Raw genomic sequence first — 72,089 nt, 5'->3', positions numbered from 1 at the left:
AGATACATGCATATACATAAAAACAAAAATAAATATTTTTTAAAGTATTTGGTCAAAGGAAATAGTCTTTCATTTTTAAGTGATATTTTTATTGAAGTAGAACTAACTTTTAGAAAATGCCATGTATATTAATCAGGTGGGTTTTACATACTAAACACAACTGTGTAGAACTATTCATGTCCAGCTGAGGACTACAAGATAACTCCCCCCAAAAAGCTCCTTTATGACCTCTCATCCAACATTCCTCCAAGGTATCACTTGCCTTCACTTTCATCACACAGGTTTCTACCAGTGGTTTGAACCTCACTAATTTGAAATTATACAATATCTATTTTAAAGTGTCACTTCATTTAACATTGTGTATATAAAAATCATCCGCAGATTTGCGTAATGGGAACACATTCCTTTTCATTGCTACTGTGTGGGTGAGAGGGGGGGGAGAGAGAGAGAGAGAGAGAGAGAGAGAGAGAGAGAGATTCTAGTGCAAAAATACTGTACATGCTCTCTGAATGTTAGCTCTAGGTTTGAGTTATTACCAACCATACTAAAATTAATATGTTAGTACATGTCATTTAAATGAGGCTGGTATAGAGCAAAATTTATTTTCAATCGAACTTCTCCTCTATTTGGTAGTTAGATTTTTTTTTTCTGATTTATTCCCAGAGCTCCTAAATGAAAATTAGATTTCAGAGTTTTGCTGGGCCAGTGAGATAAATTAGAAGACAAAATCACCTACCACACAAGCTTGAGCAACTGAGACCAATTCCCAGAGGCCATGGTAGAAGGAAGGACTGTGTCCTGAAGTTGCCCTCTGACCTCCATACATGAACTGCGGTATATAAGTGCTCACATACACATAGCCATACATTTCAAAGTTTGTAAGTTTCACAAATTAAAAACTAGAAATCCTGTGGGGAGGGGGGAGACGAGAGATCCAAAAAATCATTACTGAAATGAACAAAAGTAGTAAAATATTGAAAAATAAATAAAAGGATAAAACATTAAAAGAAGAAAAATGGCATATGCCAATGGTCTCCAAATTTGACTACCCTGAAAATAATTTATCTATCACCTTACATGTTTTTAATTTGGCTCCTAAAACTTACAAATTGTAATTACAATTGAAAGATATGCATTCAATATAACATGTATGTCATACACTTTAAGAATAATTTACCTTGACTGCTCTGCCTGAATCCCTGGAGACCAGCTGCTGGCAGGGACAACCACATGAGTTCCTCAAGCCCCAGACTCCATCTTCTCATCCACACCTCTATCCACAATTCCTGCTGATGCCTGCAGTTATCAGCAACCACCAAGTGAAACCCCTACCCCAGCCCCCCTGCCTGCTGGCCCCACTGGGAAAACCCTGAAGTGGTAAGTTCTGCCATGCCCCCTCTGCATTCCATTTCCCAGGTCACAAATCTGCCTACATCCCTGAAGACCTGCTGCTTCCTGGGACAAGCAGAGGCCTGCAAACATCAGGGAACACTAGCTCTACCTGCATTCCTAAAGACTTGCTCCCATCTGGACAACCAACAGCCTGAAGCCATCAGGGTCTACCAGCTCTGCCTGCAATCTCAGAGGCCTGCTGACATAAGGGACTACAAGCTCTATTTGCAGCCCTAAAAGCCTACTCCCATCGGGGACTAACAGGCCTTCCAATAGTAGGAACAACATAAAGAGCATAAAGGCCAGCACAAGAACACAATCAACAAAAGCCAGAGCAATATGGCACCACCAGAACCCAGCATCCCTACCTGCTACAGCAAGCCCTGAATATCCTAACACAGCTGAATCACAAGAAAGTGACCTTAAATCTAATCTTATGAAGATGATAGAGGCCTTTGAAGAGGAAATGGATAAATCTTTTAAAGAAATACAGGAAAGTGCTTTCAAACGGGTAAAGAAAAACAGCTGTTCAAGACCTGAAAATAGAAATAAAAGCAATAAAGAAAACTCACCCTGAGAATTCTGAGATGGAAAACTTAGGAAAAGTAAACATGGACTTCAGGTAGAAGCATCACCAACAGAATACCACATAATGAAGTCTCGGTCATAGAAAATATAACAGAAGAAACTGATTCATGGGTCAAAATTATGCTAAAACTAAAAAGTTTGTAACAGAAAATATCCAAGAAATCTGGTATACTATGAAAAGACCAAACCTAAGAACAATAGGAATAGCAGAAGGAGACTCCTAATACAAAGGCCCAGAAAATATCTTCAACAAAGTCATAGAAGAAAATTTTCCTAACCTAAAGAAAGAAATGCTTATAAATAAATGTACAAGAAGCTTACAGAACACCAAATAGAGTGGACCAGAAAAGAAAATCTTCCCACCATATATAATAAAGAAGGAATATTAAAAATCACAAGGGATAAAGACCAAGTAATATATAAAGAATAATTTACCTTATAATGTTGAAGCTATGCATTTAGTGCACTCAATTGACGTCTGCAATGTGGCTTAAATGACAATGCTAGCCCCATTCTATAAGGCTGGCAATGTTCCTTCTCTTTCTATTTTGTGGAATAGTTTGAAGAAGATGGGTATTAGCTCTTCTTTAAAAGTCTGGTAGAATTTTTTGCTAAAACCGAAAAACATCTGACCGTGGGCTTTTTGGGGGTAGGTGGAGACTTTTAATGATTGCTACTATTTCCTTGGGGGTTTTGGTATATGTAAATTGTTAACTTAATCATAATTTAGCTTTGTAAATGGTATTCATCAATAAATTTGTGCATTTCATTTAGATTTTCCAATTTTGTAGAGTATAGGCTTTTGAAGTAAGAACTAATGCTACGTTAAATTTCCTCAGTGTCTGTTGTTATGTCTCCCTTTTCATTTCTGAGTTTGTTGATTTGGTTACTGTCTTTCTGCCTTTCACTTAGTTTGGATAAACGTTTGTCTATCTTGTTAAATTTTTTTTCTAAAATCCAGCTGTTGGTTTTGTTGATTCTTTGTTTCATTTTCCTTGTTTCTAATTTACTGATTTCAACCTTGAGTTTGATTGTTTCCTGCCTTCTACTTTTCTTGGATGTTTGCTTGCTTTTGTACTAAAGCTTTCAGTTGTGCTGTTAAGTCAGCAGTATCTCTCTAGTTTCTTTATGAAAGTGCTTGATGCTATAAATTTTACTTTTAGCACTGCTTTCGCTGTGTTTCGTTAGCTCCAGTATGTTGTGCCTTCATTTTCATCAAATTTTAGAAGTCTTTCATTTCTTCCATTATTTACTTTCTGACCCAGTGGTCATTAAGGAAAGAGTTGTACACTTTCCACTTTTATAGGCTTTAAGTTGTTTCTGTTGTTAAAGTCCAGCTTTGGCCCATCGTGGTCTGATAAGATACAGGGGTGTTTCAATTTTCTTCTATCTGTTGAGACTTGTCTTGTGACTGAGTTTATGATCAGTTCTGGAGAAGGTTCCATGAGGTGCTGAGAAGTTATATTTTGTGTTTGGGTAAAATGTTCTATATATATTAGGTTCATTTAGAATGTAATGGCATAACGTAAATTAGTTCAATTTGGGAATAACTCTACCTCAAGACCCAGATATCTCACTCATGGGCACAGACCCAAAAGGTGCACAAGGATACTTGCTCAACTATGTACATAGAAGCTTTATCCATAATAGCCAGAAACTGGAAAAAAACTAGATGTCCCTCAACAGAAGAATGGATTTTTTTCAAAAAGTGATACATTTATAACAATGGAATACTACTTGGCAATCAAAAACAAAGACATCATGAAATTTGCAGGCAAGTGGGTGAAACAACAAAATACCATCCTGAGTGAGGTAACCCAGACCCAAAACTACACACATTGTATTACTCACTCATAAGTGGTTATTATCCATAAAGTACAGAATAACCATGCTACACTACACAGACCCAAAGAAACTAAGTAAAGAAGAGGGAACAAGGGAAGATGCTTGAATCTCATTCAGAAGGGGAAATAAAATAGACATCGGAGGTTGATAGAGGAGGGGAACTGGGTGGAAGAGGGTATGGAGAGTGGGGAACGGGGATGAGGATCAGGTTGGGTGGAGGTGCAGCAGGAGAGAGCTGGGAGAAAGAAGGGTAATTGGTGGGTGGGGAGCATCTCTGGGACAACAGGGGAGGCTCCCATGAGTCTATGGGGATGACCGTAGCTGAGACTCCTAACAAATAGGGATATGGAGACTGAAGCAGCCACCTTCTTTAGCCAGACAGGGCTTCCAGTGAAGGGAAGGGGACACCAGCTCACCCACAAAACTTTCAGCCCAAAATGTGTCCTGCCAAAACACACACAGGGATAAAGATGGAGCAGAGATTGAGGGAATGTCCAACCAATGACTGGCCCAACTTGAGACCCATTCCAGGGGGAAGAGCCAAGCTCTGACACTATTAATGACACTCAGCTATGCCTGCAGACAGGAGCCTAGCATACCTGTCTCCTGAGAGACTTTATACAGTAGCTGATGGGAGCAGATGCAGAGACCCACAGCCAAACATTTGGCAGAGCTCAGGGGGGTCTTGCCAAAGAGTAGGGGGATAGGATTAAGGGAACCAGGGAGGTCAAAGGCACCACATGAAGAAAAACAGAGTCATTAACTAATCTGGGCCCATGGAAATTCACAGAGACTGAACCACAAACCAGAACATATAAAGACTAGACCTAGGCCTCCTATACATTTGCAGAAGATGTGCAGCTTGGTCTTCATGTGGACTCCCTAACAATTGAAGGGGGCTATCACTGACTCTACTGTCTGCCCTTGAAACCCCTTCCCCTAGCTGGACTGCCTTATCAGGCCTTAGTAGGAGAAGATGCACTTAGTGTTACTGCAACTTGATGTCCAAGGCATCCTTGGACTTGCCGTTCTCTGAGGAGAAGGGGTTGGGATAATTGGAGGCAGGGGTTTGTGAAAGTGGGATTGGAAAGAGAAGAGGAGGGGGGCCTGCGATCAGGGTATAAAGTGAATGGATGGATGGATGGGTGGGTGGATAGGTGGGTGGGTGGGTGGGTGGATGGATGAATGGATGGATGGATGGATGGATGGATGGATAGGTGGGTGGGTGGGTGGGTGGATGGGTGGGTGTGTGGATGGATGGATGGATGGATGGGTGGGTGGATGTGTGGGTGAGTGGATTACAGTAAAAATTGAAGGAAGGGGATTCATGTCTAGCAGTTACAAAAACTGGGGATTTGGGAGCATGGTAGCGCAATGGTGTATTGGTATTGGAAGTACTCAGACATTGAGAGACTAGATAAAAGTGTAAAAAAACAGAGCCTTCATGTATTTTCTACAGTTTTAACAGACTTAGACCAGAACAACACAAAGAGAAGACATCTATTTCTAACTGTCACTGTGGCTGGGAAAGTCAGGTTACAGCCTTTTTGGTGCACCCCACTGCATGGCATCATTCCCTTCCTCCCCAGGTCCTACTCTGAAGCGGAAATGCAGGCCCATGTTAGCACTTTGCACCACAGCTAATTCTGGGTTTGCTCTTGCTGACCTCTTCCTCCGAAGCTTCTTGGATCGCGGGATCACCCTAGAATCTTTTCACATTTTGCAAGGTAGAATGAGGCTGAGTCCGAAAAGAGAAATGGGAGCAAAGCAGCATGGAAGACCTCTGGCCTTTCTCGGGGAACCACTTTTCTTAAAGTCCTTTAATTCTTTTAACATCATCCCAGCCTGTAGTCCTCAACCATCTCCATCTCTGTCCCGAACATCTTCTTCCCCGTGTGCCACCGAAAACATCAAATGCGTTTGAAAACTGACTTCGGTGTTATCACAGGAATGGCTACATGTTTGGAGAAAGTCTTCTGGTAATAGATCTGAAACTTATGAGCATCTTAAGCCTTAAGTAGGTTCAGATGGACATTTGTGAAAACAAATTACCAAAGGCAAACACTGGGGAATTAAACCCAATTAAAGCTGGTACTTGTCAGGGGGTGATGGGGAGGTATGCGGTCATCACCGGTGACTCTCCACTGTTGCAGAATGCCACACACCTGGCAAAAGACAGAGAAAATAAATGTCTTTCTTTCCCATCTGGTGACAGGGAAGTCACCAGCATCTGGTGAGGTGATCTGAGCCCAGTGCTCACATGATGATGATGATCAGTGCATGAGAGAAGCCAGGGTGCTGTGTGTTCAAGTCTCATCTCGTCAAGCCATTATTCCTGTAATGAGAGCCTTGTCATAAAAGTTCAAAGTATCTCTTCCACATGCCTTCAGAACCTGAATGCAGGAGTTACCTTTCCTTCTCAGGACAGGTTTGGTCCTAGAAACCTGTAAAATGAAAGAGGATAGACTCAAACATATCCACAGGAAAGAAGTCTGGGAAGCTATCGGAGCATTGAATGCAGCAATGGGTATACTGAGGGAGAGCCATCCATAGACACATGAAAGAAGCTTTGATAAGTGAAAAAGTAAACTGGCAAAAGCAATCCTTGGAGTCATCACATGTGTTAAGGGTCCAAATCTTTGTCATTTTACCTCTACTACCCAAAACATTTTGAGCCAAAATGTGGTTTAGAACGTCTGCAACAGAACTTCTTGGTCAAGGTGTTAAGTTGAATTAACTTGAATCTAGGAATTAACTTGAAGAGCTTCACAACACACTAATCCTCAGGCCAGGTGCTTAAAATGCAGGAGCCTTTTAATTACAGCACAATAAAACCAAGGGAGGCAGACAGAGGGAAGCGGAGGGTCCTGTGCATCTCCCTGCTCATGCATTCTCTGATAATTCTTTCCATAACCGATACAAACAGCTGATGTCCTTTGTTAGTAGCATTTCCACTGATCAAAGAATTCAAAGAGAAAAGAAAAGGAGAAGGAAAAAAAAACAGGGAAAAAGAAAAACGAAGAGGGGGAAAGTGGGCCACGGGACACTGTTTCTGTCTGAACTATCATCCAACGTGCTTCAAATGCAGCAATCTAGGTCAAATCCACATAAATTCATTACCCCGCCATTCACACAGCAATTACTCAGGGGGAAATTGTTAGCAGTGATAATGATCTTGAAATAAATAGAAGAGCGAGAACCAATGTTCAACAATCCTTCCTTTTGTGTTGGAGGGAGGTGGAATGAATACTTGGCTTCCTGCCCAGCCGGCCATCCTGAGAACCGTAGTTTGTAGTCATGTACCTGTTCCTGTTGTTGCCTCCCTCTGGTCTCAGTTTTCTGAAATGTCTGCACCTCTTTGCTATGCGCCCTCCAGTCAGGTGGCAGGACTCACACCCTCCACCTACTCAGCCCCTGATGACTCACACATATGTTTGTCCCAGTCTTGAACGGGTCAGATGCACCTGCAACTGGACCCAACAAGCAGAGTTCCCCTCTTACCCTACCACAAGCAAAAAGGATGGTTTTTTACTAATCTGCTCTCAGAAAGTTTTTTTTTTTTATTATCCCCTGAGTCCAGTACAATGTATTTTTATAAAATATCATCAGCTGGTGACTGTATTCTTTTCACTATTTTATAAAGTATTTCCCCATGGATACATTCTTTAAGATGAGACCTTTTAGATAAAAGGTTTACATATTGAGTTTATTATTGTTTTTAGTACCACAGACTAACCAATGACGTTTTAAAAAAGAAAAAATATCAAACATCATAGAAGCAACTATTAAAACGTGGGCAGACCATCCACTCCCTTTACCCCATCTGTTCCCCTTTGGGGAATGACCATGAGGAATGTGAAGAATCCTTCAGGATTCAATGCTCTGGGCTTCCCCATGCATAGTAAACGTAAAAGCAAGTGTAGAAATAAAGTGACCATGGAACTGATCTGATGGCATTATTCCATGCCTTTTTTCTTAACTCCTTAGAGACTCCCCTGCCAGGTAGTGTGGTGTCCGCCTCTGAGCTCTGTTGCCTGGCTACACCACAGTTAGTGAAGCAGAGGCATCCACATTGCTAGCTTCCACAAGCCAGCCTCACTGGAAATTCTGGATGTCCAGCAATTGATTCCAAGATGCAAAGTAACAGACCACGGACATACGTACTGTCGAACTACCATCCATGCAGGACACACCAGATCACACCCCCAGGATTCTGTTTACTCATCTAACGTTTTGATACGAGGACATTGGTAGCTGGGGGTAAGGGAGGGGTCAATCCTTCCAACCGACTCTTTCTGAATACCAGTGACATTTAGCACCTTTGGGGAAGCTTTCTGTCGTCTCTGTTTGTCTAAATTGCCTGTCACTTCTCTATCCTAGTCTATTCAAACTAGTCTATGGAAGCATTACTGTTATCATTGGTTTTCTACTGGTCTGCTGATTTTCTTGTTGTCTTGCGGTGGAGGAGCGTGTGTGGTTTAGGCATGTGCGTGTGGTTTCTGTCCTGCCTGGCCCCGATTTATAAAAACAGTCCCCACATTTCACTACCACAGTAATCTACTACTTGTTCGTCCTCCTGACTTTCTTTTCACCATCTGTGTGCCCCGTATCTAATTTCCATTCTTTGTGCTTCTCACTGAATCTGTCAAGAAGGATGAGTCACCTGGGCCATGCCTTCCCGGATGAGTTTCGGCTCTTGGTATCTTTTGCCTGGTTTCTGGAAATGGGGTCAATTATTTGCCAGTCTCTAGGCAGCTCTCACTTGCACCCCCCCCCCCTTTTCTGTAGCATTCCTATGTATTTAACCACCTGTTAAGTCTTTTGTTTCATGTCAGGGGAGGGGAAGCAGGATCTAAATGTACATGGGCAGTTCACCATCTGAAGAGAAAATATGTGTGTGTCCTCAGAGTAATTCTATTGGGAAATAAAAATGGATGCAAATGAAACCTTGGAAGAGCGCAGACAAAAGCGCAGGCAAACAGTAAAAAATCAATCAAAATGCCATTGGTTCAATAAGACGCCGAGCTTGCTAATCATTCGTCATTGCTTCAATGCCTGTAAGTGAGCTTTTCATGAGACATGTGGTCATAGCACATACTTCACCTGCTATCGTGTTTGTAAAATGTATGTTTTATGACGAGGGTATCTTTCACAGCCTTGAAAACCTTGACTTTACTGAACCATCTAGAGACTACCCATTTGCATGTAATTCTTAGGAATGGATGATCAAAGACTTCCCTTGACATGTTATTTCCTAAGATGGTTAGTAGATCCAAGGAGCCAATGAAAAAGTCAAATGTGGGCTGTTTGAGCGAGGCCCATTGGCTAGCCTCTCTTTAAGCCTCAGTCCACGCTCACCCCCAGGTAATGCTCACCTGTACGCCCAGGCCCGTTCTCTCTTTGCGGCACCTCCAGAAGAACCCAGGCACTTCTTCCTTCCAGGCTGCCTAGCTGCCCTCTTTCATGGCTCCTGAGGGCATACACTCACTATACAGTAATTAATGGTCTCCTATTCCACGTGCCCTCCAGTGAGGATGATTCACATAACAATGCCCACACAGCTGTCCCACAGGACGGCTACCCAAACCTTTCCAAGGCCTTGCCAGAAACACTTCTAAACACTGAAAACACATTCAAGGCTTTCCCTGCCCCTACTTTCCCATGCTTTTTTTCCTTCTTGCCCAAGCTTGTCCCAGATAAAACTTGGCTAAGGCTACATTCCTCTGGGCCTTACCTGTTGCTTCCCACTCTGGAAGTTATATCCAGACCTGAGCTGGTTCTTGCTCCCCGTATTTCCTGTTTGCTGCGGTACCACCCATAAAACCCTACCCATCCCATCGGAAGCATTTTGGTGGCAAGACTCATGAGATCATTCACTATAGTGTTCTCCAAACTTAGCTTGTTTTGTTGGCTGTTTTATGATAGCGCAGTTTTGTTGGGAGAGGGGGTTGTACACAAGCAATATCAAAGAAACAGGTTATAGTGCACCGTTGACACTTACTCTACTTTGATTTCTCAACTTCATTTTGTTAAAACGAACTCTCCCTTGGCTACCTGCCCGAGCCACAGCCAACACCCCCACCCACCTCCGGGCAGATTCCAAGATAACACCCACGTTCCTTTCAGACACCTGAGACTTTGGATTCCAAGCGACAGAGTCAGCGTTGTAGAATTTCATATGTATGCAATGAGCTGCGGATATCTGGGACGCAACTTGGTCCCTAAACCCTGTGCAACCTCGGCTGGGCTTGCAGGCACACCTGGCGTTAGGAAATCGCTTGCCTGCCGCTGACTCTGCCCTTTTCAACCCAGAAATTCTCATATAACAATCCTGCATCCTGCCTGGGCATGGGAAATTTTTAAAGAGATGGACAATACCGGGTCACAAGTCCAGTCTTCAAGATCCTCACCACCTTCTTCAGGAAACGACGCCTGCACGAGGCCCCACCCCCCGCGGGATCACAGTCCCGCCCTTCGCTTGGGCCCCAGCCTACTCAGGGATAAACATCTGAACCTTGCTGCTTAACCACGGTCCTGGGTGCCTAAGGCCTAAGAAACCTGCTTCTCCGTGGCCAAAGAGGGACGTGTTGCAGAGGTGAGTTGAGGAGATCCCACATTCTGGGGCTGCTCCTAGAGAGGTGGCAGCGTGGTACCCCAGAACATCTTGAGAGTTTAACTCAGAGGAAGCTCAGCAGCAGTCAGTCGGGGACCAGCACCAAGCGGCCAGCAGGGGAGTGGTGTTCTAGGCAAACCCAGATGTCTGTTCTGCTGGCTGCTTGAGAGTAGGGTTAATTCCTACCTTCCTACCGGGTGGCCCTGGTTCCTGTATTCTGCCCAGGCTAGCATATTCACAACCTCCTTCCTGCAAACCTCCCGATCAGCAACGTATCCCTATCAGCAGAAGCTGTGGATGGCAGTCTATCTGCCACCACCTTCTTCATCTGCCGCTGCCACCCTGGGCTTGGAAGCAAGTGCCTAGTTAGCTCTGCTTCTGAACTGGGGATGGTACCAAGTTTTCGGTCCGATGGAATGGATATGCTTGCGTTTTCCTTTTTTAAAAAAAAAAAAATCTATTAAGACAAAATGAAGGCGTAGATTCACTTTCTGTTTGCAGCTGTACCCTATCATCTTCCGAGGATGTAGCTAGAGAACATTGATCCATTTGTTCCCACGGATGCCTGTGACATCACTGGAGAGTTATTTTGCTCTCTATGGGCCACAGAGCTAGCAATGGATTCGTGCTCTGAATAGGTCACCTTCTGGAGACTGGGGAAGAGATGGAGAGATGCCGTTGTGACTAACTCCAGCAAGCTCTTCTACATTTCTCCCCAAACCTGTGTTCCCTGAGGATGGCTGTGTACAAGCTGATGCCTAGTTTGTTTAATTTTAAGACTAGGTGTGGTTTTGCGCTGTTCCTACTCTTGTGACAAATGCAGCATCCTGAGCCCATCTCTACAATCTCTCTCCTCATATGTTTACACAGAAGAAATCCAAAACTTGGCATGGAGCTACTACATGCTGCCATGCTCCTAAGTACCTAAGACACATCTGCCAAGACAGGGGAAAAGCCGGGACTTGTTCCAGAGTTTGCATCATGCTGACATTTCTCCACAGGACTAGATAGTGCTGAGCAAAGAGCCCTGTCTTCTGGTAGGATATTATATAATGCTGTGACAGAAAGGGGACAGTGTGGCCTTGCTGGGTCACCTGCTGTGTGTTTTCTAATCGGAAGACTAATGGAAGTTAGATGCTTCTGTGTGGCAATGGCCAGAGTGTCCCCTTGCTGTGTGCATAATTTGGCACACACCCTGACAAGGATACCGGTATGTTCCCCATGACTGAATATTAAAATGGGAGACGACCCCCCCAAGGCATCATTACAGATTGCCTCGGAGACCTGACCATCCAAAAGTTGCTCTGGAACTAAATCCGAGCAAAGTTGGCAGAGGATCTGAGTTGTTGCATCCAAAGTATTGTGAGGCCAACGTTAAACCACAGATCTGAGTCTGAACTTTAGTGACCCTCCCAAGCAGCGCCACCACCCCCCCAAAAGCCCCAGATGAACAAAAGACGCCTGCCTTGACACCCACAAATCGACTGCTCAGTCTCTGACCCCGGCTGCTCATTACTGGCCAGGTCGCTGCTCAGCAGGCCTTGCCTCCTGTTTCTTTCCAGGCCTCAATCTGGACCAAGTCTCCCACCACCACGACACTAACAGGACACTGTCACCTGTAATGACTCAATTGTCTGCTGACTATCTGTTTCTTCATCTAGAACAGTTTAGGTTATGAGGTCGAAGCCCCAGCCCAGAACATGGAGAAACAACCGAAGCTGATACTTGATAAGCGTGGAATGGAACCAACCTAGCCTTATGCTGGCACAGTGACCTTGAGCAAGCAGGTCACATATACTTTCCCTCCACCTGTCAGTTTTACGAGTAGAATAAGCCAGAAACTAGTTTAGGCCCTAGCAACTTTCAGGGGCTAAACCCTTCTAAGGGTGGACCGAACCAGCCACAGTCACGAACAACGTTTAGTTGGCCTTCAGCCAGCCAACAAACTAAAGAGTTGCTTCCTTCTGTCCTTTTAACTCTGGAAACCTATACCTGAGCCTTTCAATAGAGCATCCTGCTCAGAGCCCCATATCCCTTCACAAAAGCCTGTCGGGTGCCTTTTTGGTGAACTGCACTATGAATCCAAACCAACCCTGGGAATAACTGTGAGCCAGAACGGAGATAAACTACAGAGTGTTCCCATCTCAGGTACAGAACTGCGCTAAGACTCGGCTGGTAAAGAGGATATCAAGGTCCAGGAGGACATTGGAGACTGCCCCAAGGTTCACAGAGGCAGAGAAGGCAACCAAGACTCCCGGCGGATCTCGTAAGTGAAGGGGAGCTGATTGAATGGGGTCCTCAGCCTAGGGAAAGGAGTTAGGGTGTTGATGTAAAATCAGCTGGAGAAGGAAAAATAGGGTGTTTATGCAAAACCAGTTCATTCTCTAATGGTGCTTTATGCAGATAGGATTTTACAGTTTCCCCTTTGGTCTCAAGTCTCTTTGCCATAAGGTTGGGGATCACACTTTCTACGCAAGCCTCTTACATTACACTCAACTAAATCCCTAGCCTTCAAATCTTAGATAGTATCACAAAACAAAAGACCTGTAGTGCAAGTAAGACAGAAAGAAACCTAAAAGGAGACAAAAACATAACAACATCAGAGTTACATCATAAACATCATATGTGACAGCGTGGTTGAGGTTCACTTCGGGACTCATAGTACGGCAAAAGTTAACTAGAGAGAAAGACAGGCACACCCCTTGGCCTACGCTTGGGTGAGGTGGTTCTGGCTGCCAATTAGCAAATGTTGTTGTGTGTGACACAAAGCTGGCATGCATATCTGAATGGAACTTGAGGTCCATGTGTGGACGGTGTGCCTGATATCGTACATCACTGGGGTTCCTGCCTGCTCCTGAGTTCAGGGTCAGCATCCGGAAAGAGCAGCTCCGTCCCGTTCTTGGCATTTCCACTCAGGAAAGGGGAACTGAGCTAACTCTCTCTTGCTTTAAAGGTGTTTGGCCAGAACATGCCTTGCAACCTGGAATCGGCGAAGGACTTGCTTGTTTTCTTAGGGAAGTCGCTGTTGAGTATTTTGGAGGCTCTACTTTTTCATGTGATCTCGAAGCCACGGAAGAATGTTGCCGGTGAGATCGTCCTCATAACCGGCGCTGGGAGCGGACTGGGAAGGCTCTTGGCGTTGCAATTCGCCCGCCTGGGGTCAGTGCTCATTCTCTGGGATGTGAATAAGGAGTCAAACGAGGAGACCTGTCGGAAAGCTCAGGAAGCAGGAGCCGTCAGAGCGCATGCGTACACCTGCGACTGCAGCCGGAGGGAAGAAGTGTACAGGGTGGCTGACCAGGTACACCGGGGGACCCTCACTGGTTTGTGTGTGTTGTGAGAACCCTATGCAATTACCTTGGCATGCGCCTGTTTTACTCATTGGCCTCTCAGTCTTCAATATTTCTCTACATTACAAATAGTCCGAGGGGTGGAGGTGGAAGAGGGGAATTTGGAACCTTTCGTTCTTATTGCATGCAAAATGTTTGGCTAAATACCCTGTATCTAGCATATCATAACACTCTAGGGTAAATTAATTATTATTCTCCTTTGAAAACAGAATAGTGAATCTGTATGGGCATGTAGTTTCCTTTAGCATTAGGGTTGATGGTTAACAAAGAAATGGCCAGCACTTGAGTTTCTGGACTCCTGGGTGGTACCCTGTGCTCTGGAAGGAGCAAGAGGTCGAAGCATCCTTAGTTGAGGGGTAAAAAACAGATGTCAAATGCTGTGCCCAAGACCACACGATATATGGGTTTCGCTGTTTGGTCAGAGTTCGATCGTGGGCTACCCCACGGTCCATTCTACCCCATGTCTTCCATTTAAATATGTGTTTTCCACGGGTACTCAGAAGAAAATGAGAATATTTATCCCAAGAACACTTCTTTGGTTTTGGTGGTGGTGGAGCTCGAACCCACTGCCTTGGTACTTCCTAAGAACTTGCTCTATCACTGAATTAATTAATTGACCCCCAGATCCTCTAAGTCATTAGTTATCGATCTGTGGGTCACGAACATTTCAAGTTGAATAACCCATTCATAGAGGTTAAATATGAGATATCCTTTATATCAGATATTTGCAGTATAATCCATTACAGTAGCGAAATTACTGTTGTGAAGTGGCAACAAAATGACTTTATGGTTGGGGGGGGGTCACCATAACATGAGGAACTGTGAGAAAAGGTCGCAACATGAGGAAGGTTGAGATCACTGCTCTAAATACTTCTTTGGCAATAACATAGGTGGACTTTTAAAGTTTCAGGAAGCTGAAACTCAGGTATATTGGCAGACAGGCTGTTAGCTCATCAAGACTTGCCCCCCATAAAGACTCTGTTTCATTATATCCACACTGGGATGCATACACCACGCACTTCTCTCCTGGGGCCAACTAGGGGAGGAAGTTTTGCTGAATTTAGTGAAAAAATGGCAACCAAGCCTGCTTGCTCCAACAGCCTTTCTACTTCCCTTTTTTTGTTTTTTTCTGGTTGTTGTTGTTTTGGGCTTGGGGGTTGTTTTGTTTTGTTTTTTTACCATTAATTCCGACTACAGACTGCCTGATAAAGTCTGAAGATCCAAACCTGATAAACGCACCCAGGCTTTCTCTGGGATCGCATCCCAAGTGCTCACAACTGGCCAGCTGCACCTGTTTACCTGTGAGGCATGCTGATTAACATACCGACTTCACTAACTACAAACAGCTTTTCTAGCCAGGCCTCAGCAATCATGAGTCAATACTCAGACACAAAAGACAGGCAGCCATCTTGTTCTTGGCATCAAACATCTGCTGGGTGAGCTCAGGAACTGTCAGGGCACGGAATTCCCCAGCTCCTCAAAGGAGCGAAACCAGGAATGAGGAAGTGCAAGCGAGGGAAGGGCACCATATTTACAGCCAGTTTCCGCAGGTCAGCATTTAGCTGGCCAGGGAATCGTAGGTAAGTGGGTACCCGACTCATGATGGCCGACACTAGGTGGTTCAGGTCACCGTAAGTGGGTGTGGTTAGCTTTAAGGTTCTGAAGCAGATGGCTTAGAGCGCTTTATTATCAATGCAATAGGTCTCATCTGTGTTTTCAACCAGCTGGTGGACTGAAAGGGTGGCACTGTCGGGCTCCACCACTGTGTCTGACACCTTGGGGGAAGGTACCACACTGGAGGTGTTCATGATTCTGTCCGGGTACTCCTGGTTCTGGTACCCATCCCAGACCCAGACCCCCAACCCAGGGAGTGGGTCAGCTGGAAGCCCTGCAGGCAGTCACAGTTCTCCGCTTCCTTCCTCACAACCTCCCACACTGAGTCAACCAGCTCTTCACCTTCTGTGTAGTGCCCCTTGGTTCAGTTGTTCCCAGCCACACTCAGACTAAAAACAAAATTATCACATCTGCCCGAAGGGCCCCAAGTCCACGAGCACGGCGCGGGGCACATACTTGCCACCTGTGGCCTCGTTGTAGCACACACGTTGATGCGCCCCAGCTGGAGGTCTCTACTCCGTGGTACGTGGCAGTGGGATCAGTGCCATGCCCGTCGCTCATTACCTCTCAGAACCTGGTGCCCATCTGGTGGCTGCACTGCCCAGCCTGCAGGTGCACGATCTCCCTCATGGAGGCGACTGAGGAGCAGCTGGAGAGGAGGAACACTTAGGGAGGAGCAGGCGCACAAGTTCGCCTGTTACTTCTAATAGGTGGTGGATGGAAACCTGAGCTGTTGGGGCATTCACGCTGGCCATCCAAGAGTTTTAGAATAAGTTACTAGCACGCCAGCCCAGAGCCTTCCAGCAGGTTCTTGTTTCTATCCCAAATTTATTGACATTTGCCCCTTTGTTGGGCAATCTGGTTTCTACTCTTATTGCTGCTCTCCTTGCTAATCAAGTTCAATTTAATGAACTACTAGCCTCTTTCCAAAGCAGACTAGTATTTAGATTTTTTTTCCACTGTTTTATGCGAAAACTGGCACAGCATGTCACCTGTTCTAAACCCAGGCCTTCCACAACAACAGCTCCCACCTTCCACGGTGATATTGCCTTCACTAGTACCACTCTGCGCTATTGTGATGAACTTTACACTATCCATTCTTTACACAAACACAGTCACATGCATGCATACACACACATACACCTACACCCACATGAGCATACATCCACATACACTCACATACTCATACATGCACAGACATGCATGAGCATACACACACATACACACAGACATGCACACACCCTAACAGCTAGAGCTACAACAGGAACTGTGTGTGAACCCCATTTATGAACACATGATAACTGCTCTGGGTGGTCCTTTCTAAATGGTGTATGTTACTGACACTGTGTGATCTAAATTGCACTGGTGGAATTCAGAACACAAAGGCGAACAGAGGGACAGTACCAACCAGCCTTGTGCCCACTAGGAGTCAAGATGACTAACTGAAGGCTTATAAGAGGCAAAGGGACCACTGTGTCACCTGGAACCCTTAGTTCTAATGTTGACAGTACTCAGATGCCTTGTATTTCAATAACAAACATGACTTGAAGGTGGTGTTCCCAAAATTTTGAGGTGGAAAGAAGAAAAACAGTCTGGTGAGGAAAATAAGTCAGGAAGATTCTAATCTGCCTTGTGTTCAAAGTATAAGTTATCTTTCTTTTCATTGGCTCCTACCTTCTCCCTACCTCTGCGTATGCCAGGATGGGGTCTGTATGCTGTTGGGTTATAGTAAAGCTGTTCTTATATCTGTCACTCGGCTGAAATGATATATTACCAGTGCAAACCATAAAACAAGGTTGCAAAGCACAGGCAGTAAGATGGGTGGGAGTGGAGAAGGATCGTGGCTTTTCAACATTCACCTCTGGGGAAAGAGATGATATACAGACTTACCTGTCTGATGGTGACACCCTTCTTATCCAATCCAGGTTAAGAAGGAAGTTGGCGATGTTTCCATCCTCATCAACAATGCTGGCATTGTGACAGGCAGAAAGTTCCTGGACTGCCCAGATGACCTCATGGAAAAGTCGTTTGATGTCAACTTCAAAGCACATTTATGGGTGATTTGTTTTCTATTCTCATACTAAATGAAAACTTACTCTGGCATTCTAAAGTATTTTTCTCTTGCTCTTAGCAATATTATCGGTCTCTAAGTAAAATGCACACAGCTTAATCATGGGGGGAAGGTTAGGCATCCACACAGGTCCTTACACAACCTATGTACCTGTTGAAACAATGAGCTACATCCCAGTTTAACATCTAAATTTTGCATTTGTCTACTCAGTTGTTCTCTCTGTTTATCTATTAACTTACTTATTTATTACTCATTAACTTACTTATTCCCAATGACAGCTCCCCTCTCCCCTCCCTCCATCACATGGCCCCTCCCCTCAACCCTTCCCCTTACCTCTGAAGATCCAAGGTGGCCTTGAAGCTCCCAGAACCTCTACCAGTGATGGCGCTATCTTTCAAAAACAGAACTGTCCTTATCACTGGGCTATCATTCATTGATGGCCAGCAAACGCCGGAGGCTGGCCCATATGTCCTGCATGCATGATCAGTTTCCCTGTCTGCCAATTTCACATCTACACATCTAATCACTGTCTCTGTGCCAAACATGGGCAGACTGTCCTTGTTTTCAGGCTTAACTAAGACAGTCTAAGAACTATTTATCCATCTTTACTCTCTCTTGGGCATTTGACCTAGAGGTGATTTAAAGTAGAACAAGGATGTGTGTGGTAATATGTAAGTACTTCACTATTTTATATAGTGATTGAACATCCAAGAACTTTGTCATGGATAGGCGGTCCTAGGCATTATCCTTTCTTTAAAAAAGAAAATGAGAAAGTATTAAGTTCCTTACAGTAATTTGGGGAGGTGTTTGAAAGTGAATGTCAAACTTAAATTTTTTTTGTTTTTATTAGATATATTTTTATTTACATTTCAAATGTTATCCCCTTTCACTATTTCCCCTACATAAACCTCCTATGCCATGCCCCTCCCACTTCTTCTATGAGAGTGCTCCCTACCCACATACCATCTCCTGCCTCCTCACCCTAAAATTCCCCTACATTGGGGGATCAAGCAAGACCAAGGGCTTCTCCTCCCATTGATGGCCAACAAGGCCATCCTCTGCTACATATACAGCTGGAGGCATGAGTCCATCCATTTCTACTCTTTGGATAGTGGTTCAGTCCCTGGGAGCCCTGGTTGTTTGGTATTGTTGTTCTTATGGAGTTGCAAAATCCTTCAGCTCCTTCAATCCTTTCTCTAACTCTTCCATTAGGGACACCATCCTCAGATCAATGGATGGCTGTGAGCATCCACCTCTGCTTTTGTCATGATCTGGCAGAGTCTCTCAGGAGACAGCTAAATAAGGATCCTGTCAGGATGCACTTCTTGGCATCCACAATATTGTCAGGGTTTGGCGGCCATATATGGGCTGGATCTTTAGGTAGGGCAGTTTCTGGATGGCCTATGCTTCAGTCTTTGCTTCAAACTTTGTCTCTTTATTTTTTTCTTTTCCTTTGATAAGAATGAAATGTCATTTCTTATCTTTTATGATAACTTTTGGTTGAAAGTCAACTTTAATTGATATTAAAATGGCTACTCTAGTTTGTTTCCTGGGACCATTTGCTTGGAAAATTTTTTTCCAGCCTTTTACTCTGAGGTAGTGTCTGTCTTTGTTGCTGAGGTATGTTTCCTGTATGCAGAAAAATGTTAGGTCCTCTTTACAACTCCAGTCTTTTAGTCTACGTCTTTTTATTCGGGGATTGAGTCCATTGATGTTGAGAGATATTAGGAATTGATGATTATTGTTCCCTGTTATTTAGTTGTTAGAGTTGGAATTATGTTTGTGTAGCTATCTTCTTTTGGGTCAATTGAAAGATTACTTTTCTGATTTTTCTAGGGTGTAGTTTCCCTCTTTATATTGCAGTTTTCCACCTATTATTTTTGTAGGGCTGGATTTTTTGAAAGATATGATGTAAATTTGGTTTTGTCAATGAATGTTTTCATTTCTCCATCTATGTTAATTGAGAGTTTTGCTAGATATAGTAGTTTGTGCTGGCAATGGTGTTCTCTTAGGATGTTGTCTTAGGATCTGTATGACATGTGTCCAGGATCTTCTAGCTTTCATAGTCTCTGTTGAGAAGTCTGATGTGACTCTGAAAGATCTGCCTTTATATGTTACTTGACCTTTTTCCCTTACTGCTTTTAATATTTTCTTTTTATTTTGGGCATTTGGTGTTTTGATTATTATGTGACTTGAGGAATTTCTTTTCTGGTCCATTCTGTTTGGAATTCTGTAAGCTTCCTATATTTATGGGCATCTCTTTCTTTAAGTTAGGGAATTTTTCTATAATTTTGTTAAAGATATTTATTAGCCCTTTAAGGTGGGAATATTTGCTCTCTTCTCTACCTGTTATCCTCGGGTTTGATATTTCATTGTGACCTCAATTTCCTGGATATTTTACATTAGGAGCTTTTTGCATATTTGGGGTTTTTGTTTGTTTGTTTATTTAATAATAGGTAGTAAGTAAATTTATTTTGGCATGATTAAGGGAATTTATCATTGCCTGCACAAGGACACTTTGGGAAGTAAAAGAGGCATTATTAATAAACAAGTGTTAATTGGGTATGTTGTAGGCAAATTGAGACCTAACTTGGGACCTGCCTGGAAAAAGCATATGTCACCATCACTAAGGAACTCATCCCTGACTCTCATAGTGCTGCATCCAGGCCCAGAGGTTTTATTTTTGACATTTCCTGACTAGCCTTTTCCCACATCTATACTCTTCCTGTGGCCCCTTCCTGCCTCTCAGTTTGCTATCCATTGAGTTTCAGTGCTGTGTGTAACTCAGCTTCCGTAAACAAGGCTCTCTCTCTTGAGAGGACTTTCAGAAGACTTCAGGTCCCCTCCATACTTCTCACCTTTCCCAGTGCTCTGTCAGAAGCTTTAAAGCACATGTCGAGTTTTTCTTTCCCATCTCCACTTTTGCTGACATATAGTGTTGCCACTGGTATTCTTGGTGTCCTGCATGATCTTCAGAAGAAAAATGAAAAGATCTACCAGTTAGTAACTACTGTGTCTCTACTGGAACTACTTCTCTTGTCCCAAATGTGCAGTATATGTTGTCTGTACACATACATTTCTGAATATGTGCATCTGTGTATGTATATATATGTGCACCACATCCAGGTTCCCAGTTTTAAAAATATATATATTCTGCATGACTGAGACACAGACTAAGCACCCACTATCTCAAAAACATAGTTTATTTTATGAATTAACATTAAAAGACCATCGTTCAAAGGAACAGAAATTGCTTTAAAACACAGTTCTTTCTTAATGGAAGCAGGGTGTCTTGTGAACCATGTTAAGCTGAGGAAGGGGACACAATATGCATCTAAAAAATGATATCTATAAGTACTCATGGGATTTTTGGATTGTGGGTGTTGCAACTAAGATTTTCCTGTGCCACTTTTAATATTATTGACAACTTCATGGGGAGATGCTGGTTTAACAATCAGTTTAAAATATCCTTTAATAGGTGCTTAAGTTCTTATATCCAATATTTTTAGGTCATTTTATTAACTTACAATAGTGTCAAGCACAGCAGCCATTTTCACATCTGGAGAAAGCATATAATGTGCTGCTGGGTATTAAAATCTTCCTTTTTTCTTTTTAGATGTACAAAGCCTTCCTGCCTGCCATGATTGCTAACAACCATGGCCATTTGGTTTGCATTTCAAGTTCAGCTGGATTAGTTGGAGTAAATGGGCTGTCAGGTAAGAGAAGTCTTGACAATAATAATAACGCTCCAGAAGTCTGCCTCACACCGCCTGTGGGTGTGACACCTAACAAATGGGCAGGAGAGACTATTTTGAAGTTTTTAGTGTTCTGGTGGTTTGGTTTGGTTTGGTTTGGTTTGGTTTGGTTTGGTTTGGTTTGGTTTGGCTTGGTTTGGTTTGGTTTGGTTTGGTTTAGTGAGACAGGGTTAGACTTTTAAGACAAAGATGGCCTGGAACTCAATCTTTCTATCTTGGTTTCGTCTGCAATATTTAGATGTAAGAATGCCACACCAACAGGTGAGAAACAAATCAAAACCTTCTGTATTTCCCACAGTGTGGTCTTGGCCTCTGTATCATAGCCCCTTACAAAGGCTCTGCTGATAATGCAGATTGTGCAAGTCCTGAGTTCTGTCTGTTTATCAGGATGTCAGAGACCAACAGCTCTCTAAGAAGTACCTTATCAGACAATTCGGAAGAGCCTAGGAGCATTTCTAGATCCTTCTCTTCCATTTTCTCCTTCTACCCTCTTCCCTTGTGTTGCTTTCCTGAGGCCTGAAAACCTGACACTTGCAACCTGGCTTTTGTCACTCATAGTGGCTGCTTCACAACAGAGTGAAGATATATGCATGCCTCTTGGAAGTGGATGCAAAGGAAGCATTGCCAATAGTATACAAAAAAAAATCTACCTAGCTTTTATTCCTTCTCAAGTCATTTTCAATCACAGAATTCAGACATCCTTTCTCTCTCTCTCTCTGTCTCTCTCTCTGTCTGTCTCTCTCTCTGTCTCTCTCTCTCTCTCTGTCTCTCTCTCTGTCTCTCTCTCTCTCTCTGTCTCTCTCTCTGTCTCTCTCTCTGTCTCTCTCTCTCTGTCTCTCTCTCTCTCTGTCTCTCTCTCTGTCTCTCTCTCTCTGTCTCTCTCTCTCTCTCTCTCTCTCTCTCTCTCTCTCTCTCTCTCTCTCTTTATTTCATGTATGTGAGTACACTGTAGCGGTCTTCAGACACACCAGAAGAAGGCATCAGATCCCATTACAGATAGTTGTAAGTTACCATGTGAATGCTAGGATTTGAACTCAGGACCTCTGGAAGAGCAGCCAGTGCTCTTAACCTCTGAGCCATCTCTCCAGCCCCCAGGCATTCTCTTAAAGCAAATATGACTTAAAACAGAATGCACAGCATGGACCAAAAAAAAAAAAAAAATGCTCCTTTCCCCCTACATTTTCAAGTGAAGTAAGAGGTGTAAGAAGGTCCTTTGTTCTCTCAAAGAAGACAGAGTTTAAATAGGTCCTTGTAGTCTATACCTCATAGAGACAGCATCTGGCCAACATGATTGTGAAGATCAGATCCCACCGATGTGGAAAAATAAGTAAGGACTTACTTGGCTCACAGTTGAAGAGGCTTCAGTCTGTGCTCTGCTGCTTTGGAGTATGGGACAAAATCCTTTCAACAGCTTCTGAATCACACCACGCAGTTTTCACAGTTAGCCCCACTTCTCGGGACTAGTATTCTAGCTCCTCCCCACCAAGACAAAATACTTGAGATAGTCAGCTTGAAAGGAGGATGGGTTTATTTGGGTTCACAGTTTTAAGAGCTTTTCTTCTTGGTTCTGGGGCCTTGTTTTGGGGACAACGTGAAGCAATGAATCACACAGGAGCATGTGACAAAGGAAACCAGCTTACCCTGTGTCAGTTGAGAAACAAAGATGGCGGATCCAGTCTCAGTCTCCTCCTATGCATATTCCCAGTTGCCTCCTAACTTTCTTTCACTAGGCTCTTCCTCCTAATGGTTCTATCGCTTCCCAGTAATGCTGTGATGGTTTGTAGATGCTTGGTCCAGGGAGTAGCACTATTCAGAAGTGTGGCCATATTGGAGTAGGTATGGCCTTGTTGGAGCAGATGTGTCACTGTGGGCATGCGCTTTAAGACCTTCACCCTACCTACCTGGAAGCCAGTCTTCTAGCAGCCTTCAGATGAAGATGTAGAACTCTCAACTCCACATCAGTAGGAGGAAAGACCCTTGGTCCTGTGAAGACTCAATTCCCCAGTGTAAGGGAATACCGGGGCAGTGAGGTAGTAGTGAGAGGGGGGAGGGGGTACTTTCATAGAAGTAGAAGGAGGGGGATGGGTTAGGGGGATTCCAGAGGGGAAACCAGGAAAGGGGATAACATTTGAAATGTAAATACATAAAACGTCCAATAAAAAAAACTCTCAGCTCATGTTCTACCATGCCCGCTTGGGTACTGTTATGCTTCCATCTTGATGAAAATGGACTGAACCTTTGAACTGTAAGCCATCCACTTAAATGTTGTCCTTATAAAAGTTGCCTTGGTCATGGTCTGTTCACAGCAGTAAAACTCTAACTAAGACAAATGCCAAAGCTTTTAAGAATACCTCTAGTAATTTTGCACATAGCACAGGTAGTATTGGTGTGACAATTTAAAACCATTTTAAACCACTGAATTATTGATTTTTTTCATTATACTGACAATCTGAGATTTATGATTGGAAGAACATTTACTTCTCAGTACTAAAAACCATACTGATCCTTCTTGCTTAAATCCTTATCTAACTTGCTATTTTTTGTAGTGTCCTATATATTTATGCTAAATGGGGTTAATATATTTGAAATGACCACTGACCATTCTATGTCCTGTGTAACAGTTGATACCAGCTCAACAAAACATTGACTTATAAGTAAAACTATGTGGTCTAAAGGAGCACATAGCAGCTTTTCTCATCACATAATCTACTTGTTTATTAGCATATTACTTCAGTACCCATGTTCCGTGCTATTCACTACATATTCCTCCCCATACAAAAAATAAAAAACCTTTTGAAATGATTGCCACATCCTCTGTTGCTGTTACCATTACAAGTGACCTTAATGCCATGTTGTTTAAAAGCTTTTCAATTCCATCAGACCTCAGAAATACATGAATCTGGTTCTAAATCACAATAAAGCAAGTCACATGACATTGTTAGTTTCTCCCAGCATATAAAAGTTATATCTTATATCATTGCAATCTGTTGAGAGTTGCTTTCTCATAATAGAATAAAAACCAGTGTACATTCTGTATTTTAAAATGCAGGTGACTTAGTTAAGATTACTATTGCTCTGATGAAACACCATGACCATAGTCACTTGGGAGGAAAGAGTTTGTTTGTCTTCTGCTTCCTCATCACTGTTTATTGTGGAAGGAAGTAAAGGCAAGAACTCAAACAGGGTAACAACCTGGAGGCAAGAGCTGGTCCAAAAGCCATAAAGTAGTACTCCTTACTGGCTTGCTCATCTTGCTTTCTTATAAAACCCAGGACCACCACGCACAATGGGCTAGACCTCCCAAATAATCACTAGTTAAGAAATACTCTACAAACCAGCCTACAGCCCACATCTTATCCAGGCATTTTCTCAATAGCTCTGTGTTGAATTGATTTAAAACTAGCCAGCACAATGTAACTGCAAAAAAGCTAATACTAATTATTAGCTTTAGGAAAGATGGAGTCAAGACACTTGCTCAATGCAAGGTTGTCATTAATCTTCAGATCATAAATAATGCAATTTCTGAGCTGCACAATGACACAGAATGCAAGAAGACTGGGCAGACTTATACACTTTAGTTTTCTCTCTCTTCCAGACTATTGTGCAAGTAAATTTGCAGCCCTTGGATTTGCAGAATCTATGTTTATTGAAACAGTTGCTCAAAAACAACGGGGGATCAAAACCACTATTGTGTGCCCATTCTTTATAAAAACTGGAATGTTTGAAGGTTGCACTACTAAGTAAGTATACCTTTTGATTTTAAAGGCATCCAAACTGACTCTCTGCCCATTCAATTTTATTCTTCTCTTTGAGTTGCTTGGATCTTTTTTTAACACATTTTCTGATACACAAGTGGTTTCAGAATTGCCCCTGATACATGTGTGTTTAAGGAACTGATTAATAATGATTACAGTGCCCAACTAGTACCCATCCTATGGCCCCAGATCTGCTTCTCTGTTTCCTGTCTTGGCCATAGTCCCTCTCTTCCACCTGATACCATTCAGACCCCTTCCATGACTCCAGGAAAGCTAGAAATCATTGAAGGAAAAACAGCTCTCAGATTCCTTAAAAGAGCACCACATGTCTTGATTAACCACAGGATTCCATAAATAATACCACATGTGGATTAACCACAGAAAGATCTCACCCACTACACGCTGTAAGTTCAAGAGCCAGGGTGGAGTGAAGCTCATAGCCAGTCCCATTCAGAAAGGCTCAGTGCTTATGACCTTATCATTACTTTTTAAGATACAAGTCCTGATCCATATCTATCACGTGGATATTAGGCTTAAGTGTAAATTTGGGGAACACGTTCGGGCCCTAACTGACACAAGTACCCAGCCGTGTGTCTTATGAAGTTAACCCAGTTTGTTTCCAGTGACTTCACACTTAGACCGTTCAACGAGGTTTTTACATGGATGAGTCTTGTGAATACATTGATTTACAATGGGTTCCCATTTCACAGTCCAGTCATGACATCACTACTTTGACAGGAAGCGAGTAAATATGGAAATACAGAAATTGAGAGAGGTGGGGTTATAACAACAATGTCTTATAGGTTTTACCCTTAATCTTTAGGAATGATGTTTTTAGCTTGAGGTTTTTTTTGTTTTGTTTTGTTTCCTTCCTTAGGTGTCCTACTCTGTTACCAATTCTGGATCCAGACTATGCAGTTAGGAAAATTGTGGATGCTATTCTGCAGGAACAGCTGTACTTGTACATGCCTAAGTTTTTATACCTCATGATGTTCTTAAAAAGGTAATGGCATTTGTTTCTATGTCTCCCCACGTGCCATTTGACCGTTTATTCCAGGTCCTACCTGGAAGAACCAGTCAGCAAGCACTCGTTAAATCAATGGGCTTTTCTAAAGGAAAATCTTCTCCATGCTTGTCTTCATCTCCACGGTCCTTTATTGACACAGTTTTGAATTTGTACAGTTTTGGTGCCGCCACCACCACAAGTTCAGAGACCTTATCTCACATCTTAATGATTGTGTTGTCAAAAATGAATGTGTTGACAAAATGAACTCTGGGCAGATTTAAAACTTGTTAGGTTGCTTTAGTAATGATGTTCTTACACACATTATGAGATGATTGTATGACCATAGATACTGGATCAATGCTTCCTCAGGTACAGGACCAGAGAGTCAGCAACACACTTTAAGAATTTGAAGTGTTGGTTAAACTGATAATTGATAATAATTTTTACCAATGAAGTAGTTACAAAATTCCAGAGGGAAAAAAATCTTAAAATCATACAAAAAGGGGGGGAGGGCTGAGTATGGGTGGATAGTGGAGTGCTTGCCTGGCTTGTACTAGACTCTCAGTTCTCCTGTTAGTGCCCCCCCCAGCACGCGCACGCGTGCACACACACACACACACACACACACACACACACACACACAAACAGAATGAAAGGAAAGAAGGAAAAAGGAAAGGAAAAGGAGGATGGGATGGGGTATGAGAAGAAGGAAAAGAGAGAAGAAAAAAGGCAACGGGGAGGAAGAAATAAAAGAAGAAAATAAAGGAAGGGGGGAGGAAGGAAAGAAGAAAGGAAGAGAGAAAGAAACTGAACAAAGGAAGGATAAAGGGAGGAAGGAAAGAAAATAGGAAGGAACAAAGATAAAGGAAAGAAGGAGGGAAAGAAAGAAGGCCATATTAAAAGAAAAATGGAAAGAAAGAAATGAAGGAATGGAAGGAAAGAGTAGACTGGAAGAAGAAAGGGGGAGGGGGAGAAGGAGAAGAGAAAGAAATGAGAGGCTGAAGGAAGAAAGAAGAAAATAGAGGGAAAGGGAGTGAAGGAAAGAAAGAAGGGAGGAAGGAAGGAAAGAAGGAAAGGAAAGGAAGGAAGGAAGGAAAACAGGCAGGCAAGAAGAAAGGAAGGAAGGAAGACAAGGAAGGAAGGAAGGAAGGAAGGAAGGAAGGAAGGAAGGAAGGAAGGAAGGGGAAAAAGGGAGAATCATCCCCCTCCCACACACACTGACCTTATGACCAGACTGAAATTCATTTCTGGAATTCAGCAGTAGCAGCTGGGGCACACTGACCCGGGTACAGCCAGCTGTTAAATGGCCAGGTCCACTGTTCAGCCCAGTCTCTCCGCCCAGTATCAGTGTTACTCCATGCTTGTGCCTCCCCTCACAGCATCTGCACTTCCCAAGGAGCACACTCTACAACCAGCCACCACTTCCTGTTGAGTTGAATAGGTCTCTCTTCTGTCTTCTTGCTTCTATCTTGGTCCACCAGTTCTGAATACAGCTGCACTCCCTATGACAGTGATGGTTCTTCGACTGATTGAGTATAGGTATCATCCTTCAAGTTCTCGTATGACTGACAGCCACAGACATACCTTTACCATTAACACAGATCATTCTTCCATCCTTTCCTTTTCCTTACTTTCTTCACCACAGGATGGACCCCTGTGGCTGACAAGGCTGTGGGAGGCAGAACAAGGAGACTTTAAGTAGCAATTTGAAACCCAGGGTTATGACCCTGCTCTTTATCAAACCTGTAATTCTTGCATGTCCCGTGTTCTCCTGGCCTCAGTTCTCTTGGCCACAAATTGCTGGCCATGGTTGGCAGTGCACTCAGATTAGCATAATGTCTGGTTATTGGACAGCGTGTATTTCCACCACACAGCCGGCTCTTTCCTGCATAGTAGCAGATGGTACCACGACAAAGCCAACTCTAGAACGTGAAGCTTCATTTCTTTTTCTCTGAGTAATTGTGGAAATCACATTTCTTTAATGGTACACCCATTTCAGGCCATGTTTTTGGGAAAGGTGCTAGATCATTCTGGAGAAGCAGAGGAAAAACAAACAGGCTGATAAAAGAAATGACATCAGACAGTCCTTCCAACGACACACAGAGAGCAATGTGTGAACCATTCACCATTCGAATCCAAGGATCTGGGATCACACAAAAGAACAAGACACAGAGAAACCCCTTACCATGACAGGAATTGTCTTCTTAGGAGTGGAAGTAAGTCAGAGAAGAAAAGGTAATGGACAAGTAGGGTAGGTATTTAGGGTGTGCCATACCTGTGATCCTAGCATTAGGGAGGCTGGAATGTGAACACTGCTATGAGTTTGCAGCCATCCTATCTCAAAAGCCCCACCCCTACCAAAAGAAGTTATCCTGAGTGTCCTACGTAGCATACTTAAAAATTAAGCCAGAAAGGGAAATCTCAGACCAGCCTGGACACGCCGATGGGAAACCCTCCAATATGTTAACAGTTTATCAGTGCTGAAGCTGGGAAGAACACACAGTACCCCGGTGGCCTCACACCCCACCCCTAAAACAAATCTTAGGTTTTCTTTATCTGCTTGTCACTTTACTCTGTCTGCAATGTTAGTCTCAAGGTCAACAGGGGTATAGCGTGGGATGGTGGTCAGGGTGTCTGTGAGTTTTCCCAGGCACCGATGGGGACGGAAGAGATAATTGTCTTAGGTCAGGTGGCCAACAGCAGGAGGACCTGTTGCATCTCCTCCTCCCAGTGATCTTAGAAAGGATTGCCCTCAGCTGTTGCATGAGGACATGAAGGCCTACAAGCTGGTAAGTTACCTAAGCCAGATCCATCTGCTCTGAAGGTGTGCCGGCATTCATAGCTCTCTGAAATGGAAGCTTTAGAGAACACACCATACTCTAAACCCGTGATGTGTTAGAGACCAAAACAATTGGACTGAATATCATAAACAGAGGATGAGTCCTCTGGGCTCAAGTCTCCATGATGCGAGTTTGAACATGCAACTCCTCTACAAAAGTGACACCTAGCAAAGGTGTTTTCACAGATGATAACCAAGATGTTTACTCTTATGTTCTTTTTTAGCTTCTTGCCCGTCAAGACAGGAATACTTATAGCTGACTACCTGGGAGTCTTTCATGTGATGGATGGCTTCACTGGCCAAAAAAAGAAATCTTAATGATAAGTCCCATGCCCTGTGTTGTCTGAGACCCATTGCTACATCAGGCTGAGTTTAAGGAAGAAAGGTATTTCTTCTGCCTGAAAGAATCCAAAGACAAAGATGTCCTGCTGTGGACCAGAATGTCTTTCCGCTGTCGTTTAAATGCAATATTACTGTTTTCTTTTGTTGTTGTTGGCTGTGTTTTTGTTTGGTGTTTGAAAAATAAAAATAGCTCTATATCATTCCCATTTCAACAACTATAACAGTGAACTCAGCAATGTGTGTGTGTGTGTGTGTGTGTGTGTGTGCACATGCATGAGTGTGTAACAAATATAATCAAACGAAACGAGGCTATTTGAGGGGTGATATAGAACAGTTGGTGGGAGGGTAAGTGGAATGGGCTGGAAGGGGGAAAGAGGGAGGAGTAGTATAATCCTATTTCAATTAAAAATGTTTTAAGATTTAAAAAGTGAATTAAGGGGGAAAGATGTGGGTTCACAGGGGTTGCCCTGAGTATGGTGACTCCTATAAAGCAGGTGGCTGAGCTTTCATGGGGCAAAGGAGGTACAGTGCGTGTCTGGACTGCAAGGCCTCTCTCAAGAGGACACAAGAATGCAGATTTCCTGCCCCCTTATTCTCTGTTTTGCTCTCTGGAACCTGGGCCATGAGTGTGAAACTCATGTAACGTATTGCTTTCCTCTCTTGACTTGCTGTGGTTGCCGTGACAAAGGTCCCTTAGGGAAGCAAGCCTTTATTTTGACTCACAGTTTGAAAGTACAGTCCATGGTGTGCCGACATCACCGTACCCAAAGCAGTCCCAAAGCAGAGATGAATGCTGCTGTTCAGCTACCCTTGGGCTTCCCATGTGGTCCAGTATCAGCCCCTGGAGCAGTGCTACCCACACTAAAAGTGGGTCTTGTACTTCAGTTAACTGACCGTAGGTTAACTCTCTCCCTAGGTACTCTATCATAGTTGAGTGACAATTCCAGCCACCCCAGAGCTCAATGCCCTGACAGATGCCACGTTTTAGCTAAAGGTCTCAGACACATGGCCCCAGCGAGCCTCACCAAGGCTTTCCTGACAGCAACATAGTCCAGACTTTCAGACGAGATCATAATTTTAGCCAAGAAGATTTTTAAAGACTGGTTGTGTACAGTCAGTTTTCACTGACTGATCCAAAAGCCATGCCCAGAGATAATTTCAATGTTTAACTTAATAATTCAAGCTGGGATTCACAGTTAGGTATTTTTGACAGAATGAGCAATTCCATTCATCCGTATTCATTAGAGGCGCCCTCAGCTCCTAGCTCTTGTGCTCTCGAAGTCTAATCACCTGGCAAACTGCTTTCATGCTTCATAAATTAACTATAAAAGAAAGATTAAGAAACATATGTTAATTACCAAATCCCAGCAACTCATTCCCAAGCTACCAAAGCATCCAGCCTGTGGGACAAACAAGTTCATTTTTGTGCCTGGCCCTCTGTAAGTTATCTTGGCAGACTCGGTAAAAATCGAAAGAATCTAGAATATAAGTATCTTCTGGGGATGTTCTTCAAAGGGTCAGTCACCAAGTATGGGTCTAGGTATACTTCAGATGGGTTGCTCTTGAATGTTTTCCAGGATGCTAGAACCTGGTTCTGTTCCTTTACACTCCATCTCAAATATCGTCACAATAGCAATGATAGCTCACATGGATTTTGTCCGTCACTAAGCTAAATGCTTCCCACACACCATTTCATTAAACAAGAACACTCCATCACGCCCCCAAAGAATTTTAAAAGGGAGGGATGGGGGACTTAGTGCATGCCAAAGAATACAAAGCACTTCATTTCACACGGGCATCCTCACCACTGTATATGTTTAGTGAGATGATCAAAGACCCCTCAGACCAACCAACTGATGTTGTAAATCCTTGGCTAACAAGGTTAATTAGGAGAGAGGAACAATATTCCTCCTATACTGCAATTCTAAGAGCATGTATTCTGGGGCCTGTCTATTTAGCTGAAGAATAAAGAAGAGACTCCTAGGGAATTTAGCAGAACAAAGGTCCAAGACCGAGTAGGCATCCACCACACCATAACAGCATTAACAGCAATTACTTCTAATTGGAGTGCATCTCCGCTGGGCTGCTACAAAGGTCTGAATTTCAATTGTGGTTTTATAATATCCATAAAATTGTCTAAACAAATTCAGATTAATTTCAGCATTTCTATGAGAAGACCACATGTAAATTAGAGGATTCTAGAGGGCAATAAATAATAAGGTGATTTAATGGCCCTGGGGAGCAAGAAGTGTTCCTGTCATAGTTCATACTGGTTTTTAGCTGAACTTCAGTTCCAATAAAACCATGATCAAGAGGCAAGCACCTAAACAAGCTTGAAGGGACACTTTAAATTGCTGAGTTCCCAAGACAGCATCCAGTACTTGCTGGATATACTTGCTCAAAAACCAAGAAGAATTCTCCAAGAAGGAGTGATTTGACAGAAATATCTATGTTCCCTTTTAATGTAAATGTGGTTTTATGTTGTGATGCTATCTTTAGCTGGTTTGAGTTGCCATAACAAAATATGACAAACTAGGCAGCTCGTACAGCAGAAATCCATTCCTCAGTTTGGAGTGTCTTCTTGACTTTCCAGCAGCCAGCTTCTCAGTGGATCTCCCCATGAGTGTTTTTCTCAGGTCCTCCAAATGAGGAGATTGTCATCTTCCTATAAGCAAAAGTACTGTATCCTGAGAGCCCATCCTCTCCTGTTCTTTTATAATCATAATCACCCCACAGCCTCTTCCTGGGCCAACACGCTGGAGAGTAGAGCTTCAATCTGTGAATCCTTAGGGACAAACATTCAGACTATAGATGCCCCGATAGAAAAGGGCATGCCTGAAAACTGTCACACCACATCCAATAAGACCACACAGGGGAACCTAGGGGGCGTAAAGAATTAGTGGTCCTTTTTAATGCCTAATTTAAGCTTCTGAAAGTCAAAAGTTGGGAGAAACGGGACGGGGTATTTGGGCTCTAAACAAAACCTGACATGGGGCAGGAGGTGCTGATTGGAGCTACTGTGTGATGAGGATGGGTGACAGCCCTAGCCATGCCCTAGCCACGCCCCCTTATACTTCCAGACTAAGGACACGTCAGACTTGTTTAAGCATTCTTTCCTGGATGCTGGTGGGTTTCCTTCTACTGTTGCTGTAAATGCCCCGACTGGGCTATTGAGGAAGGCTTCCAATCTGCATTTCTTATTTTCCTCGTAACCTCTCCAGCATGGTGGAAAACTCGACAGCAAGCACACCAGTCGCTGTTCTTCACCCTCTGTGGGATGGTTGCTTGTGAGGCTGGGCATGGAGAAGGCCCTTGTCCACACATCTGTGTCACGAAACATCCTTGCCACGCGTCCATACAAACTGAATCCTTGACAACAGAGGTATTAGGCGGCTCGTATCAGTAGCATTTGTCATTGCGTATCAACTCCTAAGATCACATTGCTATGCCTAGGGTTCTTTTTTCTTTGCCATCGGTGAATATTAAAGCCACACTGACACTACAGAAACCATAGGCCAGCTGTCCACATCTGTGTGCTTCTGGTTGGCTGGTTTCCCTGCCACCGCCACCTATGTTCTCTTTCGAACCTTTTTGTTTTCCTCAAGCCAAAACAGTACCATGACCCTTCCTCCATCTTTCCTACCTCATCAAGGAAGTTGAACTCCTGAAAAGTCTGGACTCCCCCTGGAGCTTGCTCCGTCTCTAGCTGAAGATTTTGTTTGCATTCCTTTTCCCTCATTCTGCGTCTGAAGAATATTTTTCCTGCCTGTTCTATCTCACAGCTGGCTCCTGTGTCTGACCATGAAGCTCTGGCTGCTGCCACCCCACACACCCCTTGCCACCAGGCTGGGTCAATACAGGTACCCTTGGTATATAACCTTTGTGCACCATAAGCCATCCTGTTACACTGCCTGCTGTTAACTGCACTGCTGCAGCTGGTCCACACTCAAAATTTCTTACCTCTAACCTTTGTTCTCTACTTACTCGGGTCTCTCCCTCTGATCCCTAATTTCAGTTTTTATGGGGTATCTCTGGGGTATGAATAGTATTGAGGTGTTGTTTTATGCTGTTCTACTTTATTTAAAAGCCGGCTCTGGAGTTGGGTTATGGCCCACATCTCCACCCAAGTATGCTTGTTTAAGAATGGATTGTCTCAGGTAAGTGTCATAGTAGTAGAAAAACTAACGAATACTAATATCCAACTTCCTATATCTACACAGACCACTGAAACTCAGCCACCATGTTCACATTTCAACCTGCAAGAATTCAGTAGCAGAATTCACTCCATCCCCTTTGGAATAGCCCAGAGACACTGCACGTTCCATCATTCTATCCTTTGGGATAATCGGTGAACGTTGAACATTCCATCTTCATTGCACCCCTCAGCCAGAGTTAGGAATGTTGCTGAGCTGATTCAAAAACGATGCTTGAGAACTATGGTCTTCATCCAGCACTGACATGACTCAGCTAAAGATTAGGGGAGTCTGTGGTTGCTGAAAAAGGTAAGACGCAGAGAGGACAGCTATCGAAGTCAGCACATTCTTCCCTCATATCGTATGCCTTATTATTAAACTGACTCCACTGGTTTCTCCACCCTAACATTCACCCTAACAGTGCACTGCATACTGCAAGAAGTCTAGAATCAATGAAGCCATGGATCAAGTGAGTAAAAATAAAAGACTTGTCCTCACTGCATTCAATATTTCAGGTGCTCAAGAAGCAGGATATAATGCTACTGGGGTGAGGGAGAAGAGGAGGAGGGAAGGGAAGAAAAAGATGAGAGAGAGAGGCAGTGGAAAGGAAAAGAACGAGGTTTGAAAGGTGAAGGGGGATGGGAACCATTATGATTTAAAAAAAAAAAAAAACCCCCGACAGAAACAATTTAAAGGGAGGAGGGTTTATTTCACCTGAGGATGTGGTGCATCCTACAGGGAAGGGTGTGACTCGGGATGCAGTTTGCCCACACCCAGTCAGGAAGCAGAGAACGAAGCTGGGGAGCTCTTGCTGTTTGATGTTTCCCAAAGCCACAACTGAAGGCTGAAGTGGGTGCTCTGGGCTATTCTTCCTCAACACCATCTGGCTGTATTATCTCAAGTGAGTGGGGTCAGTCTAGTCTCGAGCCTAGTGTCTCTGACTTAGAAACGTCTCACTCACTTCCACTCACAGTACTTGTCCACCACTAGGTCCCACCTAAAGTGTTAAACATAGCATGTCCTGGGTTTCTGTCTATTCTAGGTGTTTGTCTCAGCTTAGGCAAAACTGCCATGAGACCCCTTGAGGTTGAAGTGCAGTTGGAAACTGTGCCATTATTTACTCCCTAACTTGTGCTAAACATCATGGTTGGGAAACAAGCCTTGAGACATAGTGATAGGAAAAGGCTGACTTGTGCTAAGTCTCCAGATTATAGAGATCACTGGCTATGGCTCTGTCCAGAGTCTCCAGAGGATCATGTGATCACCATGGTTTGGACAGAGCTTCCTGTAGACTTCAGTTTGCACACAGTATTTTCCTACATTTGCTACCACTGTGAGACTCTGCTTAAAGCAACATGACACCTAAGACCTTAAAACAGTTCTGCAAGTATTTTATACAAGCTGATCAGGCTACACCTGTCCTTACCTCCTGATGTCTTCCAGGGTGAAGATTATCAATATGAAATAAATGTTTACCTTTGTAAACAGACATTTGCAGGTTATTTCTAGATATTTTTTACTTACATTTCAAATGCTATCCCCTTTCCCGGTTTCCCCTCCAGAAATCTCCTATCCTGTCCCCTCTCTCTTGCTTCTGTGAGAATGCTCCCCCACCCACCCACACTCTCACACCTCCCTACTCTGACATTCCCCTACACTGGGACAATGAGCCTTAGCAGTACCAAGGGCTTCTCCTCTCATTTATGCCCAACAAGGCCATCCTCTGCTACATATGCAGCAGGAGCCATGGGTCCACTGATGTGTACTCTTTGGATAGTGGCTTAGTCCCTGGAAGCTCTGGTTGTTTGGCATTGTTGTTCTTATGGGGTTGCAAACCCCTTCAGTTCCTTCAGTCCTTTCTCTAACTCCTCCATTCAGGACCCCGTTTTCAGCTCAATGGTTGGCTTCAAGGATCTGCCTCTATTTGTAAGGCTCTGGCAGAGCCTCTCAGAAGACAGCTATATCAGGCTCCTGTCAGCATGTACTTCTTAGCATCAGCAATAGTGTCTGGGTTTGGTGCCTGTGTATGGGCTGAATCCCTAGGTGAGGCAGTCTCTGGACAGTCTTTGCTTCTGTCTCTGCTCCAAACTTTGTCTCCATATTTCCTCCAATGAATATTTTTGTTCCCCATTCTAAGAAGTACTAAAGCATTCACACTTTGATCTTCCTACTTCTTGAGCTTCATGTGATCCGTGAATTGTATCTTGGGTATTCTGAGATTTTGGGCTAATATTCACTTATCAGTGAGTGTACACCATGTGTGTTCTTTTGTGACTGGGTTACCTCACTCAGGATAATGTTTCTCTAGTTCCATCCATTTGCCTAAGAATTTCATGAAGTCTTTATTTTTAATAGCTGAGTAGTACTCCATTGTGTAAATGTACCACATTTTCTGTATCCATTCCTTTGTTGAAGGACATCTGGGTTCTTTCCACCTTCTGGCTATTATAAATAAGGCTGCTATGAACATGGTGGAACATGTGTCCCTGTTATATGTTGGAGTATCTTTTGGATACATGCCCAGGAGTGGTATAACTAGTCCTCAGGTAGGACTACGTTCAGTTTTCTGAGGATCCTCCAGACTGATTTACAGAGTGGTTGTACCATCTTGCAATCCAACCAACAGTGGAGGAGTGTTCCTCTTTCTACGCATCCTCACCATCATCTGCTGTCATCTGAGCTTTTTTGATCTTAGATATTCTGCCTGATGTGAGGTAGAATCTCTGTGTTGTTTTGATTTGCATTTCCCTGATGACTAAGGATGTTGAACATTTCTTTAGGTGCTTCCCAGTCATTCAATACTCCTCAGTTGAGGATGCAGGGATGGTTCAATATATGAAAATCCATCAATGTAATCTATTATATATACAAACTAAAAGAGAAAAACCACATGATCATCTCATTAGATGTTGGAAAAGTATTTGACAAAATTCAACACCCCTTCTTGTTAAAAGTCTTGAAAAGATTAGGGACTCAAGGCCCATATTTAAGTATAGTAAAGGCAATATACAGCAAACCAGTAGCTGACATCAAACTAAATGGAGAAAAACTTGAAACAATACCACTGAAATCAGGGACTAGACAAGGCTGCCCACTCTCTCCCTAACTATTTAGTATAGTATTGAAAATCCTAGCCAGAGCAATTAGATAACAAAAGGGGGGTCAAAGGAATACAAATTAGAAAGGAAGTCAACATATCACTATTTGCAGATAGTATACTTAAGTGACCTCAAAAATTCCACCAGAGAACTCCTGCAGCTGACAAACAGTAGCAGGACCCTACCTAATAACTGTGGGGTACTTCTAAAACTGCAAAATAAAATGGGCATTAATAATATTTACTGGGCTGTTATTTTTTTTAAAAAATGAATCTGAGTAACTTAAGTGGCTGGAAGTTTATAAAACCCTTTTTTTTTTTTCTCCACTTTATTGACAGTTCAGGACAGTTAAAAATCATGCAAAGACAAAGATGAGGCCACACAAGTGTAAAACCGCAGCACGTGAGTTAATATTCTTCACCCTCATCGTCCCCTTCAGCACTATCTGCTCCAGCCTCCTCATATTCCTTCTCTAGGGCCATGTCCTCACGGGCCTCAGAGAACTTCCCCTCCTCCATACCCTCACCCACATACCAGTGCACAAAGGCACACTTGGCATACATCAGATCAAACTTGTGATCTTGGCCAGCTCAGGCCTCAGCAATGGCTGTGGTGTTACTCAGCATGCACACAGTTCTCTGGACCCTGGCCAGGTTGCCACCAGGTACCACAATGGGAGGCTGGTAATTAATGCAGCCTTGAAGCCAGTGGGGCACCAGTCCACAAACTGGATGCTGCACTTGGTCTTGATGGTGGCAATGGCAGCATTGACATCTTTGGGGACCACATCACCACTGTACAGAGCAGGAAGCCATGTATTTATCATGGCAAGGGTCACATTTCACCATCTGGTTGGCTGGCTCAAAGCAGATATTGGTGATTTCTGCTACAGAAAGCTGCTCATGGTAGGCTTTCTCAGCAGAGATGACAGGGGCACACGTGGCCAGAGGGAAGTGGATGCAAGGGTAGGGCACCAGGTTGGTCTGGAATTCTGTCAGATCAACAACATTCCCATCAAATCTGAGGGAAGCAGTGATGGTAGACACAATCTGGCTAGTAAGGTGGTTAAGGTTAGAGTAGGCTGGACGCTCGATGTTGAGGTTTCTATGACAGATGTCATAGATGGCCTCATTGTCCACCATGAAGGTACAATCAGAGCGCTCCAGGGTGGTGTGGGTGGCGAGGTTGGAATTGTAAAGCTCAACCACAGCGGTGGAAACCTGCGGGTCTGGGTAAACTCCAGCTTGGACTTCTTTCTGTAATCAACAGAGGGCCACTCCATCAGCAGGGAGGTGACCCAGAACCAGTTCCCAGCCAAAGCTGTAGAAAACCAAAGAGCCCTGGAGACCTGTGCACTGGTCAGCCAGCTTGCAAATTCTGTCCAAGACAAGGCCAACGATCTCCTGGCCAATGGTGTAGTGGCCACATACATAGTTATTGGCAGCATCTTCCTTGCCTGTGATGAGCTGTTCAGGGTGGAAGAGCTGACGGGTAGGTAGGAGCCAGTTGAACTTCATCAATAACTGTGGGTTCCAGGTCTACGAACACTGCCCGGGGCACATGCTTGCCAGCTCCTGTCTCACTGAAGAAGGTGTCGAAGGAGTCATCTCCTCCAATGGTCTTGTCACTTGGTATCTAGCCATCAGGGTGGATGCCATGTTCCAGGCAGTAGAACTCCCAGTAAGCACTGCCGATCCAAACACAAGCCTGGCCAACATAGATGGAGATGCACTCACACATATTTAGTCCTTGGAGTGGTCCGCAGGAAATGAGGAAGGGAAGAGAGGGTGAAGAAGATCTCCCATTAGTGACTACCAAGGAGTCAAGGGAAGAAACTGTCATAAACCCTTTTCTGTCAATAATGGCTACAGTTTCTCATACAACTAGTGTTAATGTAAATCATGCAATGCCTCAAGCAATGCTTAGAACATACTAGTATTCAGTGGGAATCATCTCCTTGTGTTTCTTGTCTAAGTTCTGGCTTTAAATTTCAAGGTTCAAGATATCACTTGAAATCTCTTTATATTCACTTCCATATATGGTCTTACTGTGAGAATTAGAACAATTTACAGCTTTTTATAGATGGTTTTTTAATTTGTTATTAAGAATACTGGAGCTAGAGGGATGGGTTGGTTTTTTAGAGCACTTGATGCTTTTGCAAAGTGCCCCGGTTTGTACCCAGAAACCACATAGTAACACACAATTATCCATTGCTCCAGGTCTAGGGGATTTGTCACCCTCTTCTGACCTCTGTGGACAATCAGCACACACGCAGTGTGCTGACATACATGCAGGTAAAAGCTTCATACAAATAAAATAAATCTTTAAAAAGAATCCTTACATAGTACTGACCAAGTACTTTTCTATAATCATATGCATCAATTTTAGGGAAAATGCATTTCCAAGTTGGAGATATGTTTCTATTTAGTGTTTTCTATATAAGTCGCTTATGTTGATGCTTGGTTTGCAATATCTATATGATAAGCCTAGCTGTCCATCATCCAACAGAGGATAATGAAAATGTAGAATATGGACACAATGGAATTCTATTCAGCACTAGATAATATGTATAATGTGTGTGTGTGTGTGTATGTGTGTGTGTGTGTGTGTGTGTGTGTGTGTTACCCACAATGGCAAGCAACACATGTTCTCTCTAATCTGTAGATCCTAGTTTGAACTTTTAAATTTCCATGTTTAATTTGGAACAGTGTGAGTTTGGAGGGGTAGGGTCTTAAGGAGTGTGATACTAAAAGCAAAAGCAGACAACAACAATGTACAAAAGTAGAGGAAGGGATGCCAAGCATGGAAAGGGTTAATCAGACCTGGTGCAGAGGAAAAGGGGAAAAACAGAGATGGGAGCAAGGATCAATCTAAAGTAAGAATGTACTGGCAAGCCAGAACGAAAATTACTGCTTTATAAACTATCCAAAAAGTATATTTTTCAAAAGAGTTGTAATGTAGTTACATGAGTGGATAATGCTGTGCCCAGAAGGTGTAGGTTTTTACATGAAAATCCCAATGTAGGATTGTGAGTTGTCGACCAGGGATGGCAAAACAACACAAGCTACTGCCCTTGTTCTTTGATAAAACTAGAGCTAGATTGTAAGCTCCTATTGAAAATGCACAGGCACACACACACACACATTCACACACACATTCACATACACACATTCACACACACACATTCACATACACACACACATACACACACACATACACACATTCACACACACACACATACACACACATTCACATACACACACACATACACACACACATACACACATTCACACACACACACATACACACACATTCACATACACACACACATACACACATTCACACACACACATACACACACAAATACACACATTCACACACACACATACACACATACACACACACATACACACATACACACATTCACACACACACATACACACATACACACACACATACACACATTCACACACACACACACACAAACGCAAACTGGAACTAAGCTAAATGCTTCCTCCCTGCTGCCTAGCAGTCATAGTAATAACCTAATTCTCTACTTTTAAAAAAATAAATGACAAATTATATGCATGACCTAGAGATTAATTGTAGATAATTTGCCCAGCATATACAGGGCTTTGAGTTTGATCTCAAGCAGGGGTGTGTGTGTGTGCACACGCAAAAACAATGTAAATATAAGACAAACAGAAGAAAGATAAGACTTATTAGAGCAAAAATAAGTATCACTAACGTAGAAAAATAAAGAAAATTAGTGGATGCTAAGAAGGAAGATAAAATAAAACCACAAGAAAAATGAACAACTAAAATAAACAAACAAAAACGACCTTCTGGTCCTGTGAAACTAACAGGAAGGAAGCTTTCTGACCAGTATCAATTTGGCTTCTGTGGTGAGATTTTTGGTTTCCTTTAAAAAATAGAAATGTTATGGGAATATGCTTTTGTCTTAATCCTAGGTGTGGGGTATGAGGCAGCTTCAGATTGTCTACAGCACCAGACTATGAGTTGCCTCGTGCTGTGGCAGGGGCATGGTTTTGCCAGCTCCAGATAGTTTCTGCAAATGTTTGATATTTGACATTCTGGGGACTCTTGAGAGGGTATATAAATGCAAGAGCCTTATAAGGGGTGTATCCTACTACTGATGCTGATGCTGATGCTGATGCTGATGCTGCTGCTCATGAAGATGCTCTTACTACTGATGCTGATGCTGATGCTGATGCTGTAGTTTCCTGTTGCTAGTTGCTGGTTGGAGATACTGATGATGAAGACCTAAAATGTCCCAAGGAACTCCACACTCCAATCAACAGGAAGCAGTCTAACTATATCAATGGCCCTTTTCCCTCTAGCCTGCTTTCTCTCCTACCTAGTGTTGGGGTCTTGAAAGAGATAAGACTAGAGAAGGGTGGTAGAAATAGGAACCCATAAAGTAGCCAAAAGTCTAGTAACAGTTTTCCATGACTTAGTACCAAACTATGTCTTCAGTGACGGAGTCCTTCCAAAGTTCCAGTGGGTACCCTAAAGCAATTCCAATACCTTGTGTTGTTCACTTTGAATAGTTCTAACCAACAAATCAAGTTGAGATATCTCAACGTTCACTGGGATAATTATTTGGCAACTTATCACTTCTGTTCTGGGATATATATAAATATATATATAATACACACACAGACATACATACACACACACACACACACACACACAACCACACATAGCGAGAGAGGGAGGGATAGAGAGAGATTATATATATAGAGATAGATAGATAGATAGATAGATAGATAGATAGATAGATAGATAGATAGATATAATTAAGTGTATAAAATAGCATGTTTCTGCATGGCCCTTTCAATAGCCTCAGTGTCAGTTGCCCCTCCCCCACCCTCTTTTGTTGTATTGTCCAATCCCTCGCCTTATTTAAAGCTTCCCCAATATTCCCTTTTCCCACTTCACATTCTGTATGTTCGTCTCCCTCCTTAATATCTTTCTTCCCTCATTACTCAATGTCTTTTCCTAGTTTACTGGTTTCTACAGGTACTCCAAGTTAAATACACATTCCTAAAGATACGATGCTAGGATCCACCCATGACAGAGAACGTGCCACATTTCCCTTTAGGATCTGGGTTACCTTACCCAGCACGTCTTTCCGTTCCATCCACTTGCCAGCTCCATCTGAGGCTCCTAATTCTATTGCTATAGGCACCACACTTTGATTCATTTATCAGTTGGTAGATACCTACGCTGTTTGCATGTCCGTCGTGTAAAAAGGCAGCAATAAACATGGATGACCATGTATCTCTGTAGAAGAATATGGAGGAACGCAGAAGCATATGCTAGAAATGGTGTAGCTGGGTCATATGTTAGATCTCTTTCTAGTTTTTGCAGAACCACCGTGTCAGTTTCCATAGTGACGGCAGCAGTTTACGTTCTTAAGAACAGTGCATAGGGGCCCCCTTTTTCCACATCCTCAATAGCACTTGTTGCCACTGGGTTGGTTTTTTTTTCCCCCCTGCAAACTGTAAATTTTGTTTGTATTGGTTTTCTTAATTGTAACCATTCTGATAAGACAAAAATAATCACAGTAAGTTTCAGTTTGCATTCCTGTGATGGCCTGGAACTCGGGAAAACAGGCTAGGCAAAACTCAACTAGTGAGCTACATCAGCAGCCCCAGGCCTTTTAAGACAAGAACCTCAGTGTGTGGCCCAGGCTGGCCTCAATGTCACCATCTTCCCACATCTGTTTGCCATGTGCTGGGATGTCAGGGGTTTGCTTACCATCACACCCAGCTCCTAGTACAGATCTCAAAGGCTAACCTGGGCACATTCTTGGATGACAGACCAGAATCTCCACATGCTGCTGCCCAAAGGAGGAAGGTTTCTATGAACAAAGAAGAGACGTCCACGGAATGTAGCTCACTAAGCAAGACCATCGAACACACAGCTTGTCATTCCCTGCCTGGAAGAGGAATCCACACACCACTTGTGCCCAGTTCTCATGCTAAAAAGCTCTGTGGATGCTGAATTCGTCAGAAGCAAGCATTGCTTCTAGAGAAAATACAAAATACAGTTCCATCCGAACCCTGCTCATGTTTCTCTCAACCTATCAGTACACCGACGCATTTTGTGTGTATTTTTCTTTTTGGGGGGGCTTCAGCTAAAGGCTGTACAGCTCAGGGCTACAGGATCAAGGCTGAGCACAGCTTCCCTGCACTGGGCAACATGAAACAACACTTCAGTACTATACTTAGAGGCAATTTTAAACCTCAAAATCAACAAAAAAAAAAAAAAAAAAAAAAAAAAAATACACAAACATGCAAAAAATGTGGCACCAAACAGACCAAGAAAAAAAAAAAGATACTTGTTCCCAGCATGTGAAAAATGTCCCAGTGTTAAACCTCAGCCAGCAGTGTCGTTACTGGGTGATTCAAATATTTCTTTTTTCCTTTAGATGTCCGCCGATAACCACAAGTGTGCCGCAAGATCTGGGGGTCGCAAGCAAATTTTAGCAAGTAGATGAATTCATAAATAAGGAATCCATAATGAATAGAGATTAACTATGCTAGATTCTGGGCCTCTCTCAGGCTGGGCCTGGTCTGTGGTCAAGGGTGAAAACCTCACTTGGCATTGTCCTGGTTCTGAGCAATGCAACCGGTCAGGTCAAACCACTGTTTAAAAGATCGGTGTGTCTTTAGCCTGGTGCTTTAGCTTGTCCAGGGCACATAAGAGCTTCTGGTGAGTTCTCTCCTGTCAAGTGCCAGTCTCTACACAGTGCCACAATCTGCAGGGAGTGGCCTCCAGTCCCCTGACAATAGGAGATCCTAACGGCTTGTTCAGACTAGGCACAGAGAACAGCAAAGCCCATCTTGTCATCCGAGTGTCATTTCCATGATATCCAGCTGCATGATTGTTCAGTGTTTCATCTAATTCATAACTCGCAGAATAAGAATCACTTGTAAACTGGGCTGAGTTCATGAAACTGTGAGCTGCAAATTTTGAGGGGTGCCGGTCATTACTTTTATATATCTAACTCTCACTGGTGGGTTCAGATGCTCTACTTCCTTTACATTAGTTTTAAGATTGTCCTTTTATTCTAGGAACAAAGTTGTTTTGTTCAAGGTTTTGTTGTGATACAGGGCATCTGTGAAATCATTTATTATTTAAAAATCCCACTTTCTGTCCGGAACCAGCTTTCTTAAACCTTTATTAAGTCTGTATTAGAAGTTGAGGCTTTTGTGCTTATTTTTAAATCTACAAGACTTTTTCTAGGAAAAGATAAATAAATTGAACTTGGTCTTTACTTAAGAAGCTGCCTTTTGAGTAGAGATATTCGGCATTATGCCTCCAAGGCAAGCTGGGTGGTTTGACCACATGCAGTTTGGCTTGGTGGATGCTGAACTTAAGACTGAGCCTGCTGAGAGGGTCACAGTCAGAAAGAAAGGGGGAGGTGAAGAGATTGGGAAGCTACAGTTTGGCATTGCACAATCCTATTTCTTAAGCTGACAACCACAGTCAGCATAGACTCTGAGCATTCTGTGGTTGCAGACAAGCAGTGCAAAGTTTAGTGTATCATCGCCCCTCACTGCCGAACTTGACCTGCATTCCGTCTGAAAAATAAAATAAAATACAAGGGAAGGGGGCGCTGGAGAAATGGCTCAGTGGTTAAGAGCACTGGTTGTTCTTCCAGAGGTCCTGAGTTCAATTCCCAACATCCACATGATGGTTCATAATCATATGTGATGGGATCTGATTTCTGTTTCTGCCATGTATATGTACAGGAAGACAGAACATTCATATACTTACTTAAATAAATCTTTAAAAAAATAAAAGAAAGCGGGTTAATTTTCTTCTTCCCATTCTTTCTCTTCCTTTCATCCTGTCCTCTCTGAAATTATCACAAAGCACCTCGGTTCTGACAGCGATTTATGTGTTCGGTTTGATTTGCATACTATGTGTTATGGTCTTCAAATGGTGATCTTTGAACTTGGAAGTGCTAGTATAATTTGTTGTCCCTATAAAACCATTATGAAGCCATCACCCAAGAATGGAAGGTCTTCAGGACACCCATTCCCCATTTCCTCTAGTGTATGAGCAGCAATCCACATGCTTCCTGACATGTTGCATTAACAACCTGTTAGGACCAGACACTTGAAAATGTGTCAATGTTTGTGTTGTGATTTTAAAAAAAATCATATTTCTAAAAATATTTTAGTGACTATGAAGAACTGTGACGATATAAAGCCCTAAGAAGCAGAATAACAGACTGCATACACTCACAACTGTATAAATACGGGTTTAGAAAAATCATTCACGAGCCAGTAAATAACTCAGTTAGAAAAGACACTTAAAATCAAACCAAATGACTTTAGCTCAGTCATCTGGATCCTTGTGGTGGAAGGCGAAAACCGACTCTGAAAGTTGGCCTCTGACCCTCAACCAAACATGTGTGCAAATGCCCCCACATGTGTGTCCACAAGTAGAGTACATCTCTTGAGAAAACACTTGCAAAAACACTTATGAAAATAAACCAAGAAATGTTTTCTCCATGAGTAATATTACCTTGGATGATGCTTTTCTCCCCTATGTCTTTTCATTGTGACGAGGGTACCATAAGTTCTATCACTGCCCTACTCGGGTCTCCAGTGATGCCGCTGACAGCCGCTGCATGTCATTCATTGGTAATAGCTTACTCCCGAGATCCCCTCCAAAGAATAACCAAAGCTAACCAAACTTGCCACAGCAACGGGTGTCTGACTGGGATGGAAAAGGGAAGGCCCCGCAGGTTGACTCACTTGCTTACACTCTTGCTTTGTTTTTCTCTTTCCCTAAAGCTTTCCTCATTGGCCTGAGGAGCAACCAACACATAGACTGGGTGATGTCCTCATCACTAATAGGATGAAGGCTGCCACATTAAGTGACTCACTCTTAGAAAGGGCTATACAGTACAGTCAAGCTAGTGTCCCGACAGCACGACTGCTGCCCTATGACTGTGTTGATCTCATGAGACTATGATACTAGAGATTCACCAGCCAGTGGGAGGCAGGTAAACCCTTAGGCTCTGATTGATGGCTTGCTGTCTGTAGTTTCAAACCAGCTTTCAGGGCCCGGCTGTGTGGATGCAGCTCCTCACTAAGACAGTCAGATCCATGGCGACAACTTCTCATGTGGATGAGGACTTTCAGATTTGTCAAGTAGAATGCATATAATCAAACAAACCCAGTATCAGTAGATCTCATGCACTCAAAGCACATCTGAGGCTCTGTTGCTATGGATTCTGATCTAAGGACAGGGATATCAAGCTGGACCACCTGCTAGCACAGAAGGATCCTCCAGTGAAAACCCTGATGCCCTCTGTCACTGCAACTGCTCGAGTGTCCAGGTGGTGAGGTAGGAAGGGTACACTGATGGGCACAATCTCTTCACGTGTCACACATAGGAGAGAAGCAGTAATTACAAGGGCTCACCATATATGGCTTTTGCACTATAGCAGGAAAATTATTCAAACCAAGTGAGTTGAGAACTGTTGGTTGTACTTTCTTTACTCCCTGTGCTGCTGAAATGTGTTTTGGACAGCAGAAAATGGAGAGGGGGGGAGGGAGTCATACTGGGGCGAGATTTACTAATTGAAACTGAAGAGAGAATTTCCACAGGAAAAGACTTCAAGCTTCAGCCTCTTCCAGTTCTGAATATATCACAGGGCGGCTTATTTCTTCCTAATGGTTGGGTCTATAGAGCTTTCCGTTGTCAGAGCTTGACATGCTTCCATTCCATGTTGGTTTTACTTATTTTTATTTTATGGGTGTGTTTGCCTGTGTGTATCGGAGTGCATCACGTGTGTGCGATGACCTCAGAAGCCAGAAGAGGGCATAAGACCCACTGGAACTTTAGTTACACCTGGTTGTGAGCCACCATTCCATGTTGGGAACTGAACCATGAACGTTCGCAAGAACAAATGCTTTTAATGAGTTGTCAACCTGTCCAGCCCCTCCACGATGACATTCTAGATCCCTCTAAAATCTCAAAGGTATTGTACCCCATTGGAGTCTTCACTGTCACCACGGTGGCTCTGCCTCCTATGCTGTTACCTATAACGTTGCAAGGTCCCTACTTGTAACCTGTCTCTGTCTCTGCTCCAGCATCCTGCCCACGGGCCTCGTTTAGATCTCCTCTAAACTAGAATCTATTTATCAGCCTAGTCTAGAAAGACCAAAAAAACAAACATGAAAACCATCTTTATGGTGACTGACAAAACCCCTCCATTACCATGGTTCCTAAGACCAAAACAGCTCCTCTCTGGAGTGTCTAGGACACGGTTATCTTATCACTGACCTAGGAGGTGTGAATATTAAAACAGACCTCAGATCTCCGAGATCAGAATCAACTGTGAGAGGGTCTGAGAGCACACCTACTGAGCAAGATTCCCAAAGCATCCCAGGATCCCTGAGGACATTTTAGGGCTTGTCTACCATGACTCAACAAGATGAACTATGGAACCTAACTTAAATGCTTCATTTATTTATTTATTTATTTATTTATTTATTTATTTATTTAGATATGGAAATGTTTTCCCCTTTGCCCATCCTCCTGCCCACTGCTTCTGTGACAATGCTTCCCACATTCCCCCACACTCCTGCCTCCCCACCCTGATATTCCCATACACTGAGGCATCTAGCCTTAGCAGGACCAAGAGCTTCTCCTCCCATTGACAGCCAACAAGGCCATCCTCTGTTACATATGCAGCTGGAGGCATGAGTCTGTCCATTTCTACTCTTTGGATAGTGGTTCAGTCCCTGGGAGCTCTGGTTGTTTGGTATTGTTATTCGTATGGGGTTGCAAAATTCTTCAGCTCCTTCAATCCTTTCTCTAACTCCTCCATTAGAAACCCTTTCTCAGTTCAATGGTTGGCTAGGAGCATCAGCCTTTGTATTTGTCATAATCTGGTAGAGCCTCTCAGGGGACAGTTATATAAGACTACTGTCAGCATATATTTCTTGGCATCAGCAGTATCATCCGGGTTTGGTGCCTGCATATGGGCAGGATCTCCAGGTGGAGGAATCTCTGAATTATCTTTTCTTCAGTCTCTGTTCCTCTATTTGACCTTGTATTTCCTCCCATGAGTATTTTGTTCTCCTTTCTAAGAAGGATTGAGGCATCTACATTTTGGTCTTTCTTCTTTTTGAGCTTCATAAGGGCCATGAATTGTTTCTTCGGTATTCCGAGATTTTCGGGCTAGTATCCCTTTATCAGTGAGTGCATGCCATGTGTCTTCTTTTGTGAATGTGTTACCTCACTCAGGATGATAGCTTCTAGTTCTATCCATTTGTCTAAGAATTTCATAAAGTCATTCTTTTTAATAGCTGAGTATTACTCCATTGAGTAAATGTACTATGATATCTGTATCCATTCCTTTGTTGAAGAACATCTAGGTTCTTTCCAGCTTCTGGCTATCATAAATGAGGCTTCTATGAATATGGTGGAGCATGTGTCCTTGTTATATTTTGGAGTGTCTTTTGGGTATATGCCCAGGAGTAGTAGAGCTGAGTACTGAAAGACCCTTGGATTGGGGAAGCCCCTCACTCAAGTACCAGGATACGGGAACCCAAGAACTCATGGAAAGCCGATCTTGCTGCAATCAGGCAAGAGGTTTATTGAGGGGAAGGGGGGAGACCAGAGCTCTGGGGATGACATGTATCTCACGCAAGAGATAGAGGAGTCAACTCTGAACTCAATTGGGGGGACATATTTATAGGGAAAATTACATAAGCAGTTAGCAACGGGCGCATAGCAATTTCATTGGTCTTTTTAAATTGGCACACTCTGTCCATTTTGGACACGATTCAACTCTAGGCCACTCTATTTTGGGGCACACTGACCTTCATACTTTGTTTCTCTCAGGACTGCAAGGCCAGCCCAGACTTTATCGAGTCTAGTCAGTCTGGGTTTGGGCCATTTCTTTAAACAAGTTATTTTGTTTTTAGCCTTGAAGCATACTTGTCCTTAAGGCAGAGTCAGTGGGGCCAACTTGAAATTTTAACTCTTTCAGTACTATGTCCAATTTTCTGAGGAACCTCCAGACTGATTTCCAAAGTGGTTGTATCAGCTTGAAATCTCACCAACAATGAAGGAGAGTTCCTCTTTCTCCACCTCATCACTAGCATCTGCTGTCACCTGAGTTTTTGATCTTAGTCATTCTGACTGGTGTGAGATGGAATCTTAGGATTGTTTTGATTTACATTTCCCTGATGACTATGTATTTTGAACATTTTTTGGGTACTTCTCAGCCATTTGGGCTTCCTCAGTTGAGAATTATTTGTTTAGCTCTGTACCCCATTTTTAATAGGATTGTTTGGTTCTCTGAGTCTAACTGTATATATTGAATATTAGCCCTCTATTGGATGTAGGATTGGTAAAGATTCTTTCCCAATCTGATGGTTGCTGTTTTTTCCTCTTGACAGTGTCCTTAGCCTTACAGAAATTTTGCAATTGCATGAGATCCCATTTATTGATTCTTGAGCTTAAAGAATAAGCCATTGATGTTCTGTTCAGGAAATTTTCCCCAGTGCCTATGTGTTCTAAGCCCTTTCCCACTTTCTTTTCTATTAGTTTCAGTGTACCTGGTTTTATGTAGAGGTCCTTGATCCACTTGCACTTGAGCTTTTTACAAGGAGATAAGAATGGATCGATTAGCATTCTTCTGCATACTGACTGCCAGTTGAACCAGCACCATTTGTTGAAGAGGCTGTCCTTTTTCCATTAAATGTTTTTAGCTCCTTTGTCAAAGATCAAGTGACTATAGGCATGTGGGTTCATTTCTGGGTCTTCAATTCTATTCCATTGATCTATCTGCCTATCTCTGTACCAATAACATGTGGCTTTTATCACAATTGATCTGTAATACAGCTTAAGGTTAGAGATGGTGATTCCCCTGGAAGTTCTTTTATTTTTGAGAATAGTATTCACTATCTCAATGGTTTTTGTTATTCCAAATGAATTTGCAAATTGCTCTTTCTAACCCTATGAAGAATTGAGTTGTAATTTTGATGGGGATTGCATTGAATCTGTAGATTGCTTTTCAGCAAGATGGCCATTTTTACTATGTTGATCCTTACAATCCATGAGCATGGGAAATCTTTCCATCTTCTGAGATTTTCTTCAATTTCCTTCTTCAGAAACTTGAAGTTCTTGTCATACAGATCTTTCATTTGCTTGGTTAGAGTATTTCATATTCTTTGTGACTATTATGAAGAGTGTCCTTTCCTTAATTTCTTTCTCAGCCTGTTTATCCTTTGAGTAGAGAAAGGCTACTGATTTGTTTGAGTTAATTTTATATCCAGATACTTTGCTGAACTTGTTTATCAGCTTTAGAGTTCTCTGGTGGAATTTTTGGGGTCACTTAAGTACACTATCATATCATCTGCAAATAGTGATAATTTTACTTCTTCCTTTCTGATTTGTATCCCTTTGACTTCCTTTTGTTGTCTAATTGCCTCTGGGAGCACTTCAAGCACTTTACTGAATTGGTTGGGGGAGAGTGGGCATCCTTGTCTAGACCATGATTTTTGTGGGATGGCTGTAAGTTTTTCTTTATTTATTTTGATGTTGGCTACTGGTTTGCTGTATATTGCTTTTACTACACTTAGGTATGGGCCTTGGATTCCTGATCTTTTTATATGAAGAGGTGTTGAATTTTGTCAAATGTGTTCTCAGCATCTAATGAGATGATTGTGTGTGTGTTTGCTTTCAGTTTGCTTATATAGTGGTTATGTTGATGAGGTTTCATATATTGAACCATCTTTTCATTGTGTCCTAGGTTTCCTGGATGTTTTGAGTTATAATATTTTTGATTTTTGTATTTTCTCTGGTTGATATGCCAATGTTTTCTATGTTATTTTCTACCCCTGAAATTCTCTCTTCTATCTCTTGTATTCCATTGGTGATGCTTGTGTCTATGACTCCTGATCTCTTTTCTAGGCTTCCTATCTCCAGGATTGTCTCCCTTTGTGATTTCTTTATTGTTTCTTTTTTCATTTTTAGATCCTGGATGGTTTTGTTCAATTTCTTCACCTGTTTGCTTTTGTTTTCCTGTAATTCTCGAAAGGATTTTTGTGGGGTTTTTGTGTGTGTGTGTGTGTGTGTGTGTGTGTGTGTGTGTGTGTTTTCATTTTAAAGGCTTCTAGCTGTTTCCCTGTGTTGTCCTGTATTTCTTTAAGGGAGTTATTCATGACCTTCTTAAAAACCTCTAACATCATTTTGAGTTGTGATTTTTAAATCAGAAGCTTGCTTTTCCGGTATGTTAGGGTATCCATGACTTGCTGTGGTGGGGTATCTGGGTTCTGATGATGCCAAGTTGCCTTGGTTTCTGTTGCTTTGGTTCTTGAACTTGCCTTTAGCCATTTGCTTATTTCTTGTGTTAGCTGGTCTTGCTGATTCTGACAGTCACTTGCCCCTCTTGTAAACCTGTGTGTTAGCACTACTGGGGGACCAGTTATCTCCCAAAAGGTCTAGGTAAAGAGATAACTGTGGCAGAGTGTCAGCACAGGGCTCAGACAGAAACTGGAAGGATCCTGTCCCAAACTGCTTCTTGATTCCTGTATCCTGAAAGCTCTAGGCAAGTCCCTCAGAGCAGAAGTGGCGGTCTAACCTGTGCTCTCAGATGCTTCAGCACTCCTATGAAACCAGCTCTTTCCCAGCAGGGCCTGGGTATAGAGGGCTGTAGCACAGGGTCAGCTCCAGGTGCAAGCAAGAAACGGGAAGGCTTAAATGCTTCTTGAAATCATGTTAGAAGGAAAAGAGGAGAAAGAGGAGGAGGAGAAGGAGGAGGAGGAGGAGGAGGAGGAGGAGGAGAAGGAGAAGGAGAAGAAGAAACAGCTCTGAATAGCTCCTAAATAATTAAATTTCAAAAGCTGTCAATCTCATCCAGGAACTGCCATTTTCCTATTGTCCTGAGGTGGATTTGCTATTGGGCAGGTTGGAGGACCACAGGCAGTGTTTGTGGTCCAGCCTCTCTGAGAGGCCCGAGTAGGTGCATCCCTGAACCTTCTGTGGATTTTCCAGAATCCCTGCAGCCTGGTGGTTACTGGACTCTCTTGCTCTCTCAAGATTTGGTCTGTGTAGAGCTAATATCAAGAAACTCCCATACTCCTCCCACAAGATGACTTCCTCCACTTGGTCAGCTGTCCCCGTACACCCAGTGTGTGTTCCAGGGGTATAATGAGTACAGTTGTATCATAATACAATTGTACTTGTTTCTACATGAATTCTGGCTTTCACTTAAAAATCTGTGTCCAAGACCACAACTCACATATTTGTATGGTCTTCGAGTTTAGCAAAGCCCGATTATCTGATAGATGCTGAACTAGATGGAAGGGTGGCTTAGCAGACGGGGCACTTGGCAAGATGTAAATGAAAGAATTAATTATACAAACACAGGAATGAGCTAAACTTCTTTCCTGTAGTGAAAATATAGATTTGATTGTACAATATATTCTACATGCCAAGTATGGTGATTCTGTAAAATAACTAGCTAAGACCCAAAGACAATTTAGTCGCAATGAACCTTTGAGTAAATAGTTTTCAAAGGTGGGAGAAGTGCGCCATCTGCTGAGCAAATAGAGCATAACAGAGCAGTGAAGAACAGAGACGTCTCGTTTTACATACACTAGAAAATACAACGTGTTTTCTTCATATTGTCCTTAAAATTTGTAGCATTTTTCCCTAAATATCTTTGAATTGATTTAAATAAAAATCCATAGATAACACAACTTCTAAGATTAGAGTGCTATTCGTTACAAACAAACAGTTACTTGTTTGGAGGCGTAATTTTAGGGTAAAAATAGAGTAATTGACCCAAGGCAAAGTCCAGAGTATTGACATTATTTAGGGAACATGGCTCCCACCACTGGTATTCCAGTGCAAGGCTGGTACCTCTTAAAAGAGGGTATTCACAGAAGTAAAGAGGGTATTCACAGAAGCACGTTGCAAACAAGAAAAACATCAAGAATTACCAATGTACTTGGTGGGTTCATGAGTCTAGCAAGAAAGAGATCGCCATCACATCCCCCTGGGCACAGCGAGACCAGTGCCCTAAGAATTACAGGAGATACTGTCTCAAGACCCTCCAACCCTCCACTGTACTGAAGAGATGGTATTCAGAGAACTGGCTTTCTGACATCCTTGTCTAGATGCCCTGGAGGTCCAAACATAAAGGAAAACGGCAGACATTGACATGGTGTGCCGTCAGTCAAATGATCATTTGCAGTTGATTTGTTGAGGTGACTTTTCCTTTTTTTAAACTATCATAATTTTGTTTTGAGACACAATCTCACCATGAACTTGTGGCTTGCCTAGAACTCACTACATAGACCAGGCTGGTCTTGAACTCAAAAACAGCTGCCTGCCTTTGCTTCTCAATTGCTGAGATTAAAGGCGTGCACCACTATGCCTGACCCACAATTACTATGCCTTCAATTGAAATATCATAATCATATTATATTAGTGAAATACAATGTAATGTTTTGATACATGCTTATAGTGTAGAATGGTTAAAGTTCATTTTTTATTCATTTGTATCTTGTATTTGTATTTTGTATTATTTTGGAATTTACTCTTAGTTCTTTTGAAATGTACATTGTTATTGAGCACAGTTAGTGCTGTACAATAAATATCCAAGTGTAATTTTTGTAGCTGACACTCTGTGAAATCTTTTGTTGTCCCAGACTTCAGCCCTGATGCTCTTCGACGATTCTGTTGTTGCTTTTCTTTTGGTTATAGATTTTCTGTTGGTTATAGATTCTGTATGCAATGAGATCGTGTTGAGAATCTGCTTCAATGGTGGGAAGGACTCAAAGCAACTGGAGTTCACCCAAACTCATACATCTAATAAACTGTTGAAATTGCAAGACTGGTCTCTTCCATGGAAAACTGATCTTTATCTCCACTTGCATAGGCTGACTTGTAAGGAGAAGTAGAAAATCTAGTTAAGAAAAAATGCCCTTGGGGAGCCAGCCCCAAAGGAGGAGCCACAGTGTCAGGGTGAGCATGTGGAGTTGAAGGAGTCCTCAAATGGGCCTCACTAAGGCAGGTTTTCAAGGGATGTGCACAGCAAGGCTGATGCATCCGTTGCCATGGAAAAGGATGCTGCTGCTTGTTCAGGTGGCTCCGAGAGATGCTGTATCTCATCCCCTCTTACACAACACTAGGCTTTTATATGTGAAAAGCCCAGGACCAAGAAAATGCCCTTTAAGTTGCTTTATCCAGAGCCACACCTTGGATTTTCTTGTGATATATTTAATACCCCGTGAATGCCAGTCAGAAATGCTGGCTGGGAAGACTCACAGGAGGACGGTGAGAGAGGGGGGTTACCTCTGCATCATCCATGAGACTCCTGTATGTGACATTTGAGGGTAAGAGTGAGCAAATTTGGGGGAATGCCAAAGCCTACCACAGGGCCATTTGGTAAGATAGGAACAGAGAAATGGGAACAACAACAAAAAAAATGTTTAATGTTAGGAAGTAAACCAAATAAGACTTGAGGAAAAATGAGATATGGGAAAGAAATAAATGTTGAACCACAATATTCTAGTTTGAATGGCTTCTGGATAAATGCTCTACTACACGAAGAAGAAATGTTAGGTTAGCTTTTAAAATCCAGAGCTTTCCAAATTTATTTGTACACACACATGCACACCAATGCACACTCGTGAGCATGCGCACACACACACACACACACACACACACACACGTGCACACATGCCCCAGAGGAGATATCGTATGGAGCTAGAGTTTGGCAGAGCACACAATCAGAGATCCTGTTATGAGGGTATCATGCACCAGAAAGGCAACTGGCCTAAAATCCACATGATATCATCTAACGTCTATGGGGAAAATCCTAAGAAAGAAAGTCTACAGAGATGAATGAGTTTTTCTAAACAAATCAACAGTGTCTACATAATTTGGGGGGACACAGATACATAACTTAAAAGACAATCTGAATTTTTCCATCTTATAATCTAGAGCAAAGAAATGGCTAGCCCACTGCCCTGCTTCCATAAATATAGTGTGGCTGGCACACAGCCCTGCTTACTTGTTCTTTCCGGCAGAAGTCGTGGTTCATACTCATTGGGACAGAGACTGGGTAGCCTGCCAAACTTACATGCTTACTACCTGACCTTTTACAGAAAAAACTTTGTCAAACTCGTACTTAGCACTTAAGGATGGTCGGGGAAGGGAGGGGGCAGAGAAAGAGGGGGAAAGCAGGGAAAGAGGATAGGGAGGGAGGAGGGAGAGGTTTGTAGCCGTTCCTCAGGCTATACCCAGCAATGTCTGTAAAGGATCATAGCAAATAACCCCAAGGCTGAGTCGGCTTCGACATCCCATTTACAAATATTTGACTTGTAACACAAACCTTCTGTCGGTTTGGTCACAGAATTCCTCGTTGGAATGATGTCATACTTCAGTCCCCTCCGATCACGGTTGACCCCGACATCTGCACCCCTACATCACACTTCCTAAAGTGAGCTGATCTGGCTAGAATTCACCATCACATTTCACGGAGCCTCTATCAGTTAAGAATGTATCCAGTAGCAAATAGAAGAGATTGTTTTTCAGTTCACACGGTCAGCTGGCCACAGAGCCTGTGGCAAGACTTTGTGCCTCGGTGGAAGCATGTGGTGCGGGAAGTCAGCTCAGCTCACCACAGAGAACAGCTTTGGGAGTGGCCAAGCAATTGCTCCTCCCTCAGTGCCTTCAGTCTTGGCCCCATGCAGGTCTGGACGCCCCCCCACACACCCCACCCTCAACCCCAAAGGCTTGTGAACTATAATCAGCTGGTCACAGAGATGTGGAGTCCGTAGGCTGACATTACAACCTCCTTTCTTTGTAACTCTGGATGGGCAGACTAGCCTGTAGGAACAATCCACACATTAGCACCTTTACTGTATCCATGTCCCCTGGTGTCTGTCCCTCCTAACTCTAACACAAATCCCTGAAGGGAGTTTGTAATGCACCTTTTAAAGGAAACTTCTTCTCACAGTGCCAATGGCATCTCTGGGTAGTTAACATCTGGGGAGTGGGGGATGGGCGTCCCACACACTTCCAGATGCAGCTGAACCTATAGACCTATAGGTTATAGACAGTTTGGAATTGATCTGGCATCCTTTCGAATCAGAAAGGTAATGGGGAAAAAAGACAAGGATAGGGCTGCACAAGGAAGAACTTAGGAATGTCTATCACTTTCCACATGTTTAACATCTAAATTTTAGTTACAGATATTTTATATTTATGAGATGAACAATGTAGGCTAACCATGCTCCAGTAGGTGGCCCTATACATGAACATATATGGGCAGCACATGTTCAACTCAGTGTTATTTTATTTTATTTTAGAAAAAGAAAAGCCTTTAATCTCTGAGGTTCCGGGGTCAGGCTGGTCTACATAATGAGTTCAAAGGCAGTCAAGTCTCTGTCTCAAAATTTAAAATAAAATATTTAAAGTTTGGAATGGATTGGGGTGGGCCTGGGAGAAGCTGTGGGATGAATAGAATCTAAACACATGATATGTACTATGAGATTCATTTTAAATTTTAAATAATTTTTATGAAGCCGACCATGGGGAAACTCTGGGAAGCACGGTGCTCACGGCATCATGTCCATGGGTTTGTAGCACTGGACTTGTAGCTCGATGGCAGAACTTGTGAGTGCCATCTGACGCACTGGCTTTATCCCATGCCATCAACAAAATTAAATAAGGGGAAAACAAGGCCCAGAGAATCGGTACGTGGTTATTAGTATAGATGGGTGGTTGACCGCTACACACTACTGGGTATGGATGCAAAGTCTCTAACCCCAGCACTCGGGAGGCAGAGTCAGGCAGCTGTCTGTGAGTTTGAGGGCAGCCTGGTCTACATAGCAAGTTCCAGAACAGCCAGAGAAATATAGAACGTCTGTGTGTCAAAAGGAAGGAAGGAAGGAAGGAAGCAAGCAAGCAAGGAAGGAAGAAAGGAAGGAAGGAAGGAAGAAAGGAAGGAAGGAAGGAAGGAAGGAAAGAAAGAAAGAAGGCAAAAAGAGGGGAGGAGAGGAAAGGAGGAGGAGGGGAAGGAGAAGGAGGGGGAAGGAGGGGGGGAAAGAGGAAGAGGGAGGAGGAGAGAGAGAACGGGAGCTAAAGAGATGCTTCAGTGGTTAAAGATTTTTTTGTTTTTCTTGCAGAGGACCCTGGTTCAGCTTCCAAACCACACAGCAGCTCACAACCATCCATAAATCCAGTTCCAGCAGATTCCACACCCTCTTCTGACTTCTGTGGACACTAGACATTCGGCTGGTACACAGGTATACATGTGGACACTAGACATTCGGATGGTACACAGGTATACATGTGGACACTAGACATTCGGATGGTACACAGGTATACATGTGGACACTAGACATTCGGATGGTACACAGGTATACATACAGGCAAGACACTCATACAAGTAAAATAAATAACTCGTTTTAAGATAACTTTCTCAAAAAGAAAAGTGTACACTCAGGAAGGACACAAAGAGTGGTTATTGACTAATCTTTTAAATAGCCAATAAAATAATAGTCAATAAAACTTTAAATAAAGGTCTTAAGCCAATCAGACAAACTTCTAAATTCTCCAAGTTAAGCAAAAAGTTATTCAGCTCACCGTGAATCGATTATTACGCCATTACTGAATTGAGTTGAGTTGGTCGTCCGTGAGCCTCAACTCGTAATGTGTCGCAGATTATAGCATAATAATAATTAATATTAGGATAGGACTGTCAAAAATTCAATTCTCTCCACTTTGCTCTAGATTCAGCAATAACCTTATACTGATGATTTCCAGCCTAAGGATATGGCTCAGTCTGTAAGGTGTGCCTCACAGTGAGAGCCTAAGCTCAGATATAGTAACGAATGTTTCAGTCTCACCACTGGGGTGCACAGGACTGCTGGGCTTGCTGGTGAGTTATCCTAACCTACAAGAAAGCTCCACTTGTGGGAGACAGTGAGAGTGTGTGGTGCTTCTCTCTCTCTCTCTCTCTCTCTCTCTCTCTCTCTCTCTCTCTCTCACACACACACACACACACACACACACACACCAGTCAAATAAAAAATTTAAAAAACATGATTCCTTTGGTTGTAGGTATATTTTAAATTTTTTAAGTTCTTTTTCTCTTATGTGTATGCATTTTTTATCTGCATGTATGTGTGTATCTGTGAATTTATGTGTGTGTGTGTGTATGTGTACCACATGTTTGCTGGTGGAGTTTGGAGAAGGATATCACATCCCGTGGAACTAGAGTTACACTGTAAGCCTCCGTGTGTGCTGGAAACCAAACTTAGGTCCTCTGCAAGAGCAACAAATGCTCTGAACCAATCACTGAATCATCTCTCCAGCTCGTTCTAGGCAGATTTTTAAGAGACACTAACTAAGGCCTTTCTGTATCCACAAAACATTTTTATTAACTCTTTACTAATCCATGTCATATTTTCAGAGTTGAAAAATCCATTCCACAATTAGAAATAAGGCAGAAAATGTTCACACTAATAGACCATCACTGTCACATGCAGGCGTGAAGGCAAGTTGGCGATTTAAAGCTGAGTGGTTCTGGCTCCAGCCAGATGCGCCCAGGGTCCAACACGGCTCAGCCATTACAGACACAGGTTCCCAGTCAATAAAATGGAGTCACCTTTGGCTTTTCCCCTGTTGCTTTTCTTGCACTTAACATCCTGGCTGCTCATAGGGCACCAAATAGAGTTGCTCTTGGTCTGAGTTTTGCTGTCGGACTAGACGCAAAGGTCTGACTGAAAGGGACGGAAGCCAGTGCTTCACGGGAGACAAAAGAATGCCAAAGGAAAGAGGGAAGGTCCTATGGCATGAATTGGGCAAACAGCCTAGATAATTTTCAAGATTGTGTGTGTGTGTGTGTGTGTGTGTGTGTGTGTGTGTGTGTGTGTGTGTGTGTGTGTGTGTACAGTACAGTGCACATTCAGAGGCTGGAGACTACTTAAGCCTATGTGCTTTATAATCGCCTCTTCTGTCATGTGCCTCCCGGGATTAGAACTCGCACCTTTACCCACTGAGCCATCTCTCAGGTCCTAACCCTCATACCGTTTTATTTTTCTGGTTTCATATATGTATGCTGTGTTGACATCATCCCTACTCCCTCCATCCAACCCCTCCTGTCTCACTTCTGCCTGCCCACATTTCTCAAACTGATGGTCCCTTCTTAGTTATTATCGTTACATAGATATAGGGGAGGGAAGAGAGAAGTACATAGATACAACCTGCTGAGTCCGCTTAGTGTTGCTCGGATGTGTGTATTTTCACAGATGAGTTTATTTACTCTTCAAACTTCATGGTGTTTCCTGTTGGCCCTCCTAAATCCACTAGGGGCGCTCCGCAGGAATTTGGGACTCACTCGAGGCCGCAATGTGGCAGTACACCACCAGATGGCAGCATGGAGCCACCACGTTTTCACCCTTGGGCTGTGTGTGATTCAGCTTTATCAAGCTGAAATAGCTTCCTATGGCATCTTGGTTCACAACTGAGAAAATAGGAATCACTGGTACCACGTTCCCTCTATTGCACATCCTAGCCTCACGCGTTTCTGTTCTTGAAGCTATGTCTTTCCCTCACTCCTCCTTGCAGTTCTTGAGATCTTTGGATGACAGTAAATCTGACTCTTGTTTTAAACAAACAACAGAAATCATATTACACATAAAGGAAAGAGCTACGGGACCACTCAGCTGCCAGCATTTGGTTATCCTTTGTAAACCACAGAGGCTTGGCTACAGCTAAAAATGATATTGAAACAAGATTCCCTCGCAGGCTTATAGACAAACCACATGTTAACAGGATCGTTTCAGAAGCAAAGGTGCCCTAGAAATCCAGTGACCTCTGCAGAAAGGTCAGCATTGGGTCAACTCATCAACCCATCGTTCCAGATAACTATCAAAGTCTTACGAAATCTCACCACGGGTACGAAGGGTTGGTTCCCTTCCCAGCTATAAACAGGAGGGCACAGCAGTGAGCCATCACAGACTAACCTTTTCAGATCATTCTGAGTCTTTTCGTTTTTAGTTGGAGACTAAGTGTGTTCTTCCAAGGAGGTCAGAAACATATGCTCATCCTCAAATGCTATAACTTACATTTGACCCGGATTTTACTTGACAGTCTGAGAAGATGCTCGCCATCGGATATCTTCCTAGAAAACCTGCCCATGCAGTAGCTGAAGAAAGATATTCCTGTTTATGTCAGCAATGGCTTGCAGCTTAATTTCTATGCTCTGTGTGTATTGTGATGTAACCCAGCCTCCTGTGCCTTTATGCACACAACCCTCCCCTCTAGAGTTACTCTAGATTTCACTGTGGCCTGAACGAGATCCCACTGAGGTTTTGTTTGTTTGTTTGTTTGTTTTTTGTTTTGTTTTGTTTTGTTTTTTAAGTGATTCAGCTTTGAGCAGAAGGAGACCAGCCTATCCATCATCCGAAATGCATCGTCTTGCTTAGGTGAGCAACACTGACAATTACATTTATCTGCAACATCAGCAACATCAGTGTCTCCAGATATGAAACCCAGAGGTCAGCGCTACTCTTAACCCAACGTAAGCCTTACAGTAACGTGGAAGTCGTAGGATGGCCAAATATCTCTACAAATAAATGGTCTATAGGCTTAAAACTGTCAGGCATGGAAGGAGAAGAACGTGAGATGATGAGAGAAAACCGAAGACTGATGGAAACTCAGGGCTGGATATTTTTTCATTATATATATATATAAATATATTGCTATATAAGATGTTACTGAGACAGATGCCAAATTCAAATGTGATATAGATTGGGTAATAATTATTTATCAGTGTAGAAGTATTGATTTGGGTCACTGTACATATTTCCATGAGTGTTCTTGTTCATCAGAACCATACATACACTTAAAACATTTAGGAGTCAAAAAGATGATGCACTTCCAAGTCATTCTGGGGGGAAAAAATTACATAAATGTATGTGCAGAAGAAGGAGGGAGGCTAAAGCACACTGCTAACCGCTGGTGGGTCAGGGTGATGAGCATATGAAAGTCCTCTGTGCTGTGTGTCCTCTGTACATTTAATATTATGTCAAAATGAAATGCAATCCATTAAAAACAAAAAGACCCTCCAGACTAAGATCCAGTAAAGAAAGCTCCACTGTATTATTTTCTTACTAAAACACTGTGCTGAGGAAAAAAGGGGGGGGGGTTGTCTTTTGTTTTTCCGGAGAAAATAAAATCATCGTAATGCACCTTCTTGTGCAGGGCCACATGTCTGCAGGTGCCCTCTTGCCTTGGCACTGTGTGGCCTTGGTAGCGCTGACATCTTGCTGACCATGTCGAAGGGAGACTAGGCTCACACTCATAGGGGTTCCCTCTTCATCAGGTCTCCCCAGAACAGCTGATCTTTGTGCCTGAAATTCAGCAAATTTGAGCTGGATGGTGGAGTGATGGGAGAAGGCAGAACAGTAAGAATGGAACGTTGTGCCATTGCCTTTGTACGTGAAGCTAACTTTAATAATGCCATCCACATATACCTTAAGGAAAAACACCAAGGTGGCGATTTGGGCAAAATACACTGTAGAGAATCTAGAGTGTTAGCATTTGAAAACGTCCAGACATTGTTTGATCCAGCTAAATCTCTACTACGTTAGCTCAGACTTAGAATCTGTCTTCTGTCAAACTGTAAAAGACACATGGTGCCCCCAACTCTGCCACTGCTTTTTCTTTCCTGTGACTGTCTTGGGCTGGCTGCCCATCTTACAGAAATTCCCACGTCAGGTATTCGGGCATTTGTGAATCCAGGTGACTATACCCAAATCTCTAATGAGATCTGCCTTCTGACCTCAGTGTGGTTGGCAGTCATGGAAATATTTAAGTCAAGGGTGTCACACTTTTATGTAACATGACACTGTTACCAAGCTGCTGTAGTGAACTTTGCAAAATGCCTAAATCAGAGACACTAGTAGAGAATCTCTATCTAACCTCATTTATCCTTATCTCCTAAAATCTGTGATTCTTAAATTAATAGAAATAATCAGACAACAGGATACCAAGAGCGGAAACATTTTTAAGTGCAAGAGAATTCAAGTATAAAGCTTAGGAAGGCACAGGTTTATCTTAGGGTTTACATTCAGAAGGCAGAAGACTTCCCTCACACAAACTGGTGGGGTGGACTTAGATAATTACAGACTGGAAAGTTAGGGAGATGACAAATGACTTAATAAAACAGCTGACCACAACTTGAACCAGCGATGGTTAAGTGACACATCCCCAGATGCTGTAATTAAATGTCTCTGGAACATTCCTCACAGTGAGTAAGCTGTTCTTCCTTTATGCTTTCAGTAGCTTGGGAGGTAAATAAAGTACAGTCAGGATTTTAGGTTACTAGATCAATGACTCTAAAAAGCACAATCTGTAAGTCTAGACCAGAGATCAAAGCAGCTCCGAGTGGTTAGGGAAGAAGTGATAAGCAGTGAGGACCAGACTAGTTGAGTGACTTGTCAAAGGTCACAAAATGCAAGGTTAGCTCCTTACCAAGACATGTGGTTGGGTGTCTCAGCACTGCGAAGCTTACCCGTAAGACACTTCTAAATTAGATGTCAGTGGGCTGGTTCCTGGTGTGCTCTTCAGGAAGAACGGCCATATTTCCCTTCTGACATTGGTTCATATATTTCTTCCCTCTTTGAAAGCTGGGACTGCCTGTCAGCTGAAGACAGAGTTGGGGTGCTTTCGCCCTTTCGGGAGAGGATCAGAATGGACACCTACCTCCCAGACTAATGTGAAGCACATCTCTGCAATAGAAACATCCTTGGAAACTCTTCAGACAAAAGTATTAGTGTACTTTGCTTGTGGCCTGGCAGTGTGAACCGGTCAGAGCTGCATATTCCTCTTAGAGCTTATATCTCCATCAGAGCCCAATGTGGAAGACTAGAAAGGTGCCTTTGCATCTCCGAATTCAAACAACTTGCCAAAGAAAGGGGGCAGTCCTCACAGGAACACCCCACAGTATACCCTTATTCTGAATTTTTCCAGATAGGAATGACAGGGGTGGAGGTGGAGGGGCTCATGGTCCGATATAACACTTAATTATTTTAGTTACTGACCATAATGAAGCCAGCCTTTGTTCCTCGAAATGGTGGCGGTTTTCCGTTTTTGAAAAACAGCGAGCTAGCCTCAGCACCTGCAGGTAACTAACTACTAGGCTCCTGCCGAGGCTGGATAAGATCTAAGCTTTTGGAGTTTGCCTGCTCTGTGCAGAGACCACTCTCCCCAAAACCTCTGCACTGAGAAGCAGCCATAGACCCCCCAACACCATAGATGCCTAGTGAGCATTTATCAAAAGAACACAGCTTTTTGAAATCATGTGTCAAGCAACTTCAGGACAAGCAGACTCTTGTTGCTCATCATAATCACTTCAGGCGCAAGGCTCAGGCGAGTCTTTCAAGCTCTTGTTCTTCTGAGGGTTTCTAGTGAAAAAAAAAATATTTCCTTATCAGTTCAGAGTTTTTGCTTCTGTACTAGAGATTTGTGTTTGAAAGAGTCTGAGACCCTTGTTGAAGAGAATGAAGACCTACAGTTTAACTTCTGAGTTCATTCACAGGAAGGAGAAGGAGAATTGCTCTTCAGGCATCAGGCTAATCCATTGTCAGTGACTTACTAGCCATGTGGGCTTAGTCAGGACACTTTGCCTTTTCAGTGTCCTTCAGTTCTGTGAAAATAAATTTGGTAACAAGCAACTATTATAGCTCACTGATTGTCATGCTGATAAATTCTGCCGTGTAGGAATCACTGTTGGCTTGTGCCCCTCAAAACTCACGTGATCTCTCTGTTCTCTCTGTCCTCTGTACTGTATTTTGAAATAGTAAATTTAGCAGATGTTTGTACAGGTTAGACACAAAGGAAGTTAAGTAAGCTGTTCAGAAATATTTAAAATTGTCCAAAATATATCTTCAGGAGTCAAGAGAGATGGCTTAGTTCAATTAGCAAAGACTACATTGAAAAAGCTAAGTGTCATAGTTTATAGCACAGTAACTAGGACGCAGTAGCAAGCAGCCTAATCTACTTTGTGGGCTCCATCCAGTGACAAATCCTGTGTCAAAAAAAAGGGGGGGCCAGCAACATCTAAGAAAGGACACTGAGGTTGCCCTCTGACTTTTACTAACAGGCACACACCCGCACATACCAAAACACATACACATATACATGTGTAAACACAGACATGCACTCACCAAACTATGTGATTAATTAACAACTTATTTGAAAAAGTAAACTGCAGTTTAATTACACTGTCGGCTGGCATCTTTGGCAGGGGTTAATTCTGAAGGCTGCCGACTCACAGTTCACTGTAGTTGAATGCTGTAGGTATCTCCCCAGCAGTAAAGTTACAAATTCAAAGGAGAACATTTGCATTTAGCGTGTTTAAGATACCACAGGTGAGTTTTAAGTATATATTAGATATTAGCCCTCTATCGGGTGTAGGATTGGTAAAGATCTTTTCCCAGTCTGTTGGCTGCCATTTTGTCCTAATGACACTGTCCTTTGCCTTACAGAAGTTTTGTAATTTCATGAGGTTCCTTTTTTTTTTTTTATTCTTGATCTTAGAGCGTAATCCATTGGTGTTCTGTTCATGAAATTTCCCTAGTGCCCATGTGTTCGAGGCTCTTCCCCACTTTCTCTTCTATTAGTTTCAGTGTATCTAGTTTTATGTGGAGGTCCTTGATCCACTTTGACTTCAGCTTTGTACAAGGAGATAAGAATGGATCGATTTGCATTCTTCTGCATGCTGACCTCCAGTTGGACCAGCACCATTTGTTGAAAATGCTACCTTTTTTTCCACTGAATGCTTTTAAATACTTTGTGAAAGACGAAGTGATCCCAGGTGTGTGGGTTCATTTCTGAGTCTTCAATTCTATTCCACTGATCTACCTTCCCGTCTTTGTACCAATACCATGCAGTTTTTATCACTATTGCTCTGTAATACAGCTTGAGATCAGAGATGGATATTTCCCCAGAAGTTCTCTTATTGTTGAGAATAGTTTTTGCTATCCTGGGTTTTTTGTTATTCCAAGCGAAATTTTAAATTGCTCTTTCCAACTCTGTGAAGAATTGAGTAGGAATTTTGATGGGGATTGCAATGAATCTGTAGATAGCTTCTGGCAAGATGGCCATTTTTACTCAAAGAACTCAAGAAGTTAGACTCTAGAGAATCAAATAGCCCTATTTAAAAACGGGAAACAGAGCTAAACAAAAAATTCTCAACTGAAGAATACCAAATGGCTGAGAAGCACCTAAAGAAATATTCAACATCCTTAGTCATCAGGGAAATGCAAATCAAAACAACCCTGAGATTCCACCTCACACCAGTCAGAATGGCTAAGATCAAAAACTCTGGTGACAGCAGATGCTGGCAAGGATTGAAGAGGAACACTCGTCCATTGTTGGTGGGATTGCAAGCTGGTACAACCACTCTGGAATGCATTCTGACAGTTTCTCAGAGTATTGGACATAGCTGAGGATCCAGCTATACCACTACTGGGCATATATCCAAAAGATGCTCCAACATAAAACCAGGACACATGCTTCACTATGTTCATAGCAGCCTTATTTATAAGAGCCGGAAGCTGGAAAGAACCCAGATGTCCTTCAACAGAGGAATAGATACAGAAAATGTAGAACACTTTTCACAATTGAGTACTACTCAACTATTAAAAACAAGTCCATGAAATTCTTAAGCAAATGGATGGAACTAGAAAATATCATCCTGAGTGAGGTAGCCCAATCACTAAAAAGCACACATGATATGCACTCACAGATAAGTGGATATTAGCCCAAAAGCTCAGAATACCCAAGATACAATTCACAGACTACATGAAGTTTAAGAAAAAAGACCTAAGTGCAGATGCTTCAGTCCTTCTTAGAAGGAGGAACAAAAATATCCACAGGAGGAAATATGGAGACAAAGTTTGAAGCAAAGACTGAAGCAAAGGCCATCCAGAGACTGCACCACCTAGAGATCCAGCTCATATACAGCCACCAAACCCAGACAATATTGCTGATGACAAGAAGTGCATGCTGAGAGGATCCTGATATAGCTGTCTCCTGAGAGGCTCTGCCAGATCATGACAAATACAGAGGTGGATGCTCACAGCCAACCATTGAACTGAGAACAGGATCCTTAATGGGGGAGTTAGAGAAAGAATTGAAGGAGCTGAAGAGGTTTGCAACCCCATAAGAACAACAATACCAACTAAGCAGAGCTCCCAGGGACTAAACCACTATCCAAAGAGTACACATGGATAGACCCATGGCTCCTGCTGCATATGTAGCAGAGGATGGCCTTGTTGGGCATCAATAGGAGGAGAAGCCCTTGGTCCTGCCAAGACTCAAAACTTGATGCCCCAGTGTAGGGGAATGTCAGGATGGTGAGGTGTTAGTGTGTGGGTGGGGGAGCACCCTCATAGAAGTAGGGGGAAGGGGAATGGAATAGGGGATATGGAGGGGAAACGGGGTAAGAGGTTAACATTTGAAATGTAAATAAAATATACCCAATTCTTAAAAAGGGGGAAAAATAAATAAAAACTGAGCAATATAAAAAGATGCCACTGGTGAACCTTTATTAAAATAAATATACATACATACATACATACATACTTACGTACATACATACATACATACATACATACAGGCAAGTCCATAGAATTGTCTTCTGACCTTACACAATAATTAAGACTATACTATTTATACTCTATACAAAACCAAAACTTTTGTTGTTTGTTTGTTTGCTTTGTCTCGTTCCTTAAGTAGTCTAGTGTGAACTCACTAATGAAGCCAGAGTCTTGAGCGTTCTCCAGAATTACAAGTATTCGCCACAACATCTACTTTTCTGTTGTGCTCAGAATCAAACCTGTGGATTTATATGTGTTAGTCGAACTTTACCAACAAAGCTGCATCCCCGAGGCCCAACACTTCCTGCCTCTAATGGGAAGTGGACACACCCATTTAGAGGAGTAGGTCGTGGCACAGAGTCGTGCTTATTTGCAGGAGAAAGATGCAGTTCATCGGGCAGCCTCATTGGGTATTTGGACGCAGGCTGGAATGGAGTCCTCTGCTGCCTGGCAACAATGGGCTTGCTCTTCAAGAGTAAACAGACTTCTGTATGTCCTCCTCCTCCTCCTCTTGCTCCTCCTTGTCCACTTACTCCTCCTTGAAGTACACGCATAGGGGTTCTTTCGAAAGTCAGTTGTGTTGAATGGTGTTTTGCTGGGGCAGACACAGGTGAGTGGATGTTCTGCTATATCAAGCCTGTAAAAGGGCATGTGATAAAGGGTTCTTCACCGACTACATGCCTGTATCGGTCTGCCTTACATGTGCAGAGTTGAGCTCATTTTGCCGTCACCCAAAAAACTTCTGGTGGTGTGCCACGACTTGTGGCCGCCTTCGTGGACTCAGGGGATTGGCAGAGGGATGTCGGCTGAGACAGAGTCACATGCTTGGGCAATGTGGAGGACACGTGATGCTTGGAGGGAATAAAGAAGACTCGGCAATGAACAGTGACAGAGGCTGAGCTTGGGCTGCTCACTGAGGGAGCTGTGCACCATTTGTGGTCTCAATCTTCACTTCACTGAGAGAGGCACAACTGAGTACTTTTCCTGGTGTCCCTCCTGGTCCCTCCTGGTACCTCCTGGTCCCTCCTGCTGATCCGTACCAGTTTGGCTAAGGCCTGGCTGTCTCTGCTAAGTAGCACCGCTGCCGTTGATGCACGTTTGCTGTCCCAACAGTACTGACTTGAACTGCTGCTCTCTCTGTGAAGTGTTTACAAGTGGACTGAGCGGCCGCTGCTGACCTGTAAACTGACAACTGACGGCTACTGATTTCCTGACAACGCATATGGGATCTGCTCCAAAGTACCGTTTCTAAACAGGTCCACGTCTCCCATATCCTCTCCTGTCCACTACCTCTGGTGGGTGGTGGGGTAGAAGGAAGGTTACAGTGTTTAAGAACCGTCATTAAAAGCAAGTGTTGAAGAAAAAGTCATGCCGCCTCTTCTCCAGTACTGAGCAGATCCTACACGTGAACTGCAGAAGCCTCTCTGTATCTCCTCCTGACATCACATGAAGATGTGGAACTTACCAGAATTTGCATGTTGACCTCAGCACAGCCCTATTCCCAAAGCCTAAGATCTGCTGAATCATCTAATAAAGTTTTGGGAGGTTTGGGGGAGATGTTTTTGTTTGGTTGGTTTTTCTAAGAACACATCTAATGAAACGTTCCCCACCTTGAATAATGGCTGTTCTGACACCGTGGAACTGTCTGCATTTGGCGCTTCCTGTAATTGCTCCTATATCCATATACTTTGTGAGAAGTGACAGGCATATTTAGGCCACTGAGAATGAGCTCCACCTGTCTCCACCCTTTTTTTTTTTTTTTACAAACATCAGTCACAAATACTAAATGCATTGCTGAGAAAAGAGCAGGCATCTGAACCCTGAGAAGCAAGGCTGAGAGGCTGCAAGCTCTCAGAACAAGCAAAATCATGACAGTTGATGTCTCTATAAGCAATAGTCTAATTCCACTTCTATGAAATGTGATTCTCTGCAGCAGGCGTAATTCAAGAATCCTGCCAATGTTTCCCAAGCAATTCAACCTTTACTTCTATATTGTTGCCAGGCCTTGATGTCCAAAATCCTTTTTTTTCCCCCTGAGGTCAGCAGCTTCATCTATGACCATGTCAGTCCATATCTACTGATTTGACATGTCTGAGGTTTCCCAACTACTTCCCTGGGAAGTATAATCATCCAAGATTCTATCGGCTCTGTTTTCCCATTCATACGCAGTTGTGAGTCCCAGGGCTTTGTCACACGTGTTCTTGGAGAATCTTTGCTGGCTAGAAAGAGAAACTATAGAACTGCAGAGAGTTCCCTAAGCAAGCCACTGATTTTACTTGAAAATTGTGGTCGCATCGTTTGCTCATGGTTATGAAACCTCTGACCCTGGCAAGGGTTTGGGGTCATCACTGGGCTTCCCCTTGAAGGTCAGTCTGAAGAAAACCTGTCTTCTAAATTCTCTATCCAAATGTCTCAAGAACCTTCTTGCAAGACACTCCCTCTCCTCATTTCCCTTTTCCTCTCCCCCCTCCCCTTTTCCCTCTATGCCACTGGTCCTTGGCATCTGTATTAAACCTGTGGTGAAATATTGTTTTCTTAGATAAATGCAGAAGTGACTGCCTTTTGATCTCAGTGAGTTCAAAGAAGTAAGTCAAACAGGACGGCAGCTCTGGATCACCTTTTTTCAGTGTCTGTGTTGCTATATAGGTGGTGCGTTTGAATCATAATCCCTAGTGTAACTATATTAGGAAGTGGGAGAATTTTAAATGGATGAGGTCATAATGATTCTCTGTTCTTATGAATGGTGTTACGAATAGACTTGCCTTACCAAAGGATTGATTGGCTAATAGGGTTCTGATAAATGGGTTTATCTACCTCCCTTTCTTCCTCACCGATCCTTGATCACGTGACGAGTTCTACCACAGGATAAGAACAAGCTAACCTCAGTGCTGCTTGTCCCAGGCTTCAGATCCTTAATTTACACCTATGGCCAAGTGTGTAGCAGCAACAGAACTGTGATGCTCAGCGGTATTACTTGACGTTTAGGTTTGTGAGTTGTGGAATTGTGTCTCTGGGTTAAAATCCTGGTTCCAGCCTGTACACATTACATGACGACAACTGTGAGTGTGGCTCAGTGGACAAGGGGCTTGTTGTGCAAGCCTCAGAGCCTGAGTTCCAATTCCTAGCACACATGGGGAAAGCTAGGCACGGTGGCACGTGCTTGTAACCCCAGCACCAGTGTCAGGAGGAGACAAGAGGATCCTCAAATATTGACAGCCAGACAGTACAGTCAACACAGTGAGCTCCAGGTTTAGGGAGAGACCCTGTCTCAAAATATGGAAGGTCACTGAAGACAACGTGTGATTCTGCCTTCCATGTGCACACACAGGCAGGTCCTTCCTGCCTGTCTGCCTGTCTGCCTGTCTGTCTGTCTGTATCTCTCCCCCCCACACACACACACAAAATAAATGCATAAAACTAAAATAAATACCATGGTTACTTAAGCTCCAATTGTTTCCTTTGGTGATGAGGGAGAGAACTGTCAGACAGCACATCCATCAAGTATGTTACCCTGTGCATGATGCACAGGGAGAGCTTTTAACAACAGGAGTTATTGTTTTTAACGGTCATGTCATATTTGCAGCGGCAGCGGTGGTTATACCACTGCACTGTTTGGGAGACAATTGTAATTAGTACTTGTAGACTACTTCCGAAAGACGTTTTTTTGGCAGAAATAATGTTCCCATTCCAGACTGGAGCACATAACAAATATGCATCTTTTTCTGAACAGTACAGGGAACTTTGAAAGAACATACCGGATAAACAGGGGTGGTGCAATGTTTTCCCTTAAGAAGCTTTTCCAGTCTATTTTTAAAAGACTTTCTGGTGCTATTTTAATAATTGGGATAATAAAAGCAACAATTCCTATTCATGTTGCTAACATAAGAATTTTCATTAGAAAATAGAGACTTTAAATTAGATATGTGGAGTCGACTTCTTCTCAAGAGGCTTTATGATGTAACAGATGTGCGCAGGACTAAAAACTAAAACAAATTCTATGTTGCACACTTCTCCATGTACCATCTTGGGTCCTGCCATCACTAAGTATACTTAGGTTCAGTTTCCCTCCTCTGTGAAAGTATTGTACCCCCTTGTCAGTAAGAATATAACCCAAAATTGTTGAAGTTTAGACGAGAAGACTCTGGGTTGACATTTAATTGAAGTTGTAGGAATTTCATTTATTCTTATCACAGTCAACTACACAAATTCCAGCTCTTGGATTATGTTTGTCTTCAGTGAAACACAACTGACTTGGCTTGGGGGGGGGTCCATTGGCCTGTTAGGCTTGGTATTAGCTCCTCCATAGGATGAACTGTACATTGTCAAGATGTACCTCCAAGTCCTCTGTGCATAGGGGGCCTGGGTTACATAAGCTGGGACCTTCCACAGACCACCCAGAGGAATTTTAACAGGCCTTCTTAGAGATGTACAGCTGCCAAAACACATATTGACCCGATAAATCATAATGGATTTAAGTGTTTAAAGCCAAAAAGACATTTTCAAAAATAAGTACTTGTGTCGACCGATTGAGCAACCTGGATGCAGACTGGGGATTATTCAGCCTGACCCACAGAGCAAACCTCTTCATTCTAACGTTCAACACGGATGCACAGAAAGCCCAGGAAGGGAACACAATTCTGAGGCATTTCCTTATTTCTGCACTACGGAACAATTACTGTCATTACCAGAGTCATAGAGCCAAGCCAACAAACTCTGGCAGAGTCTATAAAAATGTTTAGACTCAAATTAAAGGTAAGTGTGGCTTCCTGTGTCCCTGGCCTTGTCCCACTCTATCTGTGTATTCTTGTTCTTGTGATGTTGTGTTTTCCAGCGGTATCCTGCAGTGCAGTGTCTAGTACCCAGAAAACCTGCTGCAAAAGAATTCACCAAACTGAAAACAAATGGCAAAAGGAAAAGCCACCTGCAATGATATGGTGGCACTACACTCAGTTCCTGCATTCAGGGAGTAGAAGCGGAATGATCCTGGATTCTGGGCCGAGATGATGTATAGCAGGATCTCAAGGGTTGGGAATGTGGCCCTGTGATGGAGCACACATCTAGTGTGGTCCAGTTCCCAGCACCAGACTGTTTGCCATTGACTTCTTCTGTATCTGCCTGTCCGTATTTAGATAAACTCTACCCCTCTTTAGTCACACACAGTTCCAATTACGCCTTCCAGTTGACAGCACTGTTTGAATTTGTGTGGCGTAGAGTGACAAGAGCATCTTGTGTGTGAGAGCTATTTAGGTGAACCCTGCTGTCCTGGGAGGGGGTGTGGTCATTCACTCCAGTCATCTGGACATTACTGCCTCCAACATGTCCTGAGACGTGCTATACAGTTCCCTAATCAGTCTAACAGTGGTTTTCACTGCATTACATGGTGTTCATTTCTGTAAAGGTGGTTCAAGGTAAACAAGAGGACTTAAGCTCATAGTGTACAGATATGAGACTTACGGATCTATGGGACTGCCACTTGCAAGGGTTTCTGCCATGAATCCCTCTGTGTGGATGCTGGGTAACAATACTTTTATGTTTTATGCTTTCAATCCCTATCTTGGAGCATTAGAAAAAAAAACTGATTAACTAGATCTCTTTTTCCACCCCACAACTTAAAACCTGCACCATGAAACTTAGATGATTCGGGGGGGGGGGGGATACTTCCTAAACTTGGCACAAGAACTCCTCCCCTTCCCCTGAATTGGTTCTCAAGTCCATAGGTCAGACATGGAGAACAGTACCCTGTGTTAAACCCATAGAAGACCAGAGGTTGGCAAATTCTACCTGTGGTTTAGATGGGCCCTCCATATCTTGAGACAAGGACTTATTTGGTATGGCTGCCTCCAGCAGGTAAGACAATGAATTGTATGTTTCCTAGAATGGGAGAAGTGTTCTTCTTTTCTAAATGAAATTGTATTACTCTGAACTCCAATAGTGC

At 43.0% G+C, this 72,089-nt stretch overlaps 1 protein-coding gene and 2 pseudogenes across 3 annotated transcripts; 1 reads left to right on the top strand and 2 right to left on the bottom strand.

Moving 5' to 3' along the window:
* Window positions 1-13,406: 13,406 nt before the first annotated feature.
* On the top strand, window positions 13,407-29,146 carry SDR16C5 (short chain dehydrogenase/reductase family 16C member 5; the record flags this gene model as incomplete). Its single annotated transcript, XM_080938524.1, has 6 exons — window positions 13,407-13,739; window positions 17,328-17,459; window positions 21,090-21,189; window positions 24,824-24,968; window positions 25,861-25,986; window positions 29,053-29,146. The coding sequence occupies 6 exons, from the start codon at window positions 13,407-13,409 to the stop codon at window positions 29,144-29,146; spliced, it is 930 nt and encodes a 309-aa protein (XP_080794650.1).
* Window positions 15,158-16,032, bottom strand: LOC308437377 (tubulin beta-4B chain-like; annotated as a pseudogene). The gene has a single exon. The product of its transcript is annotated as a tubulin beta-4B chain-like (transcript).
* Window positions 29,147-36,868: 7,722 nt separating the features above from the next.
* LOC308437578 (tubulin alpha-1C chain-like) lies at window positions 36,869-38,201 on the bottom strand (annotated as a pseudogene). Its single transcript has one exon. The product of its transcript is annotated as a tubulin alpha-1C chain-like (transcript).
* Between the last annotated feature and the right edge of the window lie 33,888 nt (window positions 38,202-72,089).

The sequence above is a fragment of the Micromys minutus genome (assembly GCF_963924665.1).
Source record: "Micromys minutus genome assembly, chromosome: 26".
NCBI classification, from domain to species: domain Eukaryota; kingdom Metazoa; phylum Chordata; class Mammalia; order Rodentia; family Muridae; genus Micromys; species Micromys minutus.
This window is presented reverse-complemented; position numbering and strand designations above follow the sequence as displayed.